This window comes from Coffea arabica, chromosome 6c (assembly GCF_036785885.1).
Source record: "Coffea arabica cultivar ET-39 chromosome 6c, Coffea Arabica ET-39 HiFi, whole genome shotgun sequence".
Classification (NCBI taxonomy): Eukaryota; Viridiplantae; Streptophyta; class Magnoliopsida; order Gentianales; family Rubiaceae; genus Coffea; species Coffea arabica.
Window position 1 is genome coordinate 60,878,796 of NC_092320.1, and position 72,089 is coordinate 60,950,884.

General features: G+C 32.2%; 4 protein-coding genes and 2 long non-coding RNA genes across 13 annotated transcripts; all 6 read right to left on the reverse strand.

The window, feature by feature from the left end:
* Positions 1–14,426: 14,426 nt before the first annotated feature.
* Positions 14,427–37,792, reverse strand: LOC113691816 (uncharacterized). Of its 8 annotated transcripts, none has more exons than XM_072053973.1 (5): positions 37,615–37,792; positions 37,308–37,471; positions 34,051–34,165; positions 32,969–33,019; positions 23,540–25,762 (listed from the first exon to the last, which is right to left on the reverse strand). In XM_072053973.1, the coding sequence occupies exons 3-5, from the start codon at positions 34,078–34,080 to the stop codon at positions 23,987–23,989; spliced, it is 1,857 nt and encodes a 618-aa protein (XP_071910074.1). In that variant the 5' UTR covers positions 34,081–34,165; positions 37,308–37,471; positions 37,615–37,792; the 3' UTR covers positions 23,540–23,986. The 8 variants fall into 8 exon arrangements, 3 of the variants coding, with proteins under 3 accessions (XP_071910074.1, XP_071910073.1, XP_071910072.1); XM_072053972.1 differs by having other exon boundaries at positions 37,308–37,502; XR_003448780.2 differs by lacking the exon at positions 23,540–25,762 and adding an exon at positions 14,427–14,761 and having other exon boundaries at positions 37,308–37,768.
* Positions 37,793–40,801: 3,009 nt separating this feature from the next.
* Positions 40,802–42,702, reverse strand: LOC113693404 (F-box protein At5g07610-like). The gene is made up of 2 exons (XM_072053974.1): positions 41,977–42,702; positions 40,802–41,486 (listed from the first exon to the last, which is right to left on the reverse strand). The coding sequence occupies exons 1-2, from the start codon at positions 42,110–42,112 to the stop codon at positions 41,011–41,013; spliced, it is 612 nt and encodes a 203-aa protein (XP_071910075.1). The 5' UTR covers positions 42,113–42,702; the 3' UTR covers positions 40,802–41,010.
* Positions 42,703–44,086: 1,384 nt separating this feature from the next.
* LOC140008888 (F-box protein At5g07610-like) lies at positions 44,087–45,459 on the reverse strand. The gene is made up of 3 exons (XM_072053794.1): positions 44,756–45,459; positions 44,238–44,670; positions 44,087–44,191 (listed from the first exon to the last, which is right to left on the reverse strand). Exons 1-3 carry the CDS (start codon positions 45,457–45,459, stop codon positions 44,087–44,089), a joined length of 1,242 nt encoding a protein of 413 aa, XP_071909895.1.
* Positions 45,460–51,195: 5,736 nt separating this feature from the next.
* On the reverse strand, positions 51,196–54,198 carry LOC113692085 (uncharacterized). The gene is made up of 2 exons (XR_011816267.1): positions 52,910–54,198; positions 51,196–52,822 (listed from the first exon to the last, which is right to left on the reverse strand). It is a non-coding gene; the product is annotated as an uncharacterized lncRNA (long non-coding RNA).
* A 1,431-nt stretch (positions 54,199–55,629) lies between these two features.
* On the reverse strand, positions 55,630–56,821 carry LOC140008157 (uncharacterized). The gene is made up of 2 exons (XR_011815558.1): positions 56,720–56,821; positions 55,630–56,580 (listed from the first exon to the last, which is right to left on the reverse strand). It is a non-coding gene; the product is annotated as an uncharacterized lncRNA (long non-coding RNA).
* Positions 56,822–62,636: 5,815 nt separating this feature from the next.
* On the reverse strand, positions 62,637–64,004 carry LOC113693405 (F-box protein At5g07610-like). Its single transcript, XM_027211953.1, has one exon. The coding sequence runs from the start codon at positions 64,002–64,004 to the stop codon at positions 62,637–62,639; it is 1,368 nt and encodes a 455-aa protein (XP_027067754.1).
* Positions 64,005–72,089: the final 8,085 nt, after the last annotated feature.

Below are 72,089 nucleotides of genomic sequence, written 5' to 3' on the forward strand. Positions count from 1 at the left end.
TGCAAGTCTCTAATTTTCCAAGTTTATTGCATTCTCGAATCGATTATCGACTCCAATCGCGTATTCACTATTTTCAATTAACGAGCTTCCAAAAATTAAATTTTTAAACGAATCACTTTAAAAATATAACGAAACTATAATTCCATATAATTAGGTCTAAAGAGGTTAAAAAATAATATTCGGATTAAATGGACAGTTAAATATTTAAATAAACTCGAAATGAAATTTTTAAAAATAATAAATTTTTGCGAGACATCACAGCGCAAATGTATTTCCGAAGTTGAGGTACATAATGTTTTATATCACCGTCATAATTTTGAAACAGGTGGTCATTTTAGTACTTCCAAAACTATAGTAAAGGTATGGCAATCAGGATTTTATTGGCCAACTATGTACCGAAATATTAGAAAATATGTTAAAAGTTGTGTTGCATGCCAACGAACTGAAAATATATCTCGAAAAAATGTAATGCCCCTAACTACTTTCTTAGAAGTTGAGTTATTTAATGTGTGGGGTATAGATTTTATGGGACCATTCCCCGGTTCTGTTAATAATAAGTAGATATTAGTAGCAGTGGATTATGTTTCTAAATGGGTAGAAGCAATCGCTTCACCTACTAATGACTCTAAGGTTGTACTCCAATTCCTTAAAAAGAACATTTTTTGCAGATTTTGTATACCTAAGACTATAATAAGTGATAAAGGAAAATATTTTTGTAACAAACAACTTGATTTCTTGTTGTTTAAATATGACTGTAGGCACAAGACATCACTTCCGTACCGTCCTTAATCCAATGGACAAGTGGAATTAGCTAATAGAGAGATAAATCTCATCTTGGAGAAAACCGTGAATAAATCATGCAAACATTGGGCTACAAACCTAAATGATGCACTATGGGCTTACCGAACGGCATTTAAAACACCCTTAGGGATGTCGCCGTATCATTTAGTCTATGGAAAAACTTGTCACTTACCTATAGAGGTTGAACATAAAGTTTATTGGGCTATTAAAGCAATTAATATAGATTTTAATCTTGCAGTTGGAAGAAAGCTACTTGAGTTAAGTGAATTGGAGGAACACTGGCTACATGCTTACGAAAATGCTAAAATTTATAAAGAAACGATTAAATATTGGCATGATAAGCATATTATTCCTAAACAATTCCAGGTAGGGCAAAAAAGTATTCTTATTCAACTCACGCCTAAGGTTATTTCCGGGAAAACTTAACTCAAGATGGTCAGGACCATTTAAAATTACTCAAGTATTTCCTTATGGAGCCGTTGAAATAGCTAATACAAGAAATGAGCGGTTCAAGATCAATAGACAACGATTAAAACCCTACTTGGCAGGTGAAATCGTTCCCAAGGGACTTATATATCTTTTGGACGACTCTTCTTCAATTTAAGAATCCGAACCGGTGAGTCGAGCCAACGACTATAAACAAAAGCGCTAATTTGGAGGCAACACAATGTTTAAGTTATATGTGTTAATTTAGAGTGATTTTGTGTTTAATACATATATTTAAGTTAATTTGTTGTTTGTGTGTCATAGAGTTGGTAAACGGAAGCTAAGAATACCATTTGATGTGAAAAAGACAAACTTTAATCAAGCAACTCAACCTCTTGATTTGCGTTAAAGGTGTATTTGATTCGTTAAAAAGGGATAAATTGTATGTTTTAATCATTTTACATGTGTGTGCATTGATAATTTTCGCAGAAGAATGATCTATGATGCATTTTGAGTAATTGGACTAACATGTGTAATTTTTTAAGATTTGCATTTTTGCAAAAAGTTGCAGAAGAAAACGCGGCTTGCTTGAAAACGCACCACGGAGTTGCGTTTTCATCGAACCATGTTTTCAATTCTGCAGCATTTGTACAGAAAACGCACCTTCAAAACGCGACACAGGCGCGTTTTCAGGAAGCGGCATTTTCAGGCCTGTTCAGAAGGACAAAACGCGCATTCAAATACACGACTCCAATTCGCGTTTTTGTACTAAGTCGCGTTTTGAAACCTGCAACATATACACTGAAAACGCGACTCAACACAAAACACGACTCAAAGACGCATTTTGTGGAGTCGCGTTTTCCGTTCACGGCCAAGGAGTTAAAACGCGACTTCTGTTTCAATTCTTCATTTTCTCTTCCTCCCAGTCGCGTTTCTCTTTTTCCTCTCACACCCAATTCACCAATCTTCATTTTTGCTCCATATTTTTGTTAAAAATCATCAACCCAACACCTTTTAAACATCATACAACCTTTTTAACTGATTAAAATCCAACAAAAACACCTAAAAATCAATTTTAAAGAGATTGAAGGTTAGGGTTTCTAGTTTCTAATTTCTTCAATTGGAGGGTGTTTCATAGGGCTTTTCACATATTTAGTTTCACCAAACATTCTTCTATGTGATTGAGATAAGTTTCTTCATCAAAACTTCCTATTTTAAAAGTTCATATTTTTCAATTTCCTAAACTTTCTGACATCTTTTAATTTCGAATTTGTGATGATGTATAGTAATGGTTTTGACCTCATTGATGCTTATTAAGGTTATTTATGCATGATTACATGCTCAAATATAGCAATGTAATGATTAATCGTTCTTTAATTTTTTTTAATTGCTATATTTGGCTAAAATTAGAAAGTTGGATTAAAGTGTTTTTAAGCCATTGGTGATTAATGATTATGGTTAAAAATGATTAGTTGATGATCTTTTAACATGTGCATTGTATACAGTAAGCAATTTAGTTGATTTTGTAAGTTAATTAGTTTAATTTTTGTCTAACCATGGTTATAGCTACTTGCACATTATTGTTGTTAATTATAGATTGCTATAATCATAATTGCTACTATTTTCACTGATTGACTTATAATTGTTACATATCTTGTTTAAGTTGGTGATTTTGAGCAATTTTTAGCAGACAATATGTGTCTCTTTGTATGGTCATTGAATGATTAAAAGTTGAGGAAATGTATTTGAGGTTATTTTGATCAATTCAGGATATTTATTACCAAATTATAAACTGTGTTCTAGTACATGTGGATAATTGCATTTTTTTTATTAGGTACTATGATAAGGGAAACAAGAGTGATATATTCCTCCTCCACCAGTGATGAGAGAGAGGTTAATGAGGAGATGGAAGTGACTGAGGAGGAGACGTCACCTTCTCCTCCACCAGTTAGCCGACAGCCTGGTGAGGATACATCTCGTAGAGCAGAGACATTTGTTTTTGACAGTGCTAAATTCAATAATCGCAGGAATCAAGAGTGGCATGAGGAGCATGCTAATTTGGAGTTCTTGTTCGAGATGCACTTTAGTCCAGAGGTTGAGATGGTGTATCGCATCTCGAAGGCTTTTGCTCAGCTTGGGTGGGCTCCGATTCTCACCCTACCCAATCATTATTATCCCGATTTGGTGCGAGAGTTTTTCGTCAACATTGAGAGTAAAGCGTGCCACAGTGGTGAAATGGTTGAGTCGTGGGTACATAGGAGACGAATCATCTTGTCACGACAACAATTGGCTGCTATTTTAGGGTGTATGGATGAAGGACGTCCAGTTAATTTAATGGAGTTTGTTTCCCCAAATAGGAGGTGGGATCCATCGTTGGCCATGGCTAAGTTTGATCTTGAGTACCAACCTTTTCGCTCTACGAGGAAGGAAACTATATTGGCGAATATTTTCGAACCTCGCCATCGTCTCATTATTTATATGATGGCTCACAATGTCATTCCCAAAAGATGGAGCACACGGAGGTCCGCAAGAGTGACATCTACTTCCTTGATTACATGTTCCATAATTGGACTTCTCCTTATGCTCGAATTTCACCACCTAACATCATCATTAGTCATATTCGGTTTACGGCGAGGCGTAAGACGACGTCTTTCGAATTATCATTTCCTCGTCTACTTATTTTGATCTTTCCATTTTTGGAAGTTCGGTTGAAAGGCATGAGACGGGAGTATGTTACACCGAGAACTAAATTATCGATTTCTACTCTCTGTCGACTTGGTATTGGCACGCGAGAGATTTCTCGACCTGTTCAAAAGCGGAGGCAGAAGGCTAGACATGGTCGAGAGGAAGTTGGACCTTCTACTACATCAACTCCTCCTCCACCACTACAAACTAACTGGTAGCGGCTCTTTGGTCGCTTGGATGACCTTGAGCATCATTTAGTCAGAATGGATACTCGCCTGGACCATATTGAAGATCATCTCGGCATTCATCCACCATCCACGGGCAATGCAGAGGATGATGAAAATGATGGGGAGGATGATTAACGCTGCTTCTATAGATTCATCATTTGTTTCCTTCAATTTTAGTAGTTTTAATCTTTGTTATGACTTTAACGTGTTATTCTTCTTTTTCCTTTTATCTTTGGACAGTGTTAACAGTTTTTCTATATTTTGGCAGAAATTCATGGTTCGGATGGCTGACTTGGATCTCAATTATTGCACTGGGAGTACTATTTTCCTTTCTTTTGTTTCTTTTCTTTCCCTACACATTGAGAACAATATGTGGTACTTTTAGTAGTTTTTATGTTTAATGTATGGATAAATAGTTGAAAATATTACTTGGCTTAAATGTTGTTTATTTTAGGTTTGCTGGCAAGGAGTTTAGTCCACTTTTAAGGGGAGGTTCTGTCAAAACTTTTCCAAAACCTTATACATATATATATATATAATAATTATAATAAACAAATAAAATTTTGTCAATTATCCTTTTGAAATAAATATGTGTGATTTTAAAACTTCTTTTCTCAGTTAATTTGGAAATGATTATTATGGGTCCGTTTGAATTAGTTGTTTTTGGGGTTGTTTTTCAAAAACAGCACTGTAGCATTTCGTTTTTCAAATACAAGTTCATTTGGATTAGTTGTTTTTGGGGTTGTTTTTCAAAAATTATATAAAAAACTTTTACTGTAGATGTTTTATGAATTATTTTTAGATGTATTTTTAAAACATATTTTCGAGTATTTTTATAATTTATAATTTTTATATTTTTATAACAATATATAATTATACATTTATAAATATTTATAAATAAATAAATTTATATAAAAATATATAAATGTATTATATTATATATAATACATAATATAAATATATTTATAAATGTATAAATTATAAATGAATATTATATAAATGTATAAATTATAAATTATAATTTTTATATTTTTATATTTATATACATTTATGCATTTATAATACATTTATTAATATTTATAAATAAATATATTTGTACTTTTATAAATAAATATATTCATATATTTATATATAAATGTATTATATTATATATAATACATAATATAAATATATTTATAAATGTTTAAATGTATATTACTATAAATATTTAAATTATAAATGAATATTATATAAATGTATATTATAATTTATAATTTATAATTTTTATGTTTTTATATTTATATGCATTTATAATACAATTATAAATATTTATAAATAAATATATTTATATGTTTATGAATAAATATATTTATATATTTATGAATAAATATATTTATATATTATACTAAATAAGTAAGCGTATTATATTTATAAATAAATTTATATATTATATATAAATAAATAAGTGTATTATATTTATTGATTTATTATATATTATATTTATAAATAAATATATAAATGTATTATAAGTGTATTATATTATTTATAATACATAATATAAATATATTTGTAAATGTATAAATGTATATTATTATAAATGTGTATAAATTATAAATGAATATTATATAAATGTATATTATAATTTATAATTTATAATTTTTATGTTTTTATATTTATATACATTTATGCATTTATAATACAATTATAAATATTTATAAATAAATATATTTATATATTATGTATAAATAAATAAGTATATTATATTTATAAATAAATTTATATATTTTATATAAATAAATAAGTGTATTATATTTATTTATTATATATTATATTTATAAATAAATATATAAATGTATTATAAGTGTATTATATTATATATAATACATAATATAAATATATTTATAAATATATAAATGTATATTATTATAAATGTGTATAAATTATAAATGAATATTATATAAATGTATAAATTAATATATTATAAATATATATTAATACTATGTATAAATGTATTAATGTAATAAATGTAAATGTATACATTTATTAATATTATGTATAAATGTGTAATTAATATTATGTATATTAATATAAATGTATAAATGTATTATATTATATATAATACATAATATAAATGTATATTATAAATATACATAAATATATATATTATGTTTAAATGTACATTTATATAAATGTTCAATATATATAATATATATTATGTATATATTAAATATATATAATATATAACATTTATATAAATGTATAATAACATATTTATAATATATATAATTTATATAATATATAATATTTATATAAATATATAAAAATATATTTTATATAAAGTAAAATATTTATAATATGTATAAATAAATATATTTAAATTAATATAATATATATATCCTATACATAATTGAAATATATAAGTTGAAATAAACATATTAAATATGTATTTGGAGTTGTTTTTGATATATTGTTTGGATATTGGTATTTTTGGAGTTGTTTTTTAAATACACATTTACTGTAGCATTTAGATTGTGAAAAACAGTTTTTCAAAAATAGACCCAAAAACAAGAATCCAAACAGACCCTATGTGATTATAATTTTATATTTGTAGAAAAGTATATCTAGTAAAACTGTGAAAATTATGCATACATTTTGCATATTTGATGAAATTTCTTATTTTTATTTGATTTTATAAGTTAAGAAATGCTGGGATTCCACAAATATCATTATCGAACATTTATCAATGTTCGAAAACTACTTTATATCCATTACCAATAATACTATCTACAAAATTTAACCACCTTCTGGTAGAACTTCTTTTTTCATTATGTTTATCAAAAAACTTTTTTATTGGTTCACAGTCTGTTCTAATAGTTATTTCAGATTTGTTTATTATAAAAAGTCTAAAATTATCCAAACTATATTTTACTGCTAATAATTCATTATCTATACTACTTCTATTGCCTTTTTCTTTATATGTACCACTAGCGTATCTACAGATTTGTTCATTGTTTTTATTGCTATATTTGCTTGGTTTTGCAAAAAGAACTGCTCCCCATCCGGTACTACTACCATCACATTCTATTATCAAGTAATCTGTGTCTAATGGTAATTTTAGATCATGTAAATTGCCTATTGTTTGTTTAATTTCTTGTATTAGTTTGACATCTTCTTTATTAAAGAATTTTTGTCCTTTTAAAGAGGTTTTATTATATAAAGGTGCTACTAGGTTATTTAGATTTTTAATAAAAGGTCTTGCATAATTTAATAATCCTAAGAATTGTTGAAGTTTCTTTGTTTCTTCTATCTTATCTGGAAATTCTAAAACCTTTTTACAAATATGTGGTTGTAATTTTATTTTTCCTTGTCCTATTTCTGTTCCTAAAAATTCTATATTTTTTCTAAAAAATTGTGCTTTTTTATTACTGATGATTATTCCGTGTTTAATAAATTCTGAGAAAACTAATTTTAGATGGCTTACATGTTCTTCTTTGGTTTTCGAAAATACTAATATATCATCTATATATACTATGACAAAATCTTTATATTTATTAAAAATATTATCCATTTTCCTTTGAAATATGGCTGGTGCATTTTTTAACCCAAAAGGCATTACTAACCACTCATAGTGTCCTAAAGGACATGTAAAAGCTGTCCATTCTATACTTTCTTCATGCATTTTTACCTGCCAAAATCCTGACTTACAATCAAATTTACTAAAAATATACCTATATTGGATTCTATTTATTAACTCATTTTTATCTGGTATATCATAGCTATCTTCTTTAGTATTGTCATTTAATCTTTTATAATTTATTACCATTCTGCTTTTTCCTCTAACTATTTCACTATGTTTTTTAACTATAAATGCTGCACTTCTGTGTGGACTAGTACTTCTTCTAATTATTTTTAACTTATTTAGATCAGCTATATGCATTTCGAATTCTTTTATATCATCATTACTAGCTTCTATTTTTGCTGTGCTAATTTTTAAATTTGGATTTAAAATATCTAACTTGCATTCTGTTTTGTCCTTATCCCAATAAATAGTTGGATTTTCTCCAAAAATTTCTAATTTTTCTAATTCACTTATTAGTTGGTCTATATCTCTATGTCCTGTTTCTAACAGATCATATAATTTTTCATTATTTAACATAGTTTCTATTGTGTCATAATTTTCTATCTCTAAATATTCTTCAAATTCTTTGTCTTCTAAACAGTTTTGAATTCTTTGTGACGAATATAAAGGCCTTTCTCCAGTCATCTCCATATTGTCAAAAGAATTAATTTTCTGATTCTTCCCCCTATATTCCTGGGTTGAATCATTCTTACAGCTACCTTTTATATCACATTTACAATTATCTTTTTCTTCTAGTCCTAAGAGTCTTGTAAATTTATTATCTTTATTTATTTTAGATTTATTGCTTGTTAAAAAAGTATTATATGGTAAAAAATGTTCTCTAAGGAATGTTAATCCTGTTCTAGTAAGAATCATGCCATGATATGCCTGTAATATAAATGATAGTCCTAATATCATTTGATAAGGAAAACTTCTAATATATATTTCTGTTACAGGATATGGTTGTGTACAGTGTATGCTATCTATTTCAAAAAATAATAAAGAGTTATGTAATGCTGTATCATATGTATATGTACTTCCATCCATTTGTCTAGCCGTTCTAATATGGTATGCTTTTTCATAATATTTTTCTGGAATTAATTCTTGTTGGATTACTATATTACTAGCTCCTGTGTCTATTACTGCCAATAATTGTGTTTCAAAATCTCCTATTTTTATTCGAGTTTTTACTTCTATAGATGTTATATTTGATGTTCCTGCTTGTAATAATTCTAGATCATAATTATGTTTTATTTCTTCTATTTCTGGAAAGATTTCTAGATCTATGTTTTCTATAGATATTTGTCTTTCTACTGTATTTTCTTTGTTTAATTTTTCTATCTTTTGTTCTAATTGGTCAACCTTATTTTCTAAAATTCTTATTCTTCTTTCCAAATAATGTTCTAAAGGCACATTTTCTTCGATTGTTTCTTTTTTAGTATTTTCTACTAAAACATATTCTTGTGCAAGCTTTTCTAAACAGTATTTGCATCCTTCTATATAACATAGCTGACATTGAAATCTTAATTCTATTGACGGGTATTTATTACAGTTATAACATGCTTTACTATAATTTCCTTTCCTATGTTCCCATTTATGGATACATTCTACATCAACTAATTCTAAGTCTTCCGATACTTTAAAATCTTCTTTCATTTCTTCTAAATATATATTATCCATGATAGCTCTGTTTTCTGATTTTTCCAAAATTTCATCTATAAAACTTGTGTCTTCTTGTTCTATAAAATCTGTTAAATTTAAGTCTTCAGATACTATACTATAAATACTTTCTGTCTCTAGTATATTATCATCTATTTCTATTAAATCTTCCGAAAATAATTCTATTAAGTGAGCTTCCCTATTAAAAGAGTTATGTTTTTGTGGACAATTTGTTGCTAAATGATTTGGTTGTTTACAAATAAAGCAAGATAATCTATTTCCATAAGTTCTTTCTGGTCTATATCTTCTAACATGATGTTCTTTTTTGAGAAATGGTTTTCTAGCTTTGCTTTTCCTAAGATAATATTGTTTTCTAGGGTATCTTTTATAATTTTTATAAGGCTTTCTATATTTTCTTTTTTCTTTATCTTTTTCTCCATATTTTTGTGGTGTGTATATTTCTGAGCAAAAACTGTATTCTCCTTTTAATTGTCTTTGTATTTTTATAAAAGTACATTCTTCTACTAGTCTATTGATTATAAATCTTACTGCCGTACTCACATTTTTTAATGTTGGTTCCATGGGCGTTGCTTTGTATAAGGTATATATTTTCTTTCCTAAGTCGTCTGGTAATTTTGCAAATAATTTTTCTATAATTCCTTCATCATAAAAACATCCTGCTAAACAACTATAATATAAAAAGTCTTGTAAAAAAGGTTTAATATATTTCCAGTTTCTGATTGATAATTGTTCTAATTTTCTTACCGATTCTATCTGTGTCATCACTCCTCCTCTATTTGGACTTGTTGCTAATAGAATTTCTTCTACTCGATTAACAAAATTCATTGGATTGACCCCATGTGCCTGATCTTGTTGTAACCTATCTGGAAATTTCAGTTTAAATGCTTCCCATGCTGCTCTTGCTACTCCTCCTAAAAATGTTTCTAAATATGTATACATTTCTATTACGTTATGATCAAATCCTTTTTGTATATAGTTTCTTACTACTCTAGCTTTCCAGCTTCCTATTACATCTTCTATCATTTGTGGATCGTAAGATGTTAACATTAAAGTTTTTCCTTCATCTATTGAATGCTCTTTTATTTCTAATTCTAATGGTCTTCTTTTTCCCCTAGAACTATATTTTTCCTCTGGTTCTCTATATTCATTATAGACTATTCTGGGTGGTTGTCCTGGTTCATATGTTCTAACATTTCCTGTGTGACTAGGATCAGTCTGCATACCTGTTGGTCTGTTACTGCTTTCACCACTTTGTTGTTGTTGGTCCATTAATTCTCTGTATGATATTATGCTGGCTACTTCTAAATTATCTTCAGAATTTTCTTCTTCTATTTGAACTCTAATATTTCCTATATTATCATAGTATAATACTTCGTTTAATGCTATTTGTCCATTTGCTTCTAATTTTCTTTCTAAATCAAATAGTTCTTTTTCTGTTAAGTCCATTTTTAATTCTTTTGGATAAAGAATTCTATGATTTATTTCTATTAATTCTTCTTCTAATAAATTTATTTCGATAAGGTCTGATTCTATGTCAGATTTGTCCATTTCTTCATTATCTGTTCCTAAAGCTGTTGGTTCATAATTGTAAAATCTAAGGCTTGTTCTTCCTTGACTATTTTTATATATTATACTATCTTTTGGTACCATTGGATTATTTTCTTCTATAAATTTACTTATCTCCCATTCTTCTCCTGCCAAGTTTTCTGAACTTACTTCTATTGGTTTTATTAATTTTATTCCTTTACTTGCCATAGCCTCTACTATTGGCTTTATTTCTACCTTATATCTGGTTTTACTACTATTTGTTAATCTTCCTATAAATCCGATACTTATTGTCAAATTATCTCCTTGAAAATTTTCATATCCTTTAGTTTGTATTCCTATTTCTAGATTTTTTATATCTTCTAAGGTTATCATAAAGTCTGGGCTGCAATAAAATATTCCTCCATTCTGATTCATATCTACTTCTATACTGGCTATTAATGCATCTTCTACTTTTTTATGTCTTTTGTCTAATACTGCTAATAATACTTTTTTCCCCAATCCTTTTCTTGTTAGTCCTTTAATTCCTATAACTATCAATCCTATATGCATATATGTATACTGTCTTCTAATTTGGTTTATGCTTTGTTGTGTTATCATTCTAAGATTTACGGGGTTACTTAATGCGCTCACTGGTTCTTCTCTACTTTGTCTAAATAATCCTGTATTACTTCTAAGAAATCCTACTGAGTACAAGGTTCTTGGGTTTAATAAACTTATTTCATTATTCCTGTATATTTCCAAGTCTCTATCTACGTCTATTGCCTCTTCTAAATGCATGCTCCTACTCCTTCTTAATTGTCTCCCTATATTTAATACACTAGTTCCTACTTGTGTGTTTTCGTTGACTGTTCTACTAGGTCCTGAAAATGATGTTCTACTAGCCATCTTTTAGAATTTTTGTGGTTTAGGATTTACTGAAAATATATTACTAAGATGTGGTTTACTCTCTTTCTTTGTTACAGGTAATCTTTTAAATTGGTCCGTTATTTCTTCTAAGTCTTTTTCAAACTTATCTATTTGTAGGACTCTGACCTTTTCTGTTATTGTGTCTACTTTTTTATGTAGGGATATTAATAATGCGATTATAGAGTTATTTTGTTTAGGATATATTTTATCTGATGCACTAGCTCCTGAATAATCTGTTAATCCCAACGAGTCTTGATGATAATATTTTAATTCTTCTAATGTTTTTAAATATTCTGGATAAAAGACATAATGTGAGGGAAGTGGCTTATTACTATTACTCATATATTAACTTAATACTATTTTCTCTATTTTATGTAATAGTGCTTCTACTTGATTATAAGATTGTTTTAGATCTATTGATTTTTGTCTTATCTCCTCTAGCACTTCTTTAGTTATTTTTTCTGTATTATTTTTACGTTCTATTTTTAATTGTTTTAGTTCTTCTAAATATTTTATTCTTTTTATTATATTATTATTTTGTTCTTTTAAGTAATCCTGATTTTCTACTAGCGTCTTTATTACTTTATTTTTATTCTTTATTGATTCTAATAAATTTTCTATTATTCGAGAATTATTCTCTTTATGTTTTTCTAAAGACTCCCCTAAAGATATTACTAGATCAATAAGACTATTATAATTTTTATCTTCTTTACTATGTAAGGTGTGTTTATAGGTGTTTTGAAAATAACAAATATGCTTATGATTATCTAAAGTTATTATATTCCTAGATTTATTTTTTATTTCTAGATCTAAATATTCTAATCTTTTCTCTATCTTTGACTTTTAGGGATCAGGCTCACCAGGACGGCAAGCTCTGATACCAAAATCTATAAAGCTAGAACTATGTTGGACTTTTACGGCTCCAATTAACCAAGCTACAACTATGTTGGACTTTTACGGCTCCAATTAAAGACCTATGTTTCAGATATTCCACAAATTTTATTACAGGAATTCCTTCTGTTTTTATATTCTTCTTTTTCTTCTAATTTTTGTCTTTCAATAGATTTTAATTCAGAGCATCTGTGCCAAAGTAAATCTACCTTTGCTTGTCTAATATTTCTGAGAAAGGATGCGGGATGGTGGTGTGCTACTTTTACTAATCTAGATTCTTCTATTTGTATATTTGCTAGACACTGGTCTGAAGTTTCTATGTCTTCTAAAATTTTATCAAAATAATAATAGGTATCTGGTTGTCTGAGGGTTCGTAATGCTAATCTGTATGCGTTTTCTGGAGTGGATGTAAATTGAAAAGGCGGCGGTTCAAAATTCACATAAAATATCAGGATGATTAACTGGAATTTAAGAAATAAATGACTACTAGATACTTTAAGAAAGATAACTGAGATTTTACCTTCCTTGCTTTAAATCCAAATTTTCCTTCTGATGCTATGAAAATGGGAATCTTGTGATTAGGAGTTTTGCCTCACCGGATCTTCCCCTGGCGCCTGCTTTGTAACTGAAAGGCTTTGATGGGTACTACACCGTCTTTTGGTCTTTTAGGATCCTAAAAACAAGGTATCTTTTTCAAAGTTTCCGGTTGTTTGGATCTAATCTAGGGTTGGCTGCCTAAATCTCTACTTTCTTATTTCTCTTTCGTCTTATGCTAGCAATATGAGAGAGCTAAGAACTTGGAAAAACTGCTAAGGAACGTATGAAATTGGAGTTTTTATTGGATGCTTTAATTTACAGGATGTAAGTGCATCGTACCCAACATTCGTTTGGGACGTCTGCCTTTATAGACTTCTTGTATAAACTGTGCGGACTTAAAAATTTTTGACTCGAAGTCCGTGGATATGACATGCTAACTTTACGGACTTAAAACCTACTGAAATCCGTAAAAACATCAAATCAACTTTACGGACTTAAAACCTACTGAAATCCGTAAAAACATCAAATCAATACTGCCTAACTGTAGCTGACAACTAATGAAAGTTTTATGACCGGCCTAGACATAGATTCTAAATAAATTTGGCCAAACTATACAATGTGGCCTGGTAACTAATAAAAGCTTTATGACCCACCTATACATTTTAGCTTTAGTCAAGATGGCCGAAGAATTATCCTTCCATCATATTTTCGATGTTGCTTATTTCTTCTGGTCCCATTGTTTCCCAATAATGATCATCATTGTATTCTTCATCTGCTTCGATATCCAAATGCCTTGCTCCTGTGCTCATATAATATCCTTCTAAATATTTTTCAAAGACTTCTGGATAATTGGTACTTATAGTGAAATCTTTTTCTAATTTAAACCTGTATGGGACATATATCTTTTGTATTTTATTTTCATATACTAACCTAATTTCATTTTCCCATTGATCTATGAAATGTCTGTAGGCTAATTGGATCATTTTAGCATTTATCAATTGTTCTTAAATTGTTTTGGTAGGGATATTTTAGCTATAAACACACCTTTTGGGTTATTTTGATGATATCTATTATTATTTTGATAAAATTTTAGAAGACATAGAAACTTCAGACCAGTGTCTAGCAAATATACAAATAGAAGAATCTAGATTAGTAAAAGTAGCACACCACCATCCCGCATCCTTTCTCAGAAATATTAGACAAGCAAAGGTAGATTTACTTTGGCACAGATACTCTGAATTAAAATCTATTGAAAGACAAAAATTAGAAGAAAAAGAAGAATATAAAAACAGAAGGAATTCCTGTAATAAAATTTGTGGAATATCTGAAACATAGGTCTTTAATTGGAGCCGTAAAAGTCCAACATAGTTGTAGCCTGGTTAATTGGAGCCGTAAAAGTCCAACATAGTTCTAGCTTTATAGATTTTGGTATCAGAGCTTGCCGTCCTGGTGAGCCTGATCCCTAAAAGTCAAAGATAGAGAAAAGATTAGAATATTTAGATCTAGAAATAAAAAATAAATCTAGGAATATAATAACTTTAGATAATCATAAGCATATTTGTTATTTTCAAAACACCTATAAACACACCTTACATAGTAAAGAAGATAAAAATTATAATAGTCTTATTGATCTAGTAATATCTTTAGGGGAGTCTTTAGAAAAACATAAAGAGAATAATTCTCGAATAATAGAAAATTTATTAGAATCAATAAAGAATAAAAATAAAGTAATAAAGACGCTAGTAGAAAATCAGGATTACTTAAAAGAACAAAATAATAATATAATAAAAAGAATAAAATATTTAGAAGAACTAAAACAATTAAAAATAGAACGTAAAAATAATACAGAAAAAATAACTAAAGAAGTGCTAGAGGAGATAAGACAAAAATCAATAGATCTAAAACAATCTTATAATCAAGTAGAAGCACTATTACATAAAATAGAGAAAATAGTATTAAGTTAATATATGAGTAATAGTAATAAGCCACTTCCCTCACATTATGTCTTTTATCCAGAATATTTAAAAACATTAGAAGAATTAAAATATTATCATCAAGACTCGTTGGGATTAACAGATTATTCAGGAGCTAGTGCATCAGATAAAATATATCCTAAACAAAATAACTCTATAATCGCATTATTAATATCCCTACATAAAAAAGTAGACACAATAACAGAAAAGGTCAGAGTCCTACAAATAGATAAGTTTGAAAAAGACTTAGAAGAAATAACGGACCAATTTAAAAGATTACCTGTAACAAAGAAAGAGAGTAAACCACATCTTAGTAATATATTTTCAGTAAATCCTAAACCACAAAAATTCTAAAAGATGGCTAGTAGAACATCATTTTCAGGACCTAGTAGAACAGTCAACGAAAACACACAAGTAGGAACTAGTGTATTAAATATAGGGAGACAATTAAGAAGGAGTAGGAGCATGCATTTAGAAGAGGCAATAGACGTAGATAGAGACTTGGAAATATACAGGAATAATGAAATAAGTTTATTAAACCCAAGAACCTTGTACTCAGTAGGATTTCTTAGAAGTAATACAGGATTATTTAGACAAAGTAGAGAAGAACCAGTGAGCGCATTAAGTAACCCCGTAAATCTTAGAATGATAACACAACAAAGCATAAACCAAATTAGAAGACAGTATACATATATGCATATAGGATTGATAGTTATAGGAATTAAAGGACTAACAAGAAAAGGATTGGGGAAAAAAGTATTATTAGCAGTATTAGACAAAAGACATAAAAAAGTAGAAGATGCATTAATAGCCAGTATAGAAGTAGATATGAATCAGAATGGAGGAATATTTTATTGCAGCCCAGACTTTATGATAACCTTAGAAGATATAAAAAATCTAGAAATAGGAATACAAACTAAAGGATATGAAAATTTTCAAGGAGATAATTTGACAATAAGTATCGGATTTATAGGAAGATTAACAAATAGTAGTAAAACCAGATATAAGGTAGAAATAAAGCCAATAGTAGAGGCTATGGCAAGTAAAGGAATAAAATTAATAAAACCAATAGAAGTAAGTTCAGAAAACTTGGCAGGAGAAGAATGGGAGATAAGTAAATTTATAGAAGAAAATAATCCAATGGTACCAAAAGATAGTATAATATATAAAAATAGTCAAGGAAGAACAAGCCTTAGATTTTACAATTATGAACCAACAGCTTTAGGAACAGATAATGAAGAAATGGACAAATCTGACATAGAATCAGACCTTATCGAAATAAATTTATTAGAAGAAGAATTAATAGAAATAAATCATAGAATTCTTTATCCAAAAGAATTAAAAATGGACTTAACAGAAAAAGAACTATTTGATTTAGAAAGAAAATTAGAAGCAAATGGACAAATAGCATTAAACAAAGTATTATACTATGATAATATAGGAAATATTAGAGTTCAAATAGAAGAAGAAAATTCTGAAGATAATTTAGAAGTAGCCAGCATAATATCATACAGAGAATTAATGGACCAACAACAACAAAGTGGTGAAAGCAGTAACAGACCAACAGGTATGCAGACTGATCCTAGTCACACAGGAAATGTTAGAACATATGAACCAGGACAACCACCCAAAATAGTCTATAATGTATATAGAGAACCAGAGGAAAAATATAGTTCTAGGGGAAAAAGAAGACCATTAGAATTAGAAATAAAAGAGCATTCAATAGATGAAGGAAAAACTTTAATGTTAACATCTTACGATCCACAAATGATAGAAGATGTAATAGGAAGCTGGAAAGCTAGAGTAGTAAGAAACTATATACAAAAAGGATTTGATCATAACGTAATAGAAATGTATACATATTTAGAAACATTTTTAGGAGGAGTAGCAAGAGCAGCATGGGAAGCATTTAAACTGAAATTTCCAGATAGGTTACAACAAGATCAGGCACATGGGGTCAATCCAATGAATTTTGTTAATCGAGTAGAAGAAATTCTATTAGCAACAAGTCCAAATAGAGGAGGAGTGATGACACAGATAGAATCGGTAAGAAAATTAGAACAATTATCAATCAGAAACTGGAAATATATTAAACCTTTTTTACAAGACTTTTTATATTATAGTTGTTTAGCAGGATGTTTTTATGATGAAGGAATTATAGAAAAATTATTTGCAAAATTACCAGACGACTTAGGAAAGAAAATATATACCTTATACAAAGCAACGCCCATGGAACCAACATTAAAAAATGTGAGTACGGCAGTAAGATTTATAATCAATAGACTAGTAGAAGAATGTACTTTTATAAAAATACAAAGACAATTAAAAGGAGAATACAGTTTTTGCTCAGAAATATACACACCACAAAAATATGGAGAAAAAGATAAAGAAAAAAGAAAATATAGAAAGCCTTATAAAAATTATAAAAGATACCCTAGAAAACAATATTATCTTAGGAAAAGCAAAGCTAGAAAACCATTTCTCAAAAAAGAACATCATGTTAGAAGATATAGACCAGAAAGAACTTATGGAAATAGATTATCTTGCTTTATTTGTAAACAACCAAATCATTTAGCAACAAATTGTCCACAAAAACATAACTCTTTTAATAGGGAAGCTCACTTAATAGAATTATTTTCGGAAGATTTAATAGAAATAGATGATAATATACTAGAGACAGAAAGTATTTATAGTATAGTATCTGAAGACTTAAATTTAACAGATTTTATAGAACAAGAAGACACAAGTTTTATAGATGAAATTTTGGAAAAATCAGAAAACAGAGCTATCATGGATAATATATATTTAGAAGAAATGAAAGAAGATTTTAAAGTATTGGAAGACTTAGAATTAGTTGATGTAGAATGTATCCATAAATGGGAACATAGGAAAGGAAATTATAGTAAAGCATGTTATAACTGTAATAAATACCCGTCAATAGAATTAAGATTTCAATGTCAGCTATGTTATATAGAAGGATGCAAATACTGTTTAGAAAAGCTTGCACAAGAATATGTTTTAGTAGAAAATACTAAAAAAGAAACAATCGAAGAAAATGTGCCTTTAGAACATTATTTGGAAAGAAGAATAAGAATTTTAGAAAATAAGGTTGACCAATTAGAACAAAAGATAGAAAAATTAAACAAAGAAAATACAGTAGAAAGACAAATATCTATAGAAAACATAGATCTAGAAATCTTTCCAGAAATAGAAGAAATAAAACATAATTATGATCTAGAATTATTACAAGCAGGAACATCAAATATAACATCTATAGAAGTAAAAACTCGAATAAAAATAGGAGATTTTGAAACACAATTATTGGCAGTAATAGACACAGGAGCTAGTAATATAGTAATCCAACAAGAATTAATTCCAGAAAAATATTATGAAAAAGCATACCATATTAGAACGGCTAGACAAATGGATGGAAGTACATATACATATGATACAGCATTACATAACTCTTTATTATTTTTTGAAATAGATAGCATACACTGTACACAACCATATCCTGTAACAGAAATATATATTAGAAGTTTTCCTTATCAAATGATATTAGGACTATCATTTATATTACAGGCATATCATGGCATGATTCTTACTAGAACAGGATTAACATTCCTTAGAGAACATTTTTTACCATATAATACTTTTTTAACAAGCAATAAATCTAAAATAAATAAAGATAATAAATTTACAAGACTCTTAGGACTAGAAGAAAAAGATAATTGTAAATGTGATATAAAAGGTAGCTGTAAGAATGATTCAACCCAGGAATATAGGGGGAAGAATCAGAAAATTAATTCTTTTGACAATATGGAGATGACTGGAGAAAGGCCTTTATATTCGTCACAAAGAATTCAAAACTGTTTAGAAGATAAAGAATTTGAAGAATATTTAGAGATAGAAAATTATGACACAATAGAAACTATGTTAAATAATGAAAAATTATATGATCTGTTAGAAACAGGACATAGAGATATAGACCAACTAATAAGTGAATTAGAAAAATTAGAAATTTTTGAAGAAAATCCAACTATTTATTGGGATAAGGACAAAACAGAATGCAAGTTAGATATTTTAAATCCAAATTTAAAAATTAGCACAACAAAAATAGAAGCTAGTAATGATGATATAAAAGAATTTGAAATGCATATAGCTGATCTAAATAAGTTAAAAATAATTAGAAGAAGTACTAGTCCACACAGAAGTGCAGCATTTATAGTTAAAAAACATAGTGAAATAGTTAGAAGAAAAAGCAGAATGGTAATAAATTATAAAAGATTAAATGACAATACTAAAGAAGATAGCTATGATATACCAGATAAAAATGAGTTAATAAATAGAATCCAATATAGGTATATTTTTAGTAAATTTGATTGTAAGTCAGGATTTTGGCAGGTAAAAATGCATGAAGAAAGTATAGAATGGACAGCTTTTACATGTCCTTTAGGACACTATGAGTGGTTAGTAATGCCTTTTGGGTTAAAAAATGCACCAGCCATATTTCAAAGGAAAATGGATAATATTTTTAATAAATATAAAGATTTTGTCATAGTATATATAGATGATATATTAGTATTTTCGAAAACCAAAGAAGAACATGTAAGCCATCTAAAATTAGTTTTCTCAGAATTTATTAAACACGGAATAATCATCAGTAATAAAAAAGCACAATTTTTTAGAAAAAATATAGAATTTTTAGGAACAGAAATAGGACAAGGAAAAATAAAATTACAACCACATATTTGTAAAAAGGTTTTAGAATTTCCAGATAAGATAGAAGAAACAAAGAAACTTCAACAATTCTTAGGATTATTAAATTATGCAAGACCTTTTATTAAAAATCTAAATAACCTAGTAGCACCTTTATATAATAAAACCTCTTTAAAAGGACAAAAATTCTTTAATAAAGAAGATGTCAAACTAATACAAGAAATTAAACAAACAATAGGCAATTTACATGATCTAAAATTACCATTAGACACAGATTACTTGATAATAGAATGTGATGGCAGTAGTACTGGATGGGGAGCAGTTCTTTTTGCAAAACCAAGCAAATATAGTAATAAAAACAATGAACAAATCTGTAGATACGCTAGTGGTACATATAAAGAAAAAGGCAATAGAAGTAGTATAGATAATGAATTATTAGCAGTAAAATATAGTTTGGATAATTTTAGACTTTTTATAATAAACAAATCTGAAATAACTATTAGAACAGACTGTGAAGCAATAAAAAAGTTTTTTGATAAACATAATGAAAAAAGAAGTTCTACCAGAAGGTGGTTAAATTTTGTAGATAGTATTATTGGTAATGGATATAAAGTAGTTTTCGAACACATTAAAGGTAAAGATAATAATTTAGCAGATTTTTTATCACGACTTTTTAACAATTCTTCTGATCTCTTAGCAGATGGCATATAACTTCCAGAAAGTCAAAATTGGCCAGTGGGAACTTACAAAGTACCCTAAAGGCACAAGTCTACATTTCCATAGCCAAGAGGAAGGTAATTTAGAAGACATCCAGCAGAATATCTTAAATAACCTCTGGAATAGCAGAAATAGCACTGATAAAGCTAGAAATCTTAATATCTTAGCATTTTATTTTAGTAATCTTCCAAAACAAAGTTTTTCATATTACGTAGTAATTAAAGGAAAAACACCTGGAATTTATTCCAAATGGATTTCCGTTATAGAACAAATAAATCATTTTCATAATCCTTTATGGAAAGCATTTCATAGCATACATGAAGCATTAGAATTTGCTAGGCAAAATATAGGAACAACATTTTATGTAGATCCTAAAGCTAGCATGGATAGCATGAGGGTGCCAGTATATCAACATACAGATGCCCCTAGTAGCAGTAGAAATTACCAATATGCATTAGAAAAAGATAACACAAACAGAATAGAATTTTGTAGACATTGCAAAAGTATGGAACAAGCTATTAGAAGTTTAAATTTAAAGTGTAGAAATTTTGAAGAAGAGGATTTTTCCCAAAAAGAAAAAATAAAGTCTTTAACTGAACAACTCAAAGAAATATATAAGATTTCAGGCTCATAAGGAGATACTATTCTCTCACAAATTTCTGAGATTGGGGAGCTTAAAGGAAGGCTGTCTCATACAGCATCTCAAATGGCCAGTTCTTCATCCGGCCCAAGTATACAGCCAATTTTTATACAAGAAAAGCCCATTTCAGAAAGACCATTTGAATTTCTTAAACCCAGAATATCCTTTAAACCATATCACCTACTTGGTTTCCTCCCTTTACATATCCAAGAAATTATTAGCCAAAAAGCCCAAGCCCAATATTATTCAAAATTAATGGCAGTCCAACAATATTTTTATGAAATAGCAAAAGACCCAATTAGAAATACAGCAGCCATTAGACTACATCCATCTTTCTTCATCGACCCAGAAAAACATTGCCCAAACAATCCAGAAGCCTGTGACCACCAGAAAATAAATAGCCATTGTATACATACACTCAGCAATTTTTTCCTCAGAGCAACTATTATCTTATCAAAATATTCATCTCCAAAGATACTAAGAGTAAATGGGGAAAGAGTTATTTTAACACCACAATTTCTCATGGATACCGGATTTCTAGAAAAAATCATTGTTACAAATCCAGAGGATACTCATTGTCTTGGAACTCATCTTGGATATTTCATCAGAAAAATGTTAGACTATGAACAGTGGGCAACTGTACATATCAAAACAGCACCAGCAGAATGGACAGGACTTTTTGACATAGAACCAGCAATACATAGAATGATGATTACAGTCAGCAATATACCACCAGCAAGGAGAACGACAGAAGAATTAGAGAAAATCAGCAGCAGTCTTGTGGAATGTCCATTAGCATTAAAAGAACAATTGATAAATGCTAAAATGATCCAATTAGCCTACAGACATTTCATAGATCAATGGGAAAATGGAATTAGGTTAGTATATGAAAATAAAATACAAAAGATATATGTCCCATACAGGTTTAAATTAGAAAAAGATTTCACTATAAGTACCAATTATCCAGAAGTCTTTGAAAAATATTTAGAAGGATATTATATGAGCACAGGAGCAAGGCATTTGGATATCGAAGCAGATGAAGAATACAATGATGATCATTATTGGGAAACAATGGGACCAGAAGAAATAAGCAACATCGAAAATATGATGGAAGGATAATTCTTCGGCCATCTTGACTAAAGCTAAAATGTATAGGTGGGTCATAAAGCTTTTATTAGTTACCAGGCCACATTGTATAGTTTGGCCAAATTTATTTAGAATCTATATCTAGGCCGGTCATAAAGCTTTCATTAGTTGTCAGCTACAGTTAGGCAGTATTGATTTGATGTTTTTACGGATTTCAGTAGGTTTTAAGTCCGTAAAGTTGATTTGATGTTTTTACGGATTTCAGTAGGTTTTAAGTCCGTAAAGTTAGCATGTCATATCCACGGACTTCGAGTCAAAAATTTTTAAGTCCGCACAGTTTATACAAGAAGTCTATAAAGGCAGACGTCCCAAACGAATGTTGGGTACGATGCACTTACATCCTGTAAATTAAAGCATCCAATAAAAACTCCAATTTCATACGTTCCTTAGCAGTTTTTCCAAGTTCTTAGCTCTCTCATATTGCTAGCATAAGACGAAAGAGAAATAAGAAAGTAGAGATTTAGGCAGCCAACCCTAGATTAGATCCAAACAACCGGAAACTTTGAAAAAGATACCTTGTTTTTAGGATCCTAAAAGACCAAAAGACGGTGTAGTACCCATCAAAGCCTTTCAGTTACAAAGCAGGCGCCAGGGGAAGATCCGGTGAGGCAAAACTCCTAATCACAAGATTCCCATTTTCATAGCATCAGAAGGAAAATTTGGATTTAAAGCAAGGAAGGTAAAATCTCAGTTATCTTTCTTAAAGTATCTAGTAGTCATTTATTTCTTAAAAAAATAAAGATAAATGACTACTAGATACTTTAAGAAAGATAACTGATATTTTACCTTTCTTGCTTTAAATCCAAATTTTCTTTCTGATGCTATGAAAATGGGAATCTTGTGATTAGGAGTTTTGCCTCACCGGATCTTCCCCTGGCGCCTGCTTTGTAACTGAAAGGCTTTGATGGGTACTATACCGTCTTTTGGTCTTTTAGGATCCTAAAAACAAGGTATCTTTTTCAAAGTTTCCGGTTGTTTGGATCTAATCTAGGGTTGGCTGCCTAAATCTCTACTTTCTTATTTCTCTTTCGTCTTATGCTAGCAATATGAGAGAGCTAAGAACTTGAAAAAACTGCTAAGGAACGTATGAAATTGGAGTTTTTATTGGATGCTTTAATTTACAGGATGTAAGTGCATCGTACCCAACATTCGTTTGGGACGTCTGCCTTTATAGACTTCTTGTATAAACTGTGCGGACTTAAAAATTTTTGACTCGAAGTCCGTGGATATGACATGCTAACTTTACGGACTTAAAACCTACTGAAATCCGTAAAAACATCAAATCAACTTTACGGACTTAAAACCTACTGAAATCCGTAAAAACATCAAATCAATACTGCCTAACTGTAGCTGACAACTAATGAAAGCTTTATGACCGGCCTAGACATAGATTCTAAATAAATTTGGCCAAACTATACAATGTGGCCTGGTAACTAATAAAAGCTTTATGACCCACCTATACATTTTAGCTTTAGTCAAGATGGCCGAAGAATTATCCTTCCATCATGTTTTCGATGTTGCTTATTTCTTCTGGTCCCATTGTTTCCCAATAATGATCATCATTGTATTTTTCATCTGTTTCGATATCCAAATGCCTTGCTCCTGTGCTCATATAATATCCTTCTAAATATTTTTCAAAGACTTCTGGATAATTGGTACTTATAGTGAAATCTTTTTCTAATTTAAACCTGTATGGGACATATATCTTTTGTATTTTATTTTCATATACTAACCTAATTCCATTTTCCCATTGATCTATGAAATGTCTGTAGGCTAATTGGATCATTTTAGCATTTATCAATTGTTCTTTTAATGCTAATGGACATTCCACAAGACTGCTGCTGATTTTCTCTAATTCTTCTGTCGTTCTCCTTGCTGGTGGTATATTGCTGACTGTAATCATCATTCTATGTATTGCTGGTTCTATGTCAAAAAGTCCTGTCCATTCTGCTGGTGCTGTTTTGATATGTACAGTTGCCCACTGTCCATAGTCTAACATTTTTCTGATGAAATATCCAAGATGAGTTCCAGGACAATGAGTATCCTCTGGATTTGTAACAATGATTTTTTCTAGAAATCCGGTATCCATGAGAAATTGTGGTGTTAAAATAACTCTTTCCCCATTTACTCTTAGTATCTTTGGGGATGAATATTTTGATAAGATAATAGTTGCTCTGAGGAAAAAATTGCTGAGTGTATGTATACAATGGCTATTTATTTTCTGGTGGTCACAGGCTTCTGGATTGTTTGGGCAATGTTTTTCTGGGTCGATGAAGAAAGATGGATGTAGTATAATGGCTGCTGTATTTCTAATTGGGTCTTTTGCTATTTCATAAAAATATTGTTGGACTGCCATTAATTTTGAATAATATTGGGCTTGGGCTTTTTGGCTAATAATTTCTTGGATATGTAAAGGGAGGAAACCAAGTAGGTGATATGGTTTAAAGGATATTCTGGGTTTAAGAAATTCAAATGGTCTTTCTGAAATGGGCTTTTCTTGTATAAAAATTGGCTGTATACTTGGGCCGGATGAAGAACTGGCCATTTGAGATGCTATATGAGACAGCCTTCCTTTAAGCTCCCCAATCTCAGAAATTTGTGAGAGAATAGTATCTCCTTGTGAGCCTGAAATCTTATACATTTCTTTGAGTTGTTCAGTTAAAGACTTTATTTTTTCTTTTTGGGAAAAATCCTCTTCTTCAAAATTTCTACACTTTAAATTTAAACTTCTAATAGCTTGTTCCATACTTTTGCAATGTCTACAAAATTCTATTCTGTTTGTGTTATCTTTTTCTAATGCATATTGGTAATTTCTACTGCTACTAGGGGCATCTGTATGTTGATATACTGGCACCCTCATGCTATCCATGCTAGCTTTAGGATCTACATAAAATGTTGTTCCTATATTTTGCCTAACAAATTCTAATGCTTCATGTATGCTATGAAATGCTTTCCATAAAGGATTATAAAAATGATTTATTTGTTCTATAACGGAAATCCATTTGGAATAAATTTCAGGTGTTTTTCCTTTAATTACTACGTAATATGAAAAACTTTGTTTTGGAATATTACTAAAATAAAATGCTAAGATATTAAGATTTCTAGCTTTATCAGTGCTATTTCTGCTATTCCAGAGGTTATTTAAGATATCCTGCTGGATGTCTTCTAAATTACCTTCCTCTTGGCTATGGAAATGTAGACTTGTGCCTTTAGGGTACTTTGTAAGTTCCCACTGGCCAATTTTGACTTTCTGGAAGTTATATGCCATCTGCTAAGAGATCAGAAGAATTGTTAAAAAGTCGTGATAAAAAATCTGCTAAATTATTATCTTTACCTTTAATGTGTTCGAAAACTACTTTATATCCATTACCAATAATACTATCTACAAAATTTAACCACCTTCTGGTAGAACTTCTTTTTTCATTATGTTTATCAAAAAACTTTTTTATTGCTTCACAGTCTGTTCTAATAGTTATTTCAGATTTGTTTATTATAAAAAGTCTAAAATTATCCAAACTATATTTTACTGCTAATAATTCATTATCTATACTACTTCTATTGCCTTTTTCTTTATATGTACCACTAGCGTATCTACAGATTTGTTCATTGTTTTTATTGCTATATTTGCTTGGTTTTGCAAAAAGAACTGCTCCTCATCCGGTACTACTGCCATCACATTCTATTATCAAGTAATCTGTGTCTAATGGTAATTTTAGATCATGTAAATTGCCTATTGTTTGTTTAATTTCTATTTAAATCATTTGTAAATAAGTACAAATGACTTATTTATCTGATGTCTAAAGCAAAGGACTATTAATTTAGACTTAGACTCAATATTCCATGGGAATTCTATTTGTATACTTAATCTGTGTAAACAACCAAATGTTTACAAATGATTTGGTTCTTTCTGAATATTATATAAATGTATAAATTAATATATTATAAATATATATTAATACTATGTATAAATGTATTAATGTAATAAATGTAAATGTATACATTTATTAATATTATGTATAAATGTGTAATTAATATTATGTATATTAATATAAATGTATAAATGTATTATATTATATATAATACATAATATAAATGTATATTATAAATATACATAAATATATATATTATGTTTAAATGTACATTTATATAAATGTTCAATATATATAATATATATTATGTATATATTAAATATATATAATATATAACATTTATATAAATGTATAATAACATATTTATAATATATATAATTTATATAATATATAATATTTATATAAATATATAAAAATATATTTTATATAAAGTAAAATATTTATAATATGTATAAATAAATATATTTAAATTAATATAATATATATATCCTATACATAATTGAAATATATAAGTTGAAATAAACATATTAAATATGTATTTGGAGTTGTTTTTGATATATTGTTTGGATATTGGTATTTTTGGAGTTGTTTTTTAAATACACATTTACTGTAGCATTTGGATTGTGAAAAACAGTTTTTCAAAAATAGACCCAAAAACAAGAATCCAAACAGACCCTATGTGATTATAATTTTATATTTGTAGAAAAGTATATCTAGTAAAACTGTGAAAATTATGCATACATTTTGCATATTTGATGAAATTTCTTATTTTTATTTGATTTTATAAGTTAAGAAATTAATATGGTCAATAAGTGTCACACTCTTTTCATGATTATTCTTTAGAGGGAATTTTATTATTTCTCTATATACTTGTAAAAAAAATAATAAGAGTTATTCTATTCTAATGGTTCTTGTACTTAATAACCGAGAGTTTTCATCTATAAATGTCAACTTTCGCGTAAAACGGTACTTGGATTAAGAGTATGAAAAGCAACTTGAGTATGTGAAATGTTAAATAACTAATGATCTTCATCTAAAAATGTCGATTTTCGCGTCAAAAGGCATTATCACAACTTAAATAGTATTTAGCTATGTGAAAAGAATAAATCCCTCTTTAAGAAAAATAAGAAGTTGATCATGAGATTAGTTAGCATCTTTATTAATTATATGAGTTGCTTGATTGTGAAATTAGGCAAAAATGAGGAATTGAATTGAATTAGTATAATTATGGTATATTTGACTCTTCTTTACATGATATTATAAGTACTTAAGGATTAAAGAAAAATCACATAATGGTTATTTACCTTGATTCAAGGAAATGAAGTTGATTTGAGCACATATGTTTACTTCAAAAATGTTGAATCATTATTGGTTTGTATTTCTAATTGTTTGAGGACAAGCAATGGTTCAAGTGTGGGGGTATTTGATAAAAGTATATTTTACGTGTTTTTAAGTGTATTTTATTAGTTAATTTCAGTAGTGTAATCGAGTTTATAACTAAAATAATTAGGATTTTGGTAAAAATATACATTTTTTATTAAAGTGGCTAACATTGCATTTCTATTGATTTTAAGGGTAAAAAACTTCATTTTCTTGCAGGATTAATGATTCAATCATCAAAGGGTATGAATTGAGAAGAAAATCTGACGAATGGTGATGAATTGAAGTGTGTAAGAAAAAATGAAGTGAAAAACATTTAATTAAAAAAATGTAGTTCAAGACAGTTTTGACACTTTTCGATATTTCGACTATATCTGAAGCTACACATATCAAATTCATGTGATCTTTATACCATTTTAAAGCTAAGAGATAGCTCTACATTTGGTATGAAGACATCGAAATCCAATTCCGCTGTTTTCATGGACAAAAAGTCGAAATACAGAAACTGCATTTTATGGACGAGACTGAAACAAGAGACTGACCAGTCATTGGTATTTCGATCATATTTCAAGCCACAGAGTTTCGAATTGGGTTATTCTTGAAGCAATGAAAAGATAATTCAGAGAGCTACAACTTTTATGTTTTGCACAAAAGTTAGTTCGACCTCAACCATAGAGGAAATCGCAACTGAAGTGAAGTCAAAAGCACAAAGTTGAAAACGCGAGTCATCAAAACGTGCCTTGAAACCGCGTTTTGTCAATTCGCGTATTGTAGCTGAAATTCTGCAATTTGCTCAGCCATTTCTCTTATATTCACACTACTTTCTAGTTATATTTGGTAAGAGAATACGACTACACATGCTTCTGATGCATAAAGGAGAAAAATATGGTTTATTTCCAAGTCAAAAATCATCTTAACAAAAAGGTGATTTGGAGAATCAAAGGGTGAAAATTAGACCGGTGGAGAGGAGCTTTTGAGCAGTTTTTATGCAGAGGAACATGGAGAGATCTGGGGGGAGGGAGGAGAGCAATTTTCTAGTAGAACACATTCCTCTATCTAGCAAATTTTGCAAAAACACTTGGAGACTTCATCTTGTAATCATCTAATGCAAGACATAGCAGAATTTTGGAGGTTTCATCATTAATTTGGCTAAATTTTTCTTTATCCTTTTTGTACTTGTAACTCATTATGTTTTCCATTAATGAAGTTATGAGTTTGATTGTGATATCATTCATGAATAGCTAAATTTCTACATCTAGGGAGTAGATGAAACTTATGGCCAAGTGATATGAATTAAATGTGATTTACACTTGTTGTATCTTGTATTAACTTGTCTTCTTGTGCATGTTTAATTACTTGTTTTTGTTTGATCACCAATAACAGGTTTATAGTTGTTATTACTCCATGAGAATTGGTAATAATAATGGAATAACATGAGCAGAACTTGAGTTGTAGATTCATGAGAATAGAAATATACTCAAGTGGATTAATTTGTATTTCATGAATGAAATAAGAGCAGTTTTAATTTTTCACCAAGAGATTAGGGAAAATTAGGCTGTTCTAGACCATATTATCATGAAAATGAAATTTGGTATTAATGGAAATGAATCCCTAATTAAACAAGAATAGTAACAAGTATTAAATTCATTCATTTGCATGTTTTGTGCCATAAGTGAAATCTACATCCATAGATTCAAGTTTTTAGTGAATTTTCTCAATTTGTAACTTACATTGATCTAATCAAATTGTAGGAAGTAGCATTTATAATATTTCTACTCAAATTTATTTTTAGTCTAAATAATACAGTAAATAAGGACCTCGTATTTGTTTAACTTGCTTCTCGTGGAATCGACCCGATACATGCCCTATACTACTTGATTGACTTGTATACTTGTAGAGAAACGGGTATAAAATCGAAATTAAACTTGCACTTACATCAAAAGTCCGTCAATTCATGATTTTATGTTTGAATGATATTTTATGTTATTTTTAGTCACTTTGGTTATATTATTGGAAGAAAATGAATCATTTTGGCTATAATTGAGGAAAAATATTTTTAAGTGATTAAATGAGATTTTTATCACTTTTTACTTGGATTTTGTGCATTTTGACACATTTCGCCTATAACTATAGTGATCGGATTGAGATGATTCTTGAATCAATTTGAAACTAAGAGACGTATCTAAATTTGGTATGAAAATATCAGAGTCTAATTTAGCTGTTTTCTCAGTCAAAAGGTCGAAATACCAAAGTTCAACACTGCTGTCCAAAGTTGAAAACAGAGCTCTGACCAGGCTTTGGTATTTTGGTCATATTTCGGTCTACAAAGTTTCGATTTGGATGATTCTTGAAGCATTGTAAAGCTAATTCAAAGGGCTACAACTTTTGTATTTTGCACAAAAGCTAGTTCGGCCTCAACCATAGAGGAAATAGCAGTTGAAGCGAGGCAAAAAGCACAGAGTTGAAAACATGAGTCATCCAAACGTGGCTTGATCCCACGTTTACATGAAATGAATCACTTAAAACCACATAGGTGCATCTCTACACTCGTGAGTGTACTCCCTATGTTTAGCACTTCTTGAACCAGTGTTAAATCTCAATTTTCATTGTAGAAACAACACCTTAGATAATCACAATTAATGGTACTAGATTAATTATGATTTAAAGTGTTAAATAACTTACTCAAATAATAGCATCAAATAACCAAATAATAAACACTAACAATCATAAAAAGTTCAACCAAATCCAATGCATAAACTTTAAAAATACATAATAAACACAAAATCCAGAACTTGCATATTAACTATATTTAAGAATCCAATACAAAAGATAAAGAGTTAGAGAAGAGATAACCCATGTCACTTGAGGTTCAACTCCTCCTTCTTCATCTCCATCTTCATCCTAATCTAGTCAATATACAAGAGTGGATGGGTTATACTACTTTATACTAAACTAACCTGACACTAAAAAAATAGAAGAGCTACATTTCTGCAGACTCCAAGCTTCTCCCCTATCTCCCATTTGTTGCTCTGTATAAAAACCGATGAAAAACTCCTCTCCACCGGTCTAACTTCCACTCTAATGATTCTCAAATCTCAATTTATTAAGAAAGTAAAAAACAATGGTTTTTGACTTGACAATAAACCTTATTTTCCTCCTTTATGCATCAAAAGCATGTGTAACCGAATTCTCTTACCAAATATAACTGGAAAGTAGTATGAATATAACAGAAATGGCTGAGCAAATTGCAGAATTTCGGCTACAAAACAGGACTTGACAAAACGCGGCTTCAAGCCATGTTTTGATGACTCGCGTTTTCAACTCAGTGCTTTTTGCCTCGCTTCAACTACGATTTCCTTTATGGTTGAGACCGAACTAGTTTTTGTGCAAAACATAAAAGTTGTAGCCCTTTGAATTAACTTTACAATATTTCAAGAATCATCCAAATCGAAACTTTGTAGACCGAGACATGAACAAAATACTAAAGCCTGGTCAGAGTTCTGTTTTCAATTTTGGACAGCAGTGTTGAACTTTGGTATTTCGACCTTTTGACTGAGAAAACGGCTAAATTGGACTCTAATGTCTTCATACCAAATTTAGATACGTCTCTTAGTTTCAAATTGGTTCAAGAATCATCTCAATCCGATTACTGTAGCTCAAGTTATAGCCGAAATACTAAAATATATCAAAACTGTCAAAATACACAAAATGCAAGTAAAAAATGATAAAAACCTCATTTAATCACTTAAGAACATTTTTTCCCAATTATAGCCAAAATGATTCATTTTCTTCCAATAATATAACCAAAGTGACTAAAAATAACATAAAATATCATTCAAATATAACGTAAATTAATCACTTATCATACATCATGAACTAATTAGGGTCTCTATGTGCATTGAAATTCAAAGGGAAAAAAAAACTGAAACACTTCAGAAGTTCCAGGAAGAGTTGAGTGAGCAAAAGCGTTTTGAACCAACAAGAGATTTCCATGGTTTCTTTTAGCAAGCTATTGAAAGCTGTTTTGTATTTGGATTAAACATGCCAAATTCATAGTATTTGGATTAGACAAACATGGTACTAATACAGTATAACTTAACAAAGAAAGTGTTGTGATACTTGAATATATTCGTATTATTGAGCCTTAGATTGAGACTGAGCTGTTGATACAGGGCAAGCACTGATAGAAATTGAAGACTGCATAATAAACTTAGATGCATCACATAGTTCTTGAGTCTTCATTGGTCTTAATTGTTTCCTAAATCTTGATCTACACAAAAAACATGTGAACTAGTCCAGCTCCAATGATGGAGTAATATAAAGTTCAAAGATGATGCCCAGTCAAACAACTTAATCTCTTGAGAATGGCTAGATTGAGTTTTGTTTCAGTTTGGTTCAAATCATGAAACCGAAACTTGAAGATCAAGTTTTAAGCTCATTAAAAACTAAACCAATCTTATAACGTACTCACTCAACTGCCTTGCTTGTTTAATATGTACATATTGGATAGAAATATAAGAGCAGCAATCCACTAGATTTCTGTAAAACGATCCATGGTGAAAGGTCTCCAGAAAGGAAATTCTAACCATTGATAAGGAATATGCAAATTGCAAGCACTTCCTCTCTGAATCTACAGACTTCAAGTTATGATAAATGGTTTTTATAATTCCAAATGCATCCTACATTTATACATGGAATGTTATAACAGTAAATTATTGAAAAAAAATTTTGAAAAAACTGGCAAAGTTTATTTAATCATAAAATCAAAATGGAAGTCCCTGCAATTAAAAAATACTAGGCGATTTTGCCTCACGCAACCCTGGGCATAATCACATATAGATTACAGTCGCATAATTATGTTGGTTGTATGCTTTGATAGTTGACGAAAGGTTGATGTTCAGAACTTAGAAAGCTTAGGCTAAAGTAATTTTCCTAGAGTGATAGCAAAAGCATTTTAGTAACTGTAGGATCAGTTACAGATTGCACAAGTTTGGATACGTTAAGGGAAGACTAGGCATATTTACAAACCATAGGATATGTCACGAAAGTACTGGCAAGTGAGGTGTCTGGAGAAGGCAAAGATGCAATGATGATGTTCCTTGGAACTGTACTCCTTTATTAGTTAAGGCAAAGGTTTAGATGGAAATAGAGCCGAGCACTTTGAAACAAATAAAACTTATTGATCTATGTAGAGAAACAATAATTCAAGGGTTGATATTACATACCAAAGGAATGAGCAGAAGTCTGTCTAGCTGATAGGCAAATACTTGGTTTCTCTGCATTAAAAACCAAATTGGAAAGTTAAATTAGACCAAAATCATTCGACAACAGGGAAGGAAAACAGCAAAATGAGCAAAGTTTTATAACCATCAGGATCGCTATGAAAAGGATAAAATAATTATTAGTAAAAGTTTTGTACTAGCCCATCAATATTATAAGAATTCAATGTCCAAGTAATAGTTATTGAACCAGTGTTTAAATTAGGGAAAACCATGGCAAAATGGCCTACATATTACCGCTTGACAATATAAACAATTGAAATGATGAGAATAAGAAAACTCTAACAACAGTAATTTCCAGGTAGAAGGAGCCAAGAAAATGCTATGAATAGATCTTATGATTCACTTTGTCCTGCAATTCCTTTCGTACATAAGTGATTCTCTTATGAATCCAACACTCACTGGAATTTAAAAAAAAAAAAAAAAATCCTCAACAGATAATTTCATCACTAAAAACCAATAACTATGTGCAGTCAACTGAACAATAGCTTAAAATTAGCTTCTATAACTTAGAACTAATCAGACACATTTAGGTCTATAGAAAAAATGGTTCACTATTCACCTGGGTGAAAAATCCTAATGCTGCTTGGTGCAGCATTCTAAGATCATGCAATCAGAAATACACAAAACCTTGAACAGGCCTGACATCTTTAAATTTGGATAGCACATCTAAATATACTAAACCTGCATATATCAGATTAGCATGTTGTATGATTTTACGGGAGCTCCTTCAGATATGTGATTTACCCAATTTCTACATCTACTGAGTGTTCGAGCAATAAAAATATGCTAGCTTAAGCACATTCAGTCAAGCTTAGCACCGCAAATAAGCGTCTTTTAAAGTGGCACTGCAGGATAGTTTTCAAAATTTCTCTGTAGGTGAGTAGCACTATATTGTGACGTAACTTATCTACTTACAAACAAGTGTAGAAAAAACAGTATTTACTTTTGCAAGTTCATTTTTTAAAGGAAAACAATATCAAGCATTATACTGGAATATTAAAATAGAATAATTAGTAGTTACATACCACTGTCATTGAAAAACCTCTTGATTGCATGCATCCATCTTACAGCACTGTAGGGTACAGCATTAAGATTCAGAGTGATGCCAGCTTTTAATCAGAGATGTTCACACAAATTAACCTGCAACAGTCATTTAGGAAATATATGATAAATAAACAGGAACAAAAACAAAAGCAATACAGAATTCTAGACTTGTAGAGTCTGCAGTAAACAGAAAAGGAAACTACATAGCCTTTAATGGAGAAGGGTATTCATGTTTGAAGTTGTTTCATGGACCCTAGAGCAAAACATCTTGAGAGAAAAAGCTTAAATCAAATTCCTTCTGACAACAAATAATAGACAGTAAGATAAGGTAGGATGCAGTAAACCTCAACGAGCAATGGAATAGTCAACATGATACCAAAAGCTGTAATGTACTTCACACAGGACATGACCACAGAAAAAGAGTACAACAAACACAATGCGACCTTAGGACCACCTGAACTAAAGTACTATATATGAAAAGCAAACAATCTAAAAAATAATCACATTCACTAATAAGAAGAGATCCATCTGTAGGTAACAGGGATATCGTCAATTAAATGGAATTACAGTGTACATCTTACATTTAATAGCATAATGATAACCACACAGCAGCAACAAAGCTAAATTCAGAAAGAAATCACTTTATATCTAACATGCAACCAAAAACATCCAGGCTATGACTATAACAATTAAATTCTTACGTAATCCTTAAACACTCAGGATAGAAATAGCTTGGTAGATATTTGAAAAGTTACAGCAGAACTGAGGGAAAACTTACATGCAATACATGAATTGTACAAATTCCTGCTTGTTTTATTGTGTTAAAAAATAAAAAATAAATAAAATTCAGAAAGTGGTCCAAATAGAGGTGATTATCCATTTAATAAATAGCAAGAGAAGTTATTAAGGATTTCAATCAAATACATCACAATAAAACAAAATAATTCATCGCCGCACCCTATCCACCAAAACAGTAAAGAAATTCAACCAAAAAAGAGGGAAAATTTCTTAAAGACCTACAACTTCTCAGCCACATTAATTACTTAAACAATGGAAGGCACAAATGGAACATTAGAACTATAGAACAAAATAAATAGCAAAAATTTGAAACGTTAATTACCATAAAAATACCCAAGCTAAATCAAAGGCTTGAAGCACTAAATCAAGTCAGCACCTCAAAAGCTGCAAAATTTACTGCTTTCACTAGTAAGACAGAGGAAATTGGATGGTGGAGACAACGGAGGTTGAGAAGAGATAAATTGGGCGGTGTATGTAGATGGGTTTCATGTAGATTTTTCTGTAGCAGGATGATGGGGGAGGCCAAGGATAAATAAATTAGGGCTGCATGGGTGAATAAGGGATCGGGAATTGAAGAGATGTTTAAATGATGGAAAGCGAAGTGGTCATTGGGGTCTAATTCTCAGGTAGGTGACACCACAAGAATAAGATGAACAGACAATTATAACCCCAAAAGGTAATAAAAAGCAACAAAGTTTCCAAAATGCATAGCGGACTAAAAGTACTGCAGATGAGCAATGGCTTTTTTATATAGTTAGGATTTAGAAGAGGTTAGTATGATGTCCTTTCAAGTATATCATTTTTTTGATTCATGGAAGTCACAGGTCTTTCACAACATTTAACATTAAAATTTGGTTAGATTCATGCCATAACTTCCATTGAGAGTTAAGAACTCGTACCTTAATCAACCAAAATTAGCCTGTAACCAAAATGGTAAAAATGGCTTTGCATTTCTAGTTTTAATTTGTACATCCTGGACATAAGTGCTTTGCATAATGCTGAAACATATAGATAACCTCACAATGAAGCTAATCATGGAGACCTTTTACTTAACATCTGGACGCCTATTCTTAGTATACCTATAATCTAGTACATGTTCCATGTGAACATGATCCATCAAACTTACTTCGGTGAACAAACACCAATGATTAAGGCAGTTTTCTTTCAAAGCTATTAATCCAGAAAAATTCAAGCAGATTCCAACTTGAACGTGTCACAGTTGTGCCAGACACATTTAGCAGTCAATGTTTAGACCCTAGATATCAAACACAGTAATGAGAGCACCAATCTACCAGATTTGTGTCAAACGATCCATGGGAAAACACTGCAGAAAAGTAAGTCAAAACATCAATAAGGAATATGCAAATTGCAAATACAAAGTTACAGCAAGTATGAATTTTAATGAACTTTTTTGATATTAAATCTTGGTTTTACATCAGAAACTTATAGCCTTATTAACTAAAAATCATAGAAATGTTCATATTCAATTCTTATACTCAAAGATTCAGGTCACAGATGTATTCTCTTTTGATAACTCGGCTTTTGAAGCTTGTTGGACAAACAACTGATAAATTGTGAAACACATTTACATTCAATATGTAAACACTAACACCAATTTTAAATAGATTTGTTCATAAGGGCAAAGGTAAATTATGGTAAACACTAACACATCTGTAGTAAAAGCATTTCCTATCTAAAGCTAGAATTTACAGTGACTTCAAGTTACGATACATGCTTTTTGTAATTCCAAATATGTATGTCCTATTATTCATACGTGGAAGGTTATAACAATAACTGAATGAAAAAGAAACAATATTTAAAAAATCTGGCAGAGTTTGGGTAATCTTAAGATCAAAAGGGAAGTCCCTACAATTAAAAAATATTAAGGGAGGTAGTATGATGTCCTTCCAACAATGTGGTTAATTTGATTCACTGGAATCACAAATCTTTCACAACATTTAACATTAAAATTTTGTATATTTATGTTCTTTCAACCAATATTTGCGTCTAACAAAGTAGGTAAAAGTGGCTTTCACACTTCTAGCTTAAAGTTGTAAATCCTGGACATAAAGCACAGGTGATCTCACAAGAAGACTAATCATATATAAGTTTTACTTAAGATCTGGACGCCTTTTTTTAGCATCTAGTACATTCCTGGGGAACATCCAAAACATTATCCAAGTGAACATGACTAAAGAGACAAACTTCAATGAACAAATACAGAGGATGAAGGCACTTTGATTTCAGGCCTATAAGAATAATTCAACCAACTTCCAACTTGACTACGTCACAGGTGTGCCAGACCTGTTTAGCAGCCAGTAGTTTAGCAGCAAACAAAAATCTCTCGTGTCCTTTGACAATACCCATTGCTATAATTTAATCCATGAACCTGCCCACCTTCAAAGAAACTGAAATTGTTCAAGTCAGAAACACTATATACCCGCTGAACTTGCATAGTCTTGGAGGAAAGAGATGAAATCCAGCCTGTCCCTTTCGAGTTCAACCAAAACGAACGCAGCATCTTTACAGGAGGAACAAGTTGCGGTGGTGGTGGTGGTGGTGGTGGAGGAATAAAATCCAGAATGGAGACTGCTGAAAATGGGGCTGCAAATGATTGAGAGCCATTGCTTGGAGACTGACCGAAATCGAAGGAGGAAGTAAAGTAAAAGATGTGTTCAGATATCTTCATTGTTGCCTATAATACTTGCTGCAAAATGATGAACAGGAGGAGAAGAAGATCGCCTGACCTCAGGTTCCGAGGCTGAATCTTGATTTTCCGGCAGTCAGCTGGGTTGCTGCTGCCGCAGCAGCGGAGCTGAGGAAAATTTTTGTGGCTGTTACTTTTGATTTGGGGCTGAAGAAGTCGTCAAGTGGTCAAAGAAAACCCAGAAAACGGAACAAAATAGGAAATCCTAAGCCCACAGAATCAGCCCAAGGCTTGTGCCCAAATGGGGCCATATCTTTTTGTTTTATTTTTTATTATTACTATCATTATTACTCGCTCCATCCCTCTTTCATGGTAATTTTTTCTTTGTATGTCTCAAATTATAGTCCATCTTCTAATTCAAGAATATAGTTAATTTTAAATTCTCTAACATGCCTTTATTTAATGTATTTCATAATAAGTAAATATAGCCTACCTTATTTAATATACTCAACTTTTCTACTCAAAATTGTGTTAATATATGTTTTGAATGGTGCAATATGATATCATTATTGTTGTTGTTGTAATTAATATAAAGATACAATGATTAGTGATACTTCAAATATTAATATAAAGGTATTTTAGGAAAGTATTAGACTACATTTACTTTTTAAACTTATGTCTTGCTTGGATTGCTTGTTTTCGTCGGAAAATATTGTCGTTTTCTGTGATCACATTTCCCTATCATCTTTTTCCCTCACATATATCAAATCGCTACAATAATTTTTCCATGAAAAATGATGGAAAATGCAATCCAAACACAACCTTATTTTTTTTAAACTATGTGAGAAAGAAAAATCGAAACTATCAAAATGAAACGGATGGATTATTTCCTTTTTTGTTCCTTTCTTACAATTACTGCTAACTTGTGGGGAAAAGGGACAAACCCAACTGCACCATTATCAACGATCAAGTTAGGCTCAATCGTAATTTGATTTTTGATTTTAAAAAAATGCTCAATTTGAATCGTTCTTGTTTTTCTTTTTTTTATTTTTGATGAAAGGGTCAGTTCAATGTCACGTCACATCCGGTTCAATCTGAATCATTAATTGTTCTGCAATTGAAAGGAAAAAAAGAGAAATAAAGTACTATGTGAAATCTATAGGGAAAACAAAAAAGAGGAAGAAAAAAAATTCCATTAATAAGTCGGAAAACTAAACGGTCATCCACTCCAATTCTTTTGTCCTTTCATATTCTGGGAGAATTCAATAGACATAGGAAAAATCAATGGACATAAGAGAATTTAATGGACATTCATCTCGTTTAGTTGTTTCATAACAATTTCTTATTTTCTTGAGCTTGGCTAACTTGAACCTTGTTTGAGTTGGATTTGAATTATAAAGCCAAATTTGAAGATCAAGTTTTGAACTCATTAAGGAATAAGATCAATCTTGAATAATGTACTTATTCAACTGCCTTGCTAGCTTAAACCATAGACATTAAACAGAAAAGTCCAAAGCACTGAATTTGTGTGAAACAAGCCCTGAGGTAAAGATTTCCAAATTGAGAATGCAGCATATTCAAATTATATAGTCACAACATCAAATAAGGAGTATGCAGACTCCAAAAACAACACATCACCCAAGAATTTCAGTAAACTGTTTTGACATCAATGGCTTGCTTGCTTTCCATCATCAAGCTTATGAGCTTCCTGGAAAAATACAGTCAACTCTTATCCTTGAAAATTTCATATGAGGATGTATTGTAATTTGATAACTCTGCTTCTGTACCTTGTTACAAAAACAAATATACTTTCCTCATGTTTGCTGGTAAGATCGAAGGTAAAGCATAGTAACCTCCGAAAAATCTGTATTACAATCACTTCCCTCTCTAATTTAGAAGTTTCAGCAACTTCAAATCATAATTCATGTAATGTTTAATTCCAAAAAAAAACAGTTAATAATTAAATAATTATAAAGAGATGTAATCTTAACAATCAGCAGTTTGAAGAAATATTAGGGTAAAGTTTGAAACTTGTAGGAAAGTAGGTTCATGCTTCTGGTTCAAAGACATGCATCCTGGACATAATGCACTTTGTGCAGTGCAGAAACATGTAACTGATCTCAAAAGGAGGCTAATCATGGATACTTTTTCCTCAAGATCTGGACAACTCTCCTTAGTATCTAGTACATATTCAGTGTGAACATGATAGATAAAACAAACTTCAATGAACTAAGTGGCAATTGGCATTCAGGAATATGGCAAATTACACTAACCTCTACCGAGATTTATTAGTAAAAAAGACCACCCTTTTTGTTATTCGAGTTACAACTACTCCCTCAAGAACTTTGACACACGTACATGCTCACGTTACCAGAGAATTTATTCACAACATAACACGAGGGATGCAACTACTCAGAATATGTATGGGGCTGGAACAACTTGCAGCACTATCATGCAACAACCCAGAGGAGAATTGTAAACTTGTGTGAAGATACAACAAATAATTTTGTTTAAGGAAATAATCAAACATCTGGTTTAAGAAACTAGTGAAGAATAACTTACTGCTTCTAGTTTGATATGCCTTACGGACACGCATACCTTCAGCATATATCTGATACATACAGGTGATGCCAAAAGGAGCCTAACCATGAATATGCTTTACCGAAAATCATGAAAACACCCACTAATCAGAAATAGAAAACCCTCTCAAATCATTGTAATATCGAAAAAAATTATAATTGTAAGGTATCTCCTCTCAAATCATTGTAATATAAAAAAAAAATTATAATTGTAAGGTATCTACAGCTAGAATCCAGTTGCAAAAATTTTTCCACTGAAAAGGAGAAGCATAACAGTTGAATCTCACAACAAGGCCACAAGATCCATTCAACTCATTATATTGATTCTTAGAGCACTTTGGAACCATACTCACTGCTATCCAATTTATGAAAAATAGCATGTGTAACTAAAATTCCTTAAGTTATTATCTCAAACAGGTGAATTATAAGGTTAAAACTTCACGAGGAAATCATCAAGAAGCTAGTAAGATGCAATACTTGTTGCCAAGACCAAAATCCATGAATGCACGCTAACAGACTTTCCATATATCTAATTTCTAAACCATCCAGTGCTACACATGCTTTCAAAAATGTATTTCAATCATCAGGAAGCAAAAGAAGAATCTTTAATAGAAAACCAGATTAAGCTAAAGGGCACCTGTTCCAAAATTTTGGCATTCAGATGAGTAATAACTATAACAATGAAATTACAACTAAAACATCTGGAAATTAAACTGCAAGACTAATTTAGTTCATAAAATTCATCCTTAAAGCATTCTACAACCGTACCAAGTTTACGTCAATTCATAATAAATGCCAACATTTGCAAACCAAGTAATGGTTCCATACTGTTAAAGTGTTCAAGTGGTAGGCAGGCAAAAAGAAAGTACATAAAGCTACTTAGTAGTTAGTACATGCAGGAACGTTTGAGAAACAAGTCAAACATAGGTGAGCGTCTTCATAACAGGGTAGCCATCCTTCCACTGATACAAGTTATCTCTACAGTCATCATCAGTATCTGTTGGCCCTACTTCAGCGAGCTCCTTAACAACCATGTCATTGATGTCATACAAAATTACTTTGCCCAGAAGAGATATCACTAGCCTCACCTTCTTTTCATTCTCATCCTCAACAAAATAAGTTAAACGAAATCTAAATCGCCAATCATCAGAGTGATCGAACTCTTCATCCACCATTGAGGGGTATAAAGTAGTTAGAGGAGCAAGATTAAGATGGTGCTTCAGAACCCACTCAGAACATCCACTTGCCAACTCAAAAACATCAAACAACATTTCTCCAGGGTTGTTAATATCAATAAAGTACATACATCCACCAGACTCCCCAAAGTACCAAATTCCAGAGTGCTCCATTGAGGCAGGAGGAGAAGGCAATGTGAAGTTAATGTCTTCTTTATCTAAATCAAAACAAACAATAGCCTTCCAATCAGTAATCCAATGGAGACAGCCATTCCATAACACACCGTTCCTGAAAAAGGTATGTAAAGGAGCATAATCTATCTCAAAAATGTCCCCACTGTCCCTCCAAGTCCCAGTTTCTGATTCATATATAGAGAATCCATAACTAATATTCATGATTCCCATCGCGAATCTATCCGTGATAGCTGGGGATCCCCACCAAACACACACCAATTTATAGTGATCAGATTTTAAAGGGTCAAATGCAATATTCAGAGCCACAAATGGATGCCTTTTTTCCAAAAGATTGAGCTGTGGGATAAGCCTATGCTGACTAGTTGAGGGGTTGTACACAGAAAATTCTCGACTACCATCCCTTAATTTTAACACAACAGCTACTAACCCATTACAAGAATGTAAATCCGTAATTTCACCATCAGTAAAGAAATTACTGCTTAAGTGGGAGACGGCAGTTTCCATTGAACTTACATACTCGTCGGAGAAAGAGATGAAATTGAGCTCCGGGTTTTTCCGCCATTTTTTGCGGAACAAAAAGAGGGCACGAGTGTTGCTGCTGCCACAGTAGAGACGGCGGAAAGAGGGGTTGGAAATGATCGAGAGCCATCCTCTGGAGACGCACTGGAAGCGGATGAGGGATTTTGGGGGTAAACAAAGTAAAATTTGTGTCAAGAGATCTTCATTGTGGGCTACGACGATCCCTGCTGCTGATATATAAGAGCAATCTTGAGGTGGGTTTTTGAGGGTGTTTGAGGAATCCGGTGAGAGGCTGAATCTTGATTTACCGGCAACCGGCCAAGCAGTAGAGGGGCGGAGGAGGGTTTCTTCAGCTTTAAATATGTGCCTAATCAACGGGCCTGTGGCGGGAGAACCGCCCCCGTCGGGAAGCATTGCTCCCAATTACTGTTTCTATCGTGCAAAGGTAGAATTGGGGATACGGAAACAAGGAAGAACTGAAATTTTGATTTAGAAGTTTTTTTTTTTTTTTTTTTTTGTGTTGTCATAGCAGTGTAGCGTGAGTATCTGGTCCCGTGGACTAGTTAGCCTTCGTTGCGGGCTGGGAGGGGCTCGCCCTAGCATCACCATCACCAGCCATGTTAACAGCGGGAGTCGAAACCGGATGGTACTCATTCAACTGAACTACTACCACTAGTTCCAACTCCAGAGGGCTGATTTAGAAACTAGAACAGCTGATGGGTTTTGGTTTACTACTATTTGAGAATGATGTAACTTGAAAAGCTTCTTGAGAAGCATTCAAATGTAATATTCTAAGGGTATACATTTTAAAATTTTTATTGGATTAATATTTTTGACAATGATAATTAGCATGCATTGCACAAATGATAATTATAAAAAATTTGATTTTGAATTCATATTTAATAATGGATACATTGTCAGTTTATGTAAAATTTTGTCTTTTTTTAATTAGTTCAAAAAGTAACTCAAATTCATAAGTACTTTTGGTATCACCATATGCAAATGTTTATGGTATCATCTAATTGGGAAGTTCTGCAATATTTTTTTTTATCGATGAATAGTATTTAGATGATTTTAGAAATTTAAATTGTTGAACAATGTGGTAAGAGTTTATTGAATTATTATAATGACTAGTGTATAATATTAAAAGAGATGGTAAAATTTACCTAAATTATATTGTCAAAAATTACAAAAATAACAATAACAATTCATTGTTACAATCTCGATACATAAGGTCTGTATCAGTATGAAGGGAAAGATGAATTGGATAGTTCTGACGGAGGGAGTATAAGCGAGAGATGTTACATTCGAGTTCTCCTATTTACTTACATTAAAAAAAGAGTTGTGTATTAATTAGTAAATGGAATTATATTAATCTGGCCATTTATTTTGAGCCACTAAGAAAATTGAATGTGATTTGCATATTCCAATTTTCCCATCCTAAGTTGTATAAGAAAAACAATAATTGTAGTATATTGTTAATCATTACCAAAAATCAGCACTCATTACCATTCCATTTTTTCTTTTCTCCTTTGGGTGAATGCTATATTGCTTTAATATGTTCGTGTCGATCCTTGGAAGCAAGACAAAACTTGGAGCATAACCTTTGAACCAGCAAACAAGGAAGAATCTGACAGTTTCAACCATAAAACTGATAATCGCAGATTAAAAAAACTGAAATTCCTGCGAACCCATTGGGTTTCAAAAAATTTGAACGTTCCGGTTCCAAGCTTGAATAGCATAGTGTTTCGCTTGCCTTCGACATTTTTGCAGCCCTGATACAAAACGCAAATTCACAGCATTCGTCCACTGGATGTTGGCAACACAATCCATGGTACAAAGCTTCATAAACTCACAACTGAGAATTTCATCAAGGGAAAATCAGAAATTTGATAAGGAATATGCAAGTTCTGTAGAGATGGCTTAATTAAGAACTCAGCGAATTGTTTTGACATCAATTCTTGACTACTGTCAGAAACCTGTTATCATCAGAAAGTCTTTTCAACTATAAAGCAGAAAAAGGAGAAATCCCCAAGTTCACAAGCTAATAAAGCTTGATGACACTAAGAATATTTCCACAGACAAAAATAATAAAACAACGAAATCACAAAACAAAAACAGGCCTGCAAGATTCCCGTAATTGGCAATATCCATCCTCCAAGCGTTCTGCCACTGTTTCCTGAAGAGCAACACGAGCATATATGTCGACCTGGTCCCCAATGCATGTAAGAGCATGCTAGGGAGAGCAATTAAACGCAAGCACGAGTCTCCATGAATTGATAGACTTTCCTCCGGTTATAAGATCTACCCCTCCAGCCACGATCAGTATCCTTCGGCTCTTCTTCTTCAAGCTTCTTAAGAGTCATATCCTCAATGTCGTACAAAATCACCTCACCGTCCTCCGGAGATAATACAAGCATCGGTTTTTCTTCTGTCCCATCCCAGAGAAGACGAGAAATACAAAATGGAGTATAAAACCGATTCAAGACTTCATCCTTCGATGAGGGACACAGACTTTGTAGTAGAGCAAGGTCTACACGATACTTGAATACCCATTGAGAACAGTCCCTTGCCAGCTCAAGAATGTCGAGCAGTGGCGCTTGAGAGCCAACAACCTCCATGAGGTACAAACTGCCGCCAGATTCTCCAAATTCCCAAAGCATCCCCGGTATTCGAGGTATAGGAGACCTTGTGAAGTTGAGGCACTGTTTATCTAGATCAAAGCACAAAATACGGCTTGAATCACCTATCCAATAAAGATCACCATTCCAACCACACACGCACAAGTTTGTAACGATCAGGATTTAAAGGATCAAACGCAATATTCAGAGCCTGAAAAAACCGAAGTTGACGACCTAGATTTAAAGATTTCAAACGGGGAATAAGCCTATACCCACAAGTAGTAGGGTTGTACACAACAAAGTAGTGTGGTCCACATCCATACTCATCTTTAGTCTTAAACACAAGAGCTAATAACCCATTGCAATAATGTAAACCCTCTGGCTCTGGATTCAAATTGAGATTCTCGCACAAGTGGGGAACTGTGTCACCCTCTGAACTTACATACTTTTGTTGGTGGATGGAGATGAAATTAAGCCTGTCACCCACGGGGAGGAAGAAAACCAATGTTCCAGAGGAAACAACAGAACGGAGACGCCTGAAGTCTGGGCTGCATATGGTTGAAAGCCACTGCTTGGACACGGACGGGAAACGATGGAGGGATTTTCTGGGTAAGTAAAGTAAAATCTGTATTAAGAGGTCTCCATTGTTGCCTATAACATTTGCTGCTGCTGCTGCTGATGCTGATGCTAATGAATAGGAGGAGAAAGAGGAGGTTTCATCATCATCTGGGGCTTTGTTTTTGAGGGTTTGATTTGGTTTTCCGCTTTCAAATTTTGATGTTTCGGCAGTTGACTTGACAGTTGGAGAGGAGCGGCCGGAGATTTTTGTGGGATCTTTTAGGCCTGAAGATTTCATCGTGACCGGCTGGGAAAGATGGAAATTTCGTTGGTTGATTTTGTAAGGAGATCGCTGTTGGGCTGGTTGTGTTGCATGCATCAACAATCTCCTCCTACTCACGCTAAACCCTACCTAACCCTATTTGTACTTGTTGGTTGCAATTTCAAAAGCCTTGCTTAACAAAAGAAAACACCCTAAACTTATCTGCTTTTGTTGTTAAACTCTAGCCTATGTTTTTAAACTTGGACCGGACCGGACAGTCCAACCGGTTCAACTGGGACCGGCTAGAGATCTAGTCCGAGTTGCTCTAAAAACTCGAATGACAGAGAACTCGGTCAAGTCTGGGTCAAAATCAGATTTGACCGGAAACCTGTAAGACCGCTGAGAACTCGATTTTTTTATTTGCCATTTTTGTTGCCTTTTTTTCCCCTTTGCCTATCTAAATCCCTACTGATCTCTCGCCTCTCTAGAAATCCATTTTCACCTCCTCAGTTCCTTCAATTTAGCCACCACAATTAGTGCTTGATATCTTTTTCAAAATAAGATTTAATCTTAGATATGGGGAAAAGACCAAAAAAAAGAAAAAGGGATGAAGAAAAGAGCAGATTGAAGAAAAAAGATAAAAGTTTTATTATTTGTTAGTTTTGAAAATAAATACCTAAGGATATAAGAATGGAAATCCTAAAAAGAAATAAGAAATAAGAATGGAAATAAAAACTCAAAAAAAAACGAAAAGGAGGAAGGAAGGAATGGACAAGACTTGGATATTAATGTAAAGGAGGAAGGAATTGGGGGAATATTAATGTAGGGTTCAAAAAGCTTTTTCAATATTGTATTCTAACCCCTTGGATATTGAAAAACTATTAACATACCTAGAAATGTTTCATAGTCTATAAATATTCTCCACAAATTTAACTTTAAACTTGTAATATGCATTGAATTATATAAATTGCTATTTGATTGTTCTAACTTCTTTGCACTTTCTTGTTAAACAGTTTTGAAACATCAAACACATATGTGTACACCTTTATTGATATTAGCATGCTTTTAGATATATTACATAATATTTTAATTTCTAAATAATTTTTATTAATAACATCACATTGAAGTTATGACATCTATGAGAAGGATCTCGATATGTCAATCTAAACTTATGAAGTTGTAAACCACCAATTTAAAGATAAACTTTATATCTTATTTTGATTAAATATTATTAATAAATATTTATGACATATTTATGATGTCATTTAATTTAACCCCCGGTCGAACCCATTGACCCCTGAACTCAGCCGAGTCAATACCCGGTCCGAGTCTGAAAACATAGCTCTAGCATCAAGATGTTGCTAAATTCTAGGGATCAATATGTTTATCTCAAAATTAAAATTTAGATAAGTAAATCTTATACATAGTAACAGTTTATACATTAACTATTGGATTCATGACAAATGTACGAAAGTTAAATTTCAAATTTAAATCTTACATAATTATCATTTATCACTATGAGTATATGCATAATTGCATTAAAGTGTATATACATTGTCAGAATAGTAAAAATTAATCTAAGATTAATCCTTCAGATATTATTAGTTGATAAGTTAAGCATAGAACAGTGGTAAAGAAGTAAAAAGTTTTTATCTAAAAATATTAGCCAATTAGACGTGTCTTATACTCTCAAGTCTTCTTTTTCTTCCTTCTAATATTCCTTCGAAAAATAGTAAAAAGCAGTATAGAATTTCATTGGGCTGAAAGTGCATTGATATGAATTAGGCCTTCAAAAAATAATAATAAAACATTATCCATTAGCCACACCATTCAACTCTCATGTACCATCTAACATTTGATCCCCAAAATAAATGATTTGAACGTCTATTAAAAATTATTGTCTTGAAACTATAGGGAAGAGCACTAAACTAGGACGGGCTCTATTGAGAGATCTGGAGCCTCTCAAGTTAAATTTTTGCCTAATTCTACTGGTCATATCATTCTTATAATTTTTAATATAAATTTATACAATTTTGGTGCAAAAGTGAATTCACCAACTTCGACGTGAAATTTATGATTACACCAAAGTTGTACACTGTTGCCTCAAATGTCTATAAATCATATCAATCAAGTCAAATTGGATAGGACTCAGCTTCAGAGGCATCCAATTAGAGAAAACAGTCCAGAAACACTGTACTGTAAATTAATACATCTAGCTATCGCATTTAAGGAATAACAATAATTGAAAGAAGACGAAAGTTCATCTAAGGCTTATAGATTTTAAGTAAGGAACATGGCCAGGGATTAAATCTTCCCCAATTCCAAAGCTTGATGGCACCCCTCACTGTAACTTTCACAATCAGAACAATCATCTAAACCATAACCATGAATTTAGAGCCATAGTGTCTGGCATATAAATTGCAAGCTTCATTTCATTCTCAATCAAACCAACCTACAACTTTAACTGCAATTGAGAAATACATTTATCCTTGGGAGGGTTTGGGTTGGTAGTTATAAGTTTCCTGTGAGACCTCAAAGATACCGGCTTTTGGGGTTCTCTCGGGGTTTAGATTTGTAGAAATTGACGTAAGCTCTTTGGGCTTCGAAAGAAAGAGAATTACATTTATCCTAGCCAAACTAAGTGATACTTCCACACCCCAAAAAAAATCCAGTGTAGCTAAATAGAAGTAAACCAAGCCATTTTTTTTTTCTGATGAGTGAAAGATTTTGAATGCAGAACCTTTGAATTATAATTTCTCCCATTTATACTTTTTTTCATCATATCATCCAACTCAACCCTCTCCAATCAAGCCTCTCCAATCAAGCGACTTAACTATCCAACCATAAGCCAGCATCGTTCTCTGTTGGTAGGCATGGATCCACTAACCAAAGTTATCCCTCTAGCCATCACCAGTACCCACTGGTGCTACTTTAGCAAGCTCCTTTTCAACCATATCATTGATATCAAACAAAATTATTACATACTAAACAACCAAATTTCATGAGTTTGACTTAGCTTGAATCCTGTTTAGGTTTGGTTGTAATTATCAAGCCAAACTTAAAGATCAAGTCTTAAGCTATTTAGGTATACCAAAACTGTATTCAACTTCCTTTGTCCGTCTAGGCCCTACCTATTAAACCCAAAAAAAAAGGGATAATTTTAGAAATCTCCCATGAGGTTTTTAACTATTTCACTGGCCTCTCTCCAGGTTTTCAAAATTATACTAACCTCCCTTAAGATTAATTATCTTGTAACATTTAAACTCAATCAATAATTAAAAGTGATATTAGGGGAGAGAAGATAATATGATTCCATTAATGTCCCCATTTATTACATTATTTAATTAATTTAATATCAACTCACACATTAAAGAAAAACATTAAAATTTGTCATTTATCGTTAGGGATCAGATCACATATAATATCAAAAAAATAGTGTATCATTCTATATTTTTCACTTAATAGAAGATCCAAATAACTCTTTTAAGTTACACACCCATTGTCAAACATGGTGAACAATAAATAATCAAAAAATTAGCAACCAGCATATTATAGAAAACAAACTTTAACATCTTAAATATTCTTGTCAACATATTAAGCTTAGTTGCTGAGATTTTTTTGGTTAAAGTTCACTTTTTGTAATATTTTGGTTACAAATTTTTTTGATTATTTGTAGCTGATCATGTTTGATAATGAGTTTATAACTAAAAAGAGCAATTTGAATCTTACATTAAGTGAAATATATAAAATGATATACTATTTTTGATGCTTTATGTGAATTAATTCTCGATGATAAACAACAAATTCTAGAGTTTTCTTTTAATGTTTAGATATTAGATAGGGAAAATCGTTCAAAACGTCCCTCACATTTTACAAGATGACTTTTTTCGTCCCTCACTTTTAAAAGTGTAATTTTACGTCCCTTACAAATTCACATTGACCAAATTTGGTCCTTACCTAGGTTTCCGACTAATTTTTTGCCGGAATCCATCACGTGACTTGCATATGATTATTTTTTAAAGACAAAATTTTCAAATCAAATTTTTACATAATCTGATTTATAGCCCCTCACATTTCACAAAATGAATTTTTTAGTCCCAAACATTTTACAAAATGAATTGTTTCGTTCCTCACATTTCGAAAAATGAATTTTTCCATCCCTCACATTTTTCAAAATGAATATTTTCATCCCTCATTGATCATGTGTATGAATAGTTTTTTTTTTCTATAAATCCACGTATATTTGTGACCTTTCTCTTTTGGTAATAATTTATTTACTGAATTGTATAATAAGGTCATCTAATTAATGGGTCCTAACTCGAATTCTACTCGTTACTTTTAAGACCAATAGTTGAATTACTTGCCTTTTAATTGTCTTAAATTTTGAAAGTGCAAATCCTTTATTTCTTTTGTCATACTTTTCTTTTGTTTATTTTTTCTGTCCAAATTTAATTCAATATAAACACTCGATAATATTTAGGATTAACTGTCTTCTTTATTTTCAAATTTCGAGTAAAAAAAATGAATATAAGTGAAAAACTAACAATTTTTTAAACTCATGTGTATATCTATTTGATTTCACTTGAACAGTATGAATACTATGTAATATATCTCTATTTGATTTCACATGCTATTCGTACTGTTCAAGTGAAATCAAATAGATATATATATATATATATGTACATGAATTTAAAAAAAATTATTCACACACATGATCAATAAAAGATGAAAAAATTCATTTTGAAAAATGTGAAGGATGAAAAAATTCATTATGTGAAATGTAAGGGACGAAAAAATTTATTTTATGAAATGTGAGAGATTATGAATTGAATTATATAAAATTTGATTTGACAAATTTACCCTTAAAATATGATCACGTGCAAGGCACGTGGTGAATTCCGACAAAAAATTAGTCGGAAACCTAAGTAGGGACCAAATTTGACCAATGTGAATTTGTAAGGGACGTAAAATTACATTTTTAAAAGTGAGGGATGAAAAAAGTTATTTTACAAAATGTGAAGGACATTTTGAACGATTTTCCCTATTAGATATATTAAACAATTTAGTAGATGCGAGACAATGATGGAATCATATTATCTTCTCTTTCATACTATTACTTTTTTAATTATTGGTTAAACCTAGATGTTATAATATAATAAATCTCAAGAGAGATTGGTATAATTTTCAAATTTTTGGTATAATTTTCAAATTTTGAAGGGAGGCTAGTGAAATAGTCAGAAACCTCGAAAACATGAGGTTTCTGAAATTATCCCAAAAAAGTACCAAGCACCAACCCCAACTAGCCACTAGATTCGTGTAAAAGAAATTAACAACTGATAAAGATTTCCAGATCAGAAATTGAAAATTTGCAAAAACTAAAATCAGAACATCAATTAGGGATGGGGATAGGCAAATTGCAATGCAAAGGCACATCACCAAAGAATTTGGATATATATTGAGTTGAGATTATGGGTTGACTTTTCATCAAAAAGCTTGTGAGGATTTTAAGTTTTTAACCAGAGTCCATGGAGATAACCATATATTCAAATTCTATACTAAAAAACTTTAAGCTCAAAGATGTTCATATTTTGATAACTCTGCTTCTCTAACTTACTTAAATTCAATATGCAAACAAATACAGCCTTTTTTTATGAGATTTGTTGGTAAGATCAAATGCACATCATACTAACCTCCACTGCGACTTCATGTTATGATTCATGCCATTCTTAATTCCAATTTACCAAAGGTTTTTCTAACAAGTGCTCCCAACACTTTAATTACACTTAATTTACTATACGCCAAACATAATTACAATGTGGATATACACAATTATATTAATTATCTCTTCAATTTAGATACTTTTCCAAATTAATTTTATTCTTACTAAAGAAATTAGCATTTGAAATTATCTTAACACGTAACTCCACACCCTTTAGTTACTCTTCCAGCCATGATCAGTATCCGTTGGCCCCACTTCAACAAGCTCCTTAACAGTCAGATCCTCAACGTCATATAAAATTACCTTCCCCAACAGAGAAATCAGAAGCCTCGGCTTTTTCTCATCATTCTCACGAAAACAAGTTATACAAAATCTGCATCGACCATCACCAAACGGACCAGAAACTTCATCCACCACTGAAGGATACAAAGTTGTAACAGGAGAGAGGTCTGGTTGACACTTCAAAACCCATTCAGAATAGTCCCTTTTCAACTCAAAAATGTCGAATAACAGCGCTTGTGGGCAATTGACCTCAATAAGATACAAACAGCTTCAAGACACTCCAAAGTCCCAAATATCCGACTCACTATGATGCATACGAGGAGAAGGCACTGTTAAGTTAAGGCATTCTTTATCTAAATCAAAGCATAAAGTCTCCCTCCTACCACTTACCCAATGAAGATCACCATTACACAACATTCCATTCATGAAATAAATATACACAAAGTCCCTCCCATTTATGGCCTTAGCGTCCCTCCAAGTCCCAGTTTCAGATGAATATATAGAGAATTCATATCTCCTTAGAGGGGTTTGACTCGCATCATTCCTTGGCATGTAACGTTCTGACCATACACAGACAAGTTTGTAGTCATCAGATTCTACAGGATGAAACACAATGTTCAGAGCCGCAAAGCGACGTTCCCTTTCCAATAGATTGATCCTTGGAATATGCCTCTGCTGACTGCTAGTAGGGTTACACACAAGAAAGTCTTTGTGACCATCATCTTTTGATTGAAACACAAGAGCTAATAACCCATTGCAATAATGAAAACCCTGAAACTGCCCATCTTGAAAGGAAATGAAATTGCTCAAGTTGGAAAATGTGGTGCCCACTGAACTTGCATTTTCTTGGTGGAAGGAAATAAAATTAAGCTTGTCCCAGTTCTGGTGGATGAAAACAAAGGCTCCAGAGTCTGCAGCAGTGCCAGAGGAGGAAGTCGTCATTGTGGTGGTGGGATAAAATTGAGAATGCAGATGCCTGAAAGTGGCGCTGGAAATGATTGAGAGCCATTGCTTGGAGACGGATTGAAATCGAATGAGGGATTTTGGGGGTAAGTGAAGTAAAAGGTACTTTAAGATTTCCTTGTTGTTGCCTATAATAATTGCTGCAAAATGATAAAGAGGAGGAGAAGGAGAATCAGAAGGTTCCATGACTTGGGGTTTCAAGGCTGAGTTATTTATTTTGGGCAATTGGCTAGTTTGTTGAAGCAGCAGAGTAGCTGGGGTTCTGGCTCTGCAAAATGATTAAGAGGAGGAGATGGAGAATCAGAAGGTTCCATGGCTTGGGGTTTCAAGGCTGAGTTATTTATTTTGGGCAATTGGCTAGTTTGTTGCTGCAGCAGAGTAGCTGGGGTTCTGGCTTTTGCTTATTGGTTTTGGAGCTGAAAAATTCATCAAAACCTTAAAAAATGAAAAAAAAAAAAGTAAACCACAAAAGAGAAATTAAGCAATAAAGAGTTAAAAAAATTGAAGATTTAGTGGGCATACCTCCTCTGATCATTTGACATGTGAGGCCACACAGATTAAGAAAATATGGAACTTCATACCTAAATCCAGAGAATTAAAAGAAGAGAGGTGACTACTATTTCCACAACAGTGATGGAGTCAAAGGAAGAAGTGCAAGCATAGTAAAGTAATGAATACAAGAAAAAGTAGATGGTCCCTTTGACGAACATTGCCATGCGGATGGTCCATGTGACACTGCAAGTGGATGGTCCATGATCATCCACGAATATTAACAAGAATGGTGGTGGGTTTAAATAAGGAATAGCCCACCACTATTACTTGTGATCCATGATTAATGTTAGTACGTGGCACGGCATTGTCATGCAACATGCATGGTGTATCTAATAGTTTTCACTATGTGAACTCCCTACCACATTTTCCACCGACAGGTTGTACAATGTAAATCCAAGAAGCAAATGGGCAAAAAGTTCAATTGACATTAAGATAGAAATGTTAGTCCAACCCTGATGGAGGCAAAAGTACCCCCAAAAGGGTGCCCTGTATTACAAGTCTTATTTCTGCAACCTTGATTTTACCATCATTTGCTGTCTCTCTATATGGGGAGAAAAATATATTGCTTACCTTATTTGATCAACCATAATGTACTTTAAGAGCTAATCAGGATCTATGTGTAATGAATTTCAGAAAAAGGAAAAACAAAAATACAGTGTCTACCTCAGAAGTTCGAGGAAGTTGAGCGAGCAAAAATGCATTTAACCAACAATACATTTCCATGGTTTCTTTGGAAAGCCATTGAAAGCTGTCTGGTGCACAATGAATAAACATGCCGAATTGATGATATTTAGATTAACCAAAAATGCTACAAATAACATACAACTTAACAGAAAAAGTGCTGTGATACTTGAATATGTTTGTATTACCAAGCCTTAGACAACCCCAAGCTGTTAATACAGCGCAAGCACTGTAAAAATTGGAGAATGTATGCAAAACTCAATTGCATTATATAGTTCTGAGTCTTCCTAGGATTTAATGTTCCCTACATTCTGACAAACACAAAATTTGAATAACTACACAAGAGACATTTCAATCACACCAGCTTAAATCATGAAGCATCACAAACCTTAAAATATGCTCCTTATTAAACAACCAGATCTTGACTGGGCTAGATTAAGTCTTGTTTGAGTTTGGCTCGAATCATGAAGCCAAACTTGAAGATCAAGATGTAAGGACTTTAGGAAATCAAACCAAGCGTGAACAACAGACTTATTCAACTGCCTTGCCAACCTAGTTCTCAACCAGAAAAATAAAGAGTACTAATCCACTGCATTTCTGCAAAATGATCCAGGGGAAAAGATTTTCAAAAAGACAAGTCAAAAACATCAGTAAGGAATATGCAACTTACAAATGCAAAGGTACATCAACAAAAAATTTCAAAAAACTATGTTGATATTAAGGGTCCGCTTGATAAAACTGAATCTTAATTCTGAAATCTGAATACTCAGACAATTAATGCGCTGAATTTTTGGATTTAGAAATTTATGCCACAAAATCTTGTTGGCTAAAGACAGCTTGAGAAGTCATACAAAATACGGTACTTGTGGCTATCAAGTTCAAGCTGATATTCGAAGCTTTTTGACCAACTCTGCATCATTTGCTAAGGGGGATTGCTTGATAGGAAATAATTAAATTAATTTTTTATTAGAGTGAAAACAACCCCTGATGCAATTTTCACAAAACTATAATATAAATCAAATGATTCAGTGCGAATACATTACAAAAAGAAGGCATCAATTAAACAAAGTACTTACTTTGAGCAAAAAAGGACCATGAATTTGTGAGACTCAATATATGAGTTGTTGGAGATAAAGAAAAGTCAGAGGGAGAAAAGAAGCAAGAAGATCAGTGATGATGACAAGTAGAGAGGAAAGAGACATTAGGCAGAAGAAGAAAGAGGCAATGATGAAAAGGAATAGGAGAGGCGTTAAATAGATAAAATTTAGATGGAGAAGGAATCTGAACGTGCTTAACAGAGCGACTTTAGATATGGTTTTTGCGGTTGTTAAAAGTATTCTGTTGAAATGTGTAGATGATCTCACAAGGACACTAATCACGGATGCGTTTTGCTTAACATCTGGACACGTAACTTTCGTATCTTATACATTTCTTGAGGCAAATTATTAGTGTGTAGTACATATTACAGGTGAGCATGATCAGTTAAACAAACTTCAATGAATAAATACCAATGACAAAATCAGTTTGCTTTCAAACCTATGGTCCAGAATAGTTCAAGCAGATTCCAAACTTGAAGATGCCACAGTTGTGCTAGAACTGTTTAGCATTCAATATTTTAGCAGTAAACTAAAAATCTCTCATCTCACTAGTTCACAACAGGCAAACAATCATGTGAAATCATAATTAGGAATTGATTATAATCTATGTAGGTGCCATAATTGTTGCCCAAATCACTAGGGGAAACCTTTGAACTCTTGGTAATGCATAGTAGCAAATCTTTAACTAGCCTATTTTCCCAGTTGTCTATAGCTGAAACATGTTTCCAAAGTAGTCTTCTCAATTATATAGAAGGAAAGAACAATCCTTTATTGCGCATTAAAATATGACTTGAGGCATGTAAACAATAATTTCCACAGTCAAGAAATGAAATCACAAAGCAAAATTTCAGCAAGCTACAAGACTCACGTAATTGAAAATATTCATATATCCAAGCATTTTGCAACCATAACTTAAATAATACATTTACTGTCTTAAACAATATCATAAAAAATTCCGAACTTACAATGTAATGATACCGTTGAATATTCAACCAGGAGGATATTATTTAGTACATCAAGGCAGCCTCTTGATACATATAGTAGCATGTTATGGATAACAATCAAACACTAGCAAGAGTCTCCACAAACCGGCAAGCATCTGTCCAGTAATAAGAGTTACATTTCCACTCATGATCAACATCCACAGGCCCTACTTCAACGAGCTCCTTAAAAACCATATCCTTGATCTCATATAAAATTACCTTACCCAGCAGAGCAATCACAAGTCTCGGTTTCCTTTCTTTCTCATCCTCAACCAAGCAAGGTATACAAAATCTACATTGATCTTCATCAAATGAAATAAGGCCTTCGTCCACCATTGAAGGATATAAAATTGAAAGTGGATTGAAGTCTATATGATACTTCAAAACCCATTCAGAATGGTCCCTTTTCATCTCAAAAATGTCAAAGAATAGCCGTTGTGGCTCATTAACCTCAATAAGATACAAACAGCCTCAAGACACTCCAAAGTACCAAATATCCCACTTACTGTAATGTATATGAAGAAAATAAATTGTCAAGGCATTCTTTGTCTGGATCAACACAGAGGGTCCCTCCATCCACTTAGCCATTGAAGATCACCATCACACAACACTCCATTCACAAAATAAATATCCATCAAATCCTTCCCAGGGATTTCGGGGTTAAATAAGTAAAAGACATGTTAAGATTTCTTCATTGTTGCCTATAACACTCGCCGCTGCAAAATGATGAACAGGAGGAGAAGGAGAAGGGTCCATGACCTGGAGCTCCGAGGATGAGTTTTGATTTTCCGGCAATTGACTGGGCTGCTGCAGCAGCAAAGATGTTGGGTTTCCGGCTGCTGCTTTTGGCTCTTTTTGGTCTCAAGAACCCATCCAAAACCTAAAGAACAGGGGAAAAAATTGAAAAACAGAAATTGGGAAACAAAAGGGTTGTCAGAAGGTGAAGAATCGGTGGCTTACCTCCTGTGCTTATTTGGTTTCTGAAGATACAAATGTGACGAGAATATGGTACTTCTTACCTGAAACCAGCAGAGAACAGGTAAAGGGCTGATGCAATTACACAGACAAGAAGTACTCCACTCAAGTGTGGAGTGTACACTAGACTCCACGTTAATGGCGGCAAGTACCGTACCTTGTTTGGACCCTGATTTTCCATGAAAAATTTTTTAGATTTTTGTTAACATTTTTTTTAATTATCTTTTTTTTTTAATTTACGTATATCAAATCTCTGCCATATATTACTTTACAAAGACTTTTGAAAATAGCAATCCACATGGGAGAGCCCGTTCGGATTGCAGTTTTTGAATAGTTTTTGAAGAAAACTTAAGAGCCCATTTTTTAAAAAAATGTTTGATGATTTTTGAAGAAAACTTAAGAGCCCATTTGGATTGTTATTTCTGTGACATGTTTGATGATATTTTTTGCATTTTCAAAATAATTTTTGGAGAAAATTCATGTTAAGATTTGTTGTTTCTAATGATGTGTGATGATATATATAATTTTTTTCACGTATAAAATGATGATTTCTATCCAAAATAATTAATGAAGTCGATAGTGTTGTTCAAATTAGAAAGGTATTCTAGTTTAATTTCATTAGATACTTAAGCATACAGACTAATTGGGTTTAAGAGACCTATTATCTATAATAATGGGTAGATTTTACATTTTGGTAAAGAGTATTTGGTGTTATATAAGACAATTAAAGAATTTCCCTACATTTACATAATGTTGGTTTGTCTAACTTTTGGTTTGAAGAGAGTTCATTTAATGTCCTGTCTCTAAGCCAAAAAAAAAAAAAAAAAAAAAAAAAACTGTTTTGAATATTTTGTAGTGCTTATAAAACTATGCATCCATTGAGTCTTGTAGCTAAGATGCTATATTTTAGTAATGCCATTAACTATTCAGAGAAGGTTATGGTGTTAACAGGAAACACAGTTCATGTAATCTATTCTGTTGATGATGTTTTAGGCTTTAGGAAATCAGAATTTTGGACTACTCTGCTTCTGGAGCTGCAGCTTCCACAAGACATATGGGTAATTCAAGAGACACATCAAATCCCATCACATAAAATCCACTTATCAACTTCAAAACATGGCAGTGGTTGGCTCTCTAGATTCTTACCTAGAGGTCACGGATTCGATTCCTGCTTGTCCATCGTGTGGTGCATCTTTGGGGCGAACTTTGCACCATCGCAGGGGATTAGTCTGGTGTAAGTCAAGATACCCTGTCTCAACAACAACAAAAAAACCTTCAAAACAGGGCATCACCAACTTCTGTTGAGCATTGTCAATGGGGATTGAAATATTATCTCAGTAATAAAATTTCACAGTTGTCATCCTTTCAAATGAGAGTTAAAAAATGAAAACTCAGGAAAAGGCAAAAGCAGACTTGCTAGTGAAAAGCAGCACAAAGTAATCGCTGCTTCAAGTGACAAATATATCCTGGACACAGTAATGCCCTGATGCACTATGAGCATTGTCAATGAGGAGCCCAATCATGAATGGCTTTTTCCATAAAAACATGTGAATAAGTACTTTTGAGTAACTTGTATTGATTGCATGCCAATAAAATCATCGAACCCAACTTCTATCAATGAAGCTATTTGTGATTGAGGCAGTTCGCTCATCAGGCCACAATCAAGTTTAACTTCGACCTATTCCTGACTCAAATACATTATTGTACGTGTATATTACAGGTTCAAAGGTAATCCATTTGGCCACCAAACTAGAAGTGAACCCTGTTATCAGCCCAAAGCAGGTGAAAAGTCGATGCCAATTGATGAAAAACTACTGAGGTAACTAGGGATGGCAATGGGCGCAGGTGCCCGCGGAGGGCTCACGGGGCGCGGGTTGGGGCGGGGGGGGGCAATTTTTTCCCCCCGCTTAGAAACGGGGCGGGGGGCGGGGGTATACTCCCCCGCCCCGCCACTCGCAAAATATATATATATATATATATATATATATATATATATATATAAATGACTATATATTATATGTAAGTTAATTAGTTATAAACTTATGATAATGATATTATTAGTTAGATGTATTATATAACGTATATTAGTTTATATAATATAATTGATATTATCAATTATATGAATAATTATACATGTCTACTAATAGAATTTATTAATTAGTTATACTAAATTTACTAATACATTTATACTAAATTTCTAATTACACTTAATAGAATAACATTTTTTTCTCAAAAAAAAAAGCACAAACACAATGATGAATTAGTGATTGTATTTGTACTAAAAGTGAAAATTTGACTATTTTAGTTATATTTATTTCATCATATTGGATTGTATTCAAATAACTTCTGTTTGATTGTTTTTATGAGTTTCAATTGTAAAATTACAATGAATAATAATTTGGTGATGTGTTGATATTTTAGTACTTGATTATTTATTAAAATTTAATTATAATAAAATTTTATTAACCCCGCGGGGGAAGCGGGGCAAGGCGGGGCGGGGGCGGGGCTGGGGGAGCGGGAGACGGGGGACGAGGCGGGGGACGGGGGGAACTAATAGGCAACGGGGCGGGGGACGGGGGAGGGGTCCCCCGCCCCGTTGCCATCCCTAGAGGTAGCATAGAATAGAAGGGGCTGTGGCACAGCAGGCTGAAATGCATGAACAACTGTGGCAAAATCTCACATTCAAGAGATTCTTATCCATTTTGGAAAAGCAAAAGATGAATCCATGTAAACAAATTCTTGCAAGACTCACAAGCAACAATTCCTACGATTTGCACCCTAATGAACAAAATTGCTTAAAAAGGATTCCAGAGCATCAAAGATTCATCCCATAATATTCATTCTGAAAGCGTTCTGACGCCATTACTTCACTACCATATTTACATAGAATTACGTCAGAATTAAGATCCACAAAAGATCCCGCAATTAGAAATATTCCAGCCGTAGGCAAAAACAGAGTGCATCAAGTCACTCGAAAAACACAAAAGATCCTGCAATTAGAAATATTCCAGCCGAATCCGGATTAATCTCACTGAAGGTGGAAATATCGAGTGCTCAAAGCAAAAAGAAAATTTATAAAGGAACATATTTGTTGCATATTTATTTCAAAGCATATATTATTTTATCTTATAAGCCATAGTTGTAACTATTTATAATTCAAAGGATCATATTGATTAGGGTAAAATATATATAAAAAAAAAAAAAAAAGCCCCCTTATAATTTGGGATTTGGCCATGATACCTCCTCATTATTTAAAAACCCTCAGATAACCCCTTTATGTTTTAAACTTATTTGGAAATTGGATGAAAATCATCCCAATTAACGGAGAGAATTGCAATGTCCATGCTACCCTCTTTATTTTTTCATTTCTGCCTTTTATTTTCATTTTTATAAAAATAAGCATTTTGTGGTTTACCAAAGCTTAAGCGGCCAAAATCATGTTCTTAAAATTTTTATGGTTTAACAAAAAAAACTTTATAGGTCAAAATAAATTTTAATAAAAATATCATCTTCCCCTAAGTCCTGATTTATAAAAATATAGGCCAAAATCCTGATTTCACAACTTCATGTGCAGTCCCGGATGCAAAATTTTCCACGAAAAATATACAAGTTAGGCACGTCAAGTATAGCTCAAGCCTACCACTTTAATACCAAAGAATGCAGTATACATCGCTTAGACCACGGAGGCACCATCACGCCCATCAATTGCCTCCCCAAAGCCCGAAGAAAGCCATGCATCAGCATCACTACTTGTCTTCCGCAGCCAAGGATCTACATTTTTTTTTCCTTTTTGCCAAATGGAAACTGATAGGCCACAAAGCATCACAAGTAATTTGTTCTAACTTGAGAACATTCTTACACACCCCACAGTATACTTGAGAACAGTCTTGCCGTTCTTCATCACCGGAGCCACCCTATTGCTAATACTCTCACGAGTCTTCTGGGTTTTTCTGGTGGTGACTATTTTGGATGAATTGACGAATGGAAGGCTGGCTGGCATTGAGAAAGAGAGATCAGAGGTGGAAGACAAGCACCCACCCCTCCCCTCCCTCCCCTACCCCTCTCCCTCTCCCTCTCCCTCTCCTATTTGCCGGCTGAGAGAGGGGGAGGAGGAAAAAGGGGGGGGAGAAGGAGAGGGGGAGAGGAGGAGGGAGGAAGGAAGAGGGGGAGGGTGGTGGCGCTAGAGGAGGGGGAAGAGAATGAGGGGGGTGGCAGATGACGGGAGGCGGTGGTGGAAGGGGTAGGGTGGCAGGGGTGGAGGGAGAGGGAAGTGGTGGGAGTGATGGATGAAGGAAGGAGATGATGGAAGCAATAAAAATGAAGAATTCAGTTGATAAAAAAGGAAGCTAATCATGGATACTTGTAGGTAAGTAGGTTCATGCTTCTGGTTCAAAGACATACATCCTGGACATAAAGCACTTGTGCAATGCAGAAACATGTAACTGATCTCAAAAGGAGGCTAATCATGGATACTTTTTCCTTAAGACCCGGACACCTCTCCTTAGTATCTAGTACATATTCAATGTGAACATGATCAATAAAACAAACTGCAATGAACTAAGTGGATATTGGCATTCAGGAATATGGCAAATTACACTAACCTCTACCTAGATTCATTAGTAAAAAAGACCTCTCATTTTGTTATTCCAGTTACAACTACTCCCTATGCTCACGTTAGCAGAGAATTTATTCACAACATAACACTGGGGATGCAACTACTCAGAATATGTATGGGTTTGGAACAACTTGTGTGAAGATACAACAAATAATTGGGTTGAAGGAAATAATCAAACATCTGGTTTAAGAAACTAGTGAAGAATAACTTACAGCTTCTAGTTTGATATGCCTTATGGACACGCATACCTTCAGCATAAATCTGATACATACAGGTGATGCCAGAAGGAGCCTAACCATGAATATGCTTTCCCGAAAATCATGAAAACACCCACTAATAAGAAATGGAATTCCACTTGAGCTTATCATCCACATTCAGCTGCACTCGCCGAATTATTGAAACAAAGGTAGTTTCTTTTAAAGCTAGAATTATAAGAACCTCAACCAGCTTAACTCAAGTACATTAAAGGTGAACATTACATGTTTAAATGTAAAATGTCTGTCGAAATCTAAAAATGTATCAAGGAATTGGTCTACAATATGATGATAAGGTAAAAACTTCACTGAGATCATTAATAAACTACTAGAGTGAAATATTTTCTGCCTAAATTGAATGGAGAAAACCCTCTCAAATCATTGTGATGTAGAAAAAATTTATAATTGTAAGGTATCTATAGCTAGAATCCAGTTGCAAAAATTTTTCCACGAAAAGAAGAAGCATAACAGTTGAATCTCACAACAAGGCCACAAGATCCATTCAAATCATTTTATTGATTCTTAGAGTGCTTTTGAACCATACTTACTGCTATCCAATTTATGAAAAATAGCATGTATAACTAAATTTCCTTAAGTTATTATCTCAAACAGGTGAATTATAAGGTTAAAGCTGCACGAGGAAATCATCAAGAAGCTAGTAAGATGCAATACTTGTTGCCACGCTAACAGACTTTCTATGTATCTAATTTCTAAACCATCCAGCGCTACACATGCTTTCAAAAATGTATTTCAATTATCAGGAAGCAAAAGAAGAACTTTAATAGAAAACCGGATAAAGCTAGAGGGCACCTATTCCAAAATTTTGGCAATCAGAGGAATAATAAATATAACAATGAAATTACAACTAAAACATCTGGGAATTAAGCTGCAAGACTAATTTAGTTCACAAAATTTATCCTTAAAGCACTCCACAACCATTCCAAGTTTACATTAATCCACATAATAAACACCACCATTTAAAACCAAGTAATGGTTCCATACTGTTAAAAGTGTTCAAGTGGTAGGCAGGCAAAAAGAAAGTACATAACGCTACTTAGTAGTTAGTACATGAAGGAACGTTTGAGAAACAAGTCAAACACAGGCGAGCGTCTTCATAATAGGGTAGGCATCCCTCCACTCATTCAAGTTATCTCTACAGCCATCATCAGTATCTGTTGGCCCTACTTCAGCGAGCACCTCAACGACCATGTCATCGATGTCATACAAAATTACTTTGCCCAGAAGAGATATCACTAGCCTCGCCTTCTTTTCATTCTCATCCTCAACAAAATAAGTTAACGAAAATCTACATCGCCAATCATCAGAGTGATTGAACTCTTCATCCACCATTGAGGGGTATAAAATAGTTAGAGGAGCAAGATTAAGATGGTACTTCAGAACCCACTCAGAACATCCACTTGCCAACTCAAAAACATCAAACAACATTTCTCCAGGGTTGTTAATATCAATAAAGTACATACATCCAACAGACTCACCAAAGTACCAAATTTCAGAGTGCTTCATTGAGACAGGAGGAGAAGGCAATGTGAAGTTAACGTCTTCTTTATCTAAATCAAAACAAACGATATCCTTCCAATGAGTAATCCAATTAAGACAGCCATTCCATAACACACCGTTCCTGAAATGCGTAGGTGAATGAGCAAAATCTATCTCAAAAATGTCCCCACTGTCCCTCCAAGTCCCAGTTTCTGATTCATATATAGAGAATCCATAATTAACATTCATGATTCTCATCGTGGGGGGTCCCAACCAAACACACACCAATTTATAGTGATCAGATTTTAAAGGATCAAATGCAATATTCAGAGCCACAAAGGGATGCCTATTTTCCAAAAGATTGAGCTGTGGGATAAGCCTGTGCTGACTAGTTGTGGGGTTGTACACAGCAAATTCTCGACTACCATTGCTCAATTTTAACACAACAGCTACTAACCCATTACAAGAATGTAAATCCGTAATTTCACCTTCAGTAAAGAAATTACTACTTAAGTGGGAGATGGCAGTTTCCATTGAACTTGCATACTCGTCGGAGAAAGAGATGAAATTGAGCTCCGGGCATTTCCGCCATATTTTGCGGAACAAAATGAGGGCTCGAGTGTTGCTGCTGCCACAGTAGAGACGGCGGAAAGAGGGGTTAGAAATGATCGAGAGCCATCCTCTGGAGACACATTGGAAGCGGATGAGGGATTTTGGAGGTAAACAAAGTAAAATTTGTGTCAAGAGATCTTCATTGTGGGCTACGACGATCCCTGCTGCTGATATATGAGAGCAATCTTGAGGTGGGTTTTTGAGGGTGTTTGAGGAATCAGGTGAGAGGCTGAATCTTGATTTACCGGCAAGCGGCCAAGCAGTAGAGGAGCGGAGGAGGGTTTCTTCGGCTTCAAATGGGTGCCCAGCCAACGGGTCCGTGGCGGGAGAACCGCCCTCGTCGGGAAACATTGCTCCAAATTCTGTTTCTATTATTGTCCACAGGCAGAATTGGGGATTTTGATTTAGAAACCAGTACACCTAATGGGTTTTGGCATATACTAGGAGCATTCAAATGTAATATTCTAAGTATAAATTTTTAAAATTTTTAACGAATTAATTTTTCCCGCGTTGATAGCTAATGTGCGTCAGATGAATAATAATTATAAAAATTTTAATTTTGAAATTTAATTTATATAAAATTTAAATTTAAAATTTAATTTTAATAATGTATAAACTATCAATTTATGTAAAATTTACTCAATTTTAATTACTTCAAAAAGCGACTTAAATTCATAAATAGTTCCGATTGTGCATGTGCAAATGTTTATAGTAGTATCATATAAGTGGGGAGTTCTGCAATACTTTTTTTTTTTTATCGATGAATTGTATTTAGATGATTTTAAAATTTTAAATTATTGAACGCTGTGATAAGAGTTCATTGAATTACAATTATGAGTAAAATATAATATTAAAGGAGATGATATAATTTACCTAAATTATGTCGTCAAAGGGTATGAAATAACAATTCATTGTTACAATCACGATACATGAGGTGTGTATTAGTAAATGGAGTTATATTAATCCCAACATTTATTTTGAGCCAATAAGAAACTTAACTTGGACACCGATAATACTTCTGGAAGCTTCTTAAAAGTCATATCCGTGTCGTACAAAATCACCTCACCCGATTATTGGTCGCTCTAAAAGGGTAGTTTTTGCATCTATTCGCGATAGAATCTGGCAAAAAGTAACGGTTGGAAGGAGCAGCGGCTTTCCAAGGCAAGAAAGGAAATCATGCTAAAGGCGATGGTTCAGGCTATTCCTACTTATTCAATGTCATGTTTCAAATTTCCAGATTCCTTATTATCAGATATCCAATCAATGATGACCAAATTTTGGTGGGGAGATGGTGATAAAGGAAGACCTATTCATTGGATAAGTTGGGACAAACTCTGTAAACAAAAGGAAGATGGGGGAATGGGATTCAGACAACTACGGGCTTTCAATTTAGCTTTGCTTACTAAGCAAGCTTGGAGGATTGCCACACAACCTTCCTCCCTTCTAGACCAAGTTTTCAAGGCCAAATATTTTCCTAACTCGGAATTCTTTTTGGCAGGACTAGGGTCTCGCCCCTCATTTACTTGGAGGGGAATATATGAAGCACATAAATATTTGGTCGCAGGAAGTAGATGGAGGGTCGGTAATGGGAGAGGTATCCAGATTTGGAAAGATCGCTGGCTACCTCGACCTACAACTTTTAAGGTTATATCTCGTTCGGATAAGTTGCCTGAGGATACTACAGTGGATTACCTGATTGACAACAATAAAAGAACTTGGAAACAGGACCTATTACACGAGTTATTCTGGCCAGATGAGATTGAATTGACTAAGAGTATTCCGATTGATAGCACTCATAATCAAGATAAACTCATATGGCATTTTACACAAAATGGATTTTTTAGTGTTCGAAGTGCTTACCTTCTAATTACGCAGCAGTCCGGAAATTGGCAAGACATAGCTTCTGGGAGCAATGGAATGGCAAAAGGAATCTGGAAACGATTATGGGGCTTAACCTTGCCAGGTAAGATCAAGATTTTTTTGTGGCGGGTTTGCAATGACATTCTGCCTACGAATGCCAAGCTTAACACTCGAAAAGTTTTGCTTGATCCCTCTTGTGCCCTGTGTCACTCTCCAACTGATGATATGAATCATCTCTTCTTAACGTGTTCGGTGGCTATTCAATCATGGGCGTTGAGTTTTTTATCTAGTAAAATCAGGTTGAATTCAGCTCATAATGTGGTATCTTGGTTGTCAAATCTCCAGATGAAGTTAAAGAAGGAAGAAATGGAATTGGTTGCTGTTATACTCTGGAACTTGTGGAATAATCGCAATGGGGCTGTATTTGATTCCTCTTACAAGGACCCGCTCAGTCTGGTATCCTTTTCGTTACACTTCTTGAGTCAATTCCAGGAGGCAAACAGGACCCCAATGGCTGCTGAGCATTGCTCTGCCATTCAACAATCTGTTTTGTCCCAATGGAAGAGACCTCCTGCGGGCTATGTTAAAGCTAACTTTGGCAGGGCTATCTTTGTTGAGGGGGACATTTCAGGTATTGGAGTTGTCATTAGAGATGCTGAGGGTAATTTCGTGGCAGGATTGGCAAAGCAAATTTCAGGGATTTTTGCACCAGAGGTTATTGAATCTTATGCTGCAAAGGCCGCGGTTGAGTTGTTGTTGGATCTACATTTGCACATGATTATTCTTGAGGGTGATTGTCTAAAAGTCGTTAAAATGCTTCAAACTACAGAGACAGATGCATCAGCTTGTGGAATGCTGGTAGATGATATACTCATAGATATACAAAGCTTTGCAGCGTGGGAAGCATCATGGGTGCCTAGACAGCTGAACAATGTCGCACATTGTGTTGCTAAATATGCTTGTTCTATTTCTAATGGCTGTATATGGAGGGACTTTCCTCCAGATTTTATTATTACCGCGCTTGCTGTGGACATCATCTCAGATTAATAATATTTTTGTTCTCTTTCTATAAAAAAAAAAAAAAAAATCACCTCACCCGATAGTACAGGCAACGAGAGGTAATACAAGCATTGGTTTTTCTTCTTTTGTGCCATCCCAAAGACTATAAAACTGATTGAAGACTTCATCCTTCAACCCCTTCATTAACGGACCTTGTCAAGTTTCCCTGGCACGAATTACCTATCCAATAAACATCACCATTCCATAAAACGCCATTATTGAAAGACCACCAAGACCACGTATCTCAAGAACAGGTGTCCTTACTCCTTAGTATCCCTCCAAATCCAAGGGTCCTGTTTGGTAAATAAATTTTTTGGATGTATTCTTAAAAAAACTCTGGAAAAATCGTCCAAAACGTCCTTCATATTTTGTAAAATAACTTTTTTCATCCCTCACTTTTAAAAATGTAATTTTATGTCCCTTACATATTCACATCGGTCAAATTTAGTCCCTAACTAGGTTTCCGATCATTTTTTGGCCAGAATCCATCATGTGCAAGGTACGTGATCATTTTTGAAAGGTAAATCTGTCAAATTATATTTTACATAATCTAAGCTATAGTCCTCCACATTTTATAAAACAAATTTTTTCGTCCCTCATATTTTATAAAATAATTTTTTCATCCCTCACATTTCACAAAATGAATTTCTCCATCCCTCACATTTCAAAAAATGAATATTTCCATCCCTCACTAATTATGTGTGTAAGGGAAACCCTAAATATGTGTGTGTGTGTGTGTGTGTGAATACATTTTGTTTAAACACATGTATATGTTTATTTGATTTTACTTAATTATACGAATAGCATAAATATATGTATGTGTCTATTTGATTTCACTCAACAATACGAATATCATATATTATACGTGATCATTTGATTTCATCTGGTATTAGCCAGTAAAAAATCTTACATTCATTGTCAAGTTAGCTAATAAAACTATTTTTGGTCAAAATACAATAAGAATATGCAAATTAAGGTTCTATTGGTAAAAATTAGTCATAATCATACAAAAAGAGAAGATAGCCCACAAGTTGGGCCCAATTACATACATGTGTTTATGCTATTATTATTAAGCAAAATCAAATAGATATATACATGTGTTTAAAAAAAATGTATTCACACATAATTAGTGAGGGATGGAGAAATTCATTTTGTGAAATGTGAGGGATGAAAAAAATCATTTTATAAAATGTGAGGGACGAAAAAATTTATTTTATAAAATATGGAGGACTATAGATCAGATTATGTAAAATATAATTTGACAAATTTACCCTTAAAAAATGATCACGTGCCTTGCACATGATGGATTCCGGCCAAAAAATGATCAGAAACCTAGTTAGGGACTAAATTTGACCAATGTGAATATGTAAGGGACATAAAATTATACTTTTAAAAGTGAGGGATGAAAAAAGTTATTTTATAAAATGTGAAGGACGTTTTGGACGATTTTCCCAAAAACTCTCCTATAATATGTGTGATTTTTTAAAAAATTTACTGTAGCAAAAATAAAAAAAATTTCTCAACTGGGAACAATAATTTGCAATCCCAAAAAATTGTGAAAATTATTTGCTTTGCCAAAATAATTTAGGGAACCTGTACCCAAGTTGATTCTGAATTAGGCACGCACAGAAGTGGCAAATCGAGCTCTATCTTTTTGAGCTTTCATTTGTTTAATTAATGTCGACTGGCAAATGTAATTAGGACTTGGAAGTTGAAGTATTTAATTAGGATTCTCTTGTGTGTGTTAATTTGATCAGGTGTTTTAGAAAGTGCAATGGTAAGTGAAAGGTATATTAAGTATGACAAAAAGGGCACAACGGATTTTTTGTCCTACATCCTATATCACTCCCTGTTCCACTTTTTATTATATTGCTATTTCGCCTACATAAATATCATATCTTAGTTCTTTTTTATTTTCTTAAAATTCAACAACTATTAATTGAGTAAAAGATAAATACAGCAGATTCAAAAAAGCAATATATAATAGAAAATTAAAAATATAGCAGAAAATTCATAAAAATTCTCATTTTTTATGCATTTTGATTTTTTGAATTTGTTATATTTTGTGTATTACTCAATTAATAGTTATTGGATATTAAGGAAACAAAAAAGAACTAAAATATGATATTTCAGAAACCTCCCCTGAGGCTTTTGATAATTACAGCGATGTCCCTTGATGTTTGAAAAATTATAGAAACATCCCTTAAAAGTATATTTTGGTGACAAATACTGATGTAAGCACAAAACATCTAATGAATATCCTATATTACCCCTATTTGATTTATAAAACAAATTGAATGATAAAAGAAATCAAATATTAGCATTATTTCCTAAGTAAAAAATTTTAATGTAGCTCTTTGTAGTAAAATTTAGGCCATATTTTAAGGCATTATTTTTTAATGTTTGGATTTCTTTTCTTTCTTTTACTAAGTTGTGAAGAAACTATTTTTAACAAATGAATCTATTTATAAAACTAAACAAGAAATCTATTTAAATGACCTAAGAATTGAATATCATGTATTAACTGTGATGAGCTTACAAATTTTGGATAAAGAAATATTTGCAGAATGTGATTTTCTTTTTTCTTTATACCCATATTCATTTAGAATTTATAAAGTTTTCAAGGTTATTATAGTATTTTCATAATACCAAGGGAGATAAGTGTAATTTTTTAAATCTTAAGAGAAGTGGCTACAATTGTTAGAAATCTTAAACTTCTTTTTTTAATTATGCACTGCTTATTTAGTTATTTTACCTTGCAAGTTACAAACATATGTAATAATATTAAGACCTGTTACATAAAACTATATAAAAAAAAAAGGCCTATCAATGCATATAATTATTACATTTTAATTATTATTCCAAGAAAACTTTAAATGTGATGGAGGTAAATGAATATGTATTTTATTTAAAGAGATAAGGCACTTATAAAGACAAATTCCAATGGTTCTTCAAATATGAATTATCTTCTCAAAACCTTAATAAAACTAAATAGTTCATTCTTAATATCTGCCTTAAGCTTCACATTGATATATAACCCCTTTGCCTATCTTACTCTTTATTATTGGCTAAAAATTTATTTTGTCACATTCCTAAGTATTACAGTGTAACCTTGAAAACTAATTTAGTTGCTAATTGTGTTCTATATGTAATACCTTAAGAGTTTTAACTTTTAACTAATAACTAATAAGTCGAGACTTAGCAAATCAAAAGAACTCATCAATTGAAGTAATTAGCACTTTAAAAAAATGCTACCACACATACTCCCAGAATAGTTATTTTCAAGTCCAATATAAAAAACTTTAAAAGCTATTAATGCATATAATTTTTTAAAAATAAAGCATATATTGTTTATTTCTTCAATACTATAGAAAGACATGAAAATATCATAAGGAAAATGAACATTTAGTGGAAAGAATATCTCAAAGTAATAGGTTTAAATATGTTAAATATCCAATGTCGCAATATCATTTATTTTTCCTACCTCCACAATTGAGTGGTTAATCATACTTAATTATTACCATAAAAAAACTAATAAAAATGATCCATGGATTAAAATATTTGCCGAAAGGATTTCAATAGATATATTCGAATTATTGAGTTTCATGCCTGCAACTCCTATATACAACTGTGATAATATGACATCAACAAAGAAATTCTAATATTACAGGTTCCGCTAAATTCTACTTTTATGCTTAGGAGGTATTAACAATACATTAAGTTCAAATTGGAACATGCACCAAGTTTCCACCCTACATAATTTTTTTCTACTTCATTTAGTGTCATCATCTATTTTCTTCCTTCCTTTTATAGAATATCCAATCACATGATTGAGTTTAAAAAAGGTATGAACCAAATAAAGGTTCTCGAGAGTATTTCTTAGTCTATTCTTGAATTATTAATTAGTTTAAAACTAAAATGGTTCTTTCACTGATTAGTAATTAGATTAAGCTTATATCCTAATTGTTTTAGAATTATTTTGGTTCCAACTTTTTGATCTTGTTGTTCTATGTACTATTATCAGTTATCAATACTATTTTCCTCTCTTCATTGTTTACCATGTGAATTTAAGACACCTTTTAAGTTCACCTAAGAGTAGTGACACTTAAAAAAAAAGAGAGAGAAATTAAGATCAGTAACAATTTGTTGCTTGATATTTTGTATTTTAGCTTTTCACATTTTCTTGGCTTTCTATGGTAATTGACTGTATATTTTTTTCTTCTATTGAGAGAAAAATAAGTGCTTTCCATACTAATTTTTGTTAAGTTGAAAACCATCAAAATCTTTTAACTTATGATTACAACTTCTTAATTAGTTGCAAAATCACTGAAATAGATATTAGAAGTTTCAATATAGATAATATATATTAATATGCAAATTTACTAAAAAATCATTTGAAAATCTAGTTTAAGAAGTAAAACCTAGACAAGATAATATAGAACCAGGTTCCTTGCCACATAAAATGATACAGCTTAAATAGTACCACATTAGTCTCCTTGCTTTCCGCTATGGAAACCCCATGCAAAACGGTGTTTCTATTCATTTGGTTAGATGTTCAAATCTTAATTGCTAATCACAAACAAATTCCCCTTATTTTGCGTCACTACCTACCATTAAGCGACAACTCTATTGAAAGATTGCAGTAACCGTATCTCATTACTCTCCGATTAGGCTTTTTAGCCCTTGAAGATGATTTCCTTTGAGAGTTAAAGTTGACACAATATACAAATATTTACATAATAGAGAGCGAATTCAGGGGCAAAAAATCAAGCTTATTATGAAGGGACAAATTTTTAATAGAAATATTGATTAAGTTCGTTACACATTATGTATATGAAGCATATCTAATACAAACTCAACAATGGAAATTTAAACACTTCATGTGTCTTAAAATTTGAAAGTTTAGACATATCTCATAATAGAATATGAGAAGCTAGTTATTGCTATTGCTCCGATTGATAGTGTGACAACAGTTGAAATATTGCAAAGACTGTTTCTAAGATAGTAATGTTAAAAGGTTTACAATCTTTATGTCTTGATAAATTTTTTCACTTAAAAAATATGCAGGTAAAATTAAAATGGTGTGTTCCATAGTACACCACTTATAAAACGTCATTTAGCTCATAAAATTTACCCAATTAATATTTTTTATCCAAAAGTAAGTAAAGGCTACTCAAACAAGAGTAACAATTTTCAATATAATCCAGCTATAGCCATTGAAGCAGTTAAAGCTCATTTAAGGATTAGTCAAAACTTATATGGTATCCCAACCTTAAGTGAATATATGCATGAAGTCTATTAATATGTTGCGTTCGATATTATACCATGTACAAATGTTTATCTGGAGAGCAAAAATTGTCCATTTTTAATTTTGGAAAAAATTCTTTATATTTGAAAGCAAGTAAGGCCACAAAACCCCTGTTTTGTTATCCAACCTCTGGTGAATATATGTATGAAGTACATTGCAGAATTCTATTTTTTCTGAACTATAACACTCGAGCTTGGAATGATTATATA

Coding starts and splice junctions, on each gene's coding strand:
- LOC113691816 (XM_072053973.1), bottom strand. CDS start 34,080: ATGCAATCAAGAGGTTTTTCAATGACAGTG. Junction 33,020..34,050: donor GAGGTTTTTCAATGACAGTG/GTATGTAACTAC, acceptor TTTTTAATGCAG/AGAAACCAAGTATTTGCCTA. Junction 25,763..32,968: donor GACTTCTGCTCATTCCTTTG/GTATGTAATATC, acceptor ATCTCTTAGCAG/ATGGCATATAACTTCCAGAA.
- LOC113693404 (XM_072053974.1), bottom strand. CDS start 42,112: ATGGCTCTCGATCATTTCCAACCCCTCTTTCCGCCGTCTCTACTGTGG. Junction 41,487..41,976: donor TCTCTTTCTCCGACGAGTAT/GTAAGTTCAATG, acceptor GTTTTGATTTAG/ATAAAGAAGACATTAACTTC.
- LOC140008888 (XM_072053794.1), bottom strand. CDS start 45,459: ATGAAATCTTCAGGCCTAAAAGATCCCACAAAAATCTCCGGCCGCTCC. Junction 44,671..44,755: donor TACAAACTTGTGCGTGTGTG/GTTGGAATGGTG, acceptor CAACTTCACAAG/GTCTCCTATACCTCGAATAC. Junction 44,192..44,237: donor TCATGGAGACTCGTGCTTGC/GTTTAATTGCTC, acceptor ATTGGGGACCAG/GTCGACATATATGCTCGTGT.
- LOC113693405 (XM_027211953.1), bottom strand. CDS start 64,004: ATGTTTCCCGACGAGGGCGGTTCTCCCGCCACGGACCCGTTGGCTGGG.